The following is a 67685-nucleotide window of genomic DNA, read 5'->3' as shown; positions in this document are numbered from 1 at the left end:
CAATCGTTAAATATGTCAGCCCTCACAATCATCAGTAACACATAATACTTCTTCGGATCAAGAGCATTCAAGTGAGAGCATGAGACTTACAGCATATCAAGCATGGCTTCTCTGTGAAATATAGAAAATCGGCGCACATTATTGAGTGCTTCGCACACCAGAACCCAATCTTTAGATTCTAGTCCGGTTAAGAGTGTCTGAAATATCAAACACATCATACAGTTAGCTGACATGCTTATCAATTGTGAAAGGTCAGGAATGCCTAGGTTACAGTAAAGCGCCACAAGAAGGCATAAAAACGAATACCTTAAAACTCGTATCAAGATTTTCTAGATCATTCAGATTCTCAGACTCAATGTATGCTACTTCGGCAATTCCAACCTCGGGTACGGAACTTGCAACTTCCTCACCATTTATGGAAAGTGAACCCACCGAAGCGGTGGTTTCTTTCAGGCATTCTTCATGATTTTCATTAGCATTAGCAGCAACAGGCTTAGTTATATTCCCTTTGCTAGAGCTTTCATTCTTCTTCTCAGATCCAGGTATGGTATTGAGATCTCTAAGAGCATTCTCAGACATTGCAGCTAGCCTTCAACTCTGCAACCAACAAATTTCGACCAGTGAGCACGCAAACTCAAATGTAATGAAAGAACATCCACAATTCTATTTACAGTTAACATTCACCTAGCAATTTCATAGAGTCAAGATAGAAATTCAATTCCAGTTGCTTGGAAGATCCAGAAAACGAAAACCTCTTACTCCGAATCTCCAAAAAAATATGAAAATACAACTTACTAAGGATAATAATGAACCAAAACCAAAAGCATATACGTAACAAAAAGCGTAAATGTTTATATTGATCGAATTTCGAGTGTGAACACGTACTCAAATGTAACACAACGTCCACAATTCTCTACGCAGTAAACAATCAACCCGCAACATCATCAATGCGAGATAGAAATTCAATTCCAATTGCTTGAAAGATCTATTAAACAGAAACTCCATTGAAAATACCACTTAATAGTGACAATAATACGCGAAAAACCACAGAAACAAAAAATTCGAAAGAATCAGTAAAACTAAACCTAACAGAAGATCTAGGGCTCCAATCACTGTACAAAATCAAAAATAGTAAAAACAAAACTAAATCAATCAGCTTCAACACGGATCATACGATTTCCCCTAAAATTCACACATTAAAATCCAACTCTACAGTGTATACACACACACACACATATATACACATATACATATATCGATTCAATCGGAGCTAACACAATCAGTAGAACAAGCATCGATTGTATGAAATGTGCGTGCGATTGCGATTCGGCGAATGCGCATACAATCCTACAGAGAGAAAGAGGGGAGAGAGAGAGAGAGTACCAGGAGAGGGAAATGCGAGGGATCAGAACCAGCAAGCGTCAATGGAAGCTCTGAGTGAGTCCACACTCCCAGAAAATGGGCGGACTTTAAATAATCGATTTTTTATTTATTTATTTTCTTGGTGTAACCGGCGAGGCAGCAGATGAGGCTCCGGACGACGCCGCTTTGTGGTTAAGTGGGTTCAACTCGACCTGGCCCGGCAGAGTCCGGGTCGCGCATGCCACCGCCTCCCATATCGTATTTAATTTTGAGTGGTGGTATTCCCACCGAGGTGTCTTATTTTTCCACCCATCATTTAATGAAAATGTTAATAACATATTTATCCTTTTAAAATAAGACTCTTAAACCTCTATTTAATTCAGTACTAAAATAATAAATAAATAATAGTTGGTGGGTTGTGATATCTTTGGTGGAAAGAGGTTGGGAAAGATTTGGGTTTGAATTGACGGAAATGTTAGATGAAGGAATGGGCGTGTGCTAGATGAAGGCGAGAAACTTCAATGGAGAAAAAAAGAGAATTGGGTGTGAAATCTGCGGTTTTGACAAAAAAAAAGAGAGGAAGAATAGTGGTTTGGGGATCCGGTGTCACATCCTGACCCGGATGGGACCACTTCCCGGGCCCGACTCCACCGCGACATTGTCCGCTTTGAGCCTCCAGCACACTCTCACAGTTTTGTTTTTGGGAACTCACACGAGAACTTCCTGATGGGTCACTCATCTTGGGAATGACCTCACGCGTTACTCGCTTAACTTCGGAGTTCCCATGGAACCCGAAGCCAGTGAGCTCCCAAAAGGCCTCGTACTAAGTAGAGATGGGAATATAAATATAAGGCTCACTCCCTTGGGCAATGTGGGATGTCACAATCCACCCCATCGGGCTACTCGCTTAACTTCGGAGTTCTCATGGAATCCGAAGCTAGTGAGCTCCCAAAAGGTTTCGTGCTAAGTAGAGATAGAAATATAAATATAAGGCTCACTCCCCTAGGCGATGTGGGATGTCACATCCGGGGTCTCTACAAGGCGGCGTTAGGTGTAAAAGAGATGATGAATGTCTAGGTCTTAGGTCTTGCATTTTCTTTCATTTTTTTTATTTTTATATATTTATTTATAATATTATTTAAAGATATATCATAGTTATTTAAAAAAAAATATTATTATGGTTGTTTTGGGAATAACGGTGTGGGAGGAAATAACATTTTATTTTTTAAATTTTCTATGGTGGGTGGGATTATCATGTGGGTGGAAAATAAATCACTGGGGTGGGTCTAGTAGCACTCTTAATTTTGTTTGTTGCCATTGATTTGGGATCTAATTTCGAAAACGCCATTGCCTCGCATTATTGCCATCTTTTTATTACTAGACATTTAATTTTCCATGGTTTCCTTGTTTGGAACCTTGATTTTGATCTGACGCTCCAACAGGAAAATGAAACTTTTGGCGTGTGAATTAAATAAAAGAATGGTAAATGTTGGGTGATGCTATATCTTTTATGTGATTATGATAAAATTAGTGTGCATATGCATACGTGTCACATCCCGGCCCGGGTGGGACTACTTCCCGGACCCGCTTCACCACCGTAGCACGATATTGTCCGCTTTGGACTTACCATTCCCTCACGGTTTTGTTTTTGGGAACTCACGAGCAACTTCTCAGTGGGTCATCCATCATGGGATTGATCTAGCCCTCTTCTCGCTTAACTTCAGAGTTCCTACGGAACCCAAAGCCAGTGAGCTCCCAAAAGACCTCGTGCTAGGTAGGGATGGGAATATACATTTAAGGATCACTCTCCTGGACGATGTGGGATGTTACAATCCACCCCCCTTAGGGGCCCGACGTCCTCGTCGACACATTTCTGGCCAGGGATTGGCTCTGATACCAATTGTCACATCCCGGCCCGGGTGGGACTACTTCCCGGACTCGCTCCACCACCGTAGCACGATATTGTCCGCTTTGGGCTTACCATTCCCTCACGGTTTTGTTTTTGGGAACTCACGAGCAACTTCCCAGTGGGTCACCCATCATGGGATTGTTCTAGCCCTCTTCTCGCTTAAGTTCAGAGTTCCTACGGAACCCGAAGCCAGTGAGCTCCCAAAAGGCCTCGTGCTAGGTAGGGATGAGAATATACATTTAAGGATCACTCCCCTGGACGATGTGGGATGTTACAATACGTATTTTAGGTCAATTAATTTATGATCACATGTAGTTTTTTGAAGTTTGGTTTGAATTTTCTCTTTGAGCTTCGTAATTCTATTAAAAAATGACAAAACTAATTGAATTAGACTGTCTAGTTTGATTTGGTTTGGTTCGGGTTTGTATTATGTTGCGAAATCGGATCAAAATGGTTGAATTGGTTCAAGAATCACCAAATTGCATTTGATTAAACTGTATCTTTGATGTGTTGTTTTTTGTTACGTGCCAGCAAAGATTTCCCATTTTATGCTCTTTGACAACATCAATTCGTTGGTCAACTTCGAGCTAATAAAACCTTCTTTAAATATATATTTTCTTATTTGTAGAGTAATTTAAAATATCGCATTGATTAAGGTTAATTATACGTGGATATGTCATATTCCACAATCCACGTAACTATAAAACATTTGGATCGATTATAAAAAAATGATTGAATTGAAATTTAAGTCATATTTTAGAGACCATATGCAGTTTAGCGAAAAAGTATAATCTTAAGGAATTTTGTGCCAACTTTAAAAGACAAGTGTTTTCTGTTTTTATTAATAGAAACAGAAAGTAATTAGTAAATTGACGGTTGATTTAGGCACATATTTAGTCCTTTAGCCATCAGATCACATCTAAATAAGTTGGTATGTTCGACAAAAATAAAGTTAATAAGACCCCATTTGGACGAAGGAATTTCAAATAAAGTGTTTGGATTTGCCAAAAAATGCTATATATATATATATATATATATTTTTTTTTTTTTAGTACATCGATATTTTTACACTAGAAAAATGAGGAGTCTAAACCACACAATGAGCATTCTAATTTGGTATTGAATTCGTCTTCCACGAGATTCAAACATAAGACCTCTCACTTCTAAGCAAAGAGGAATATCATCAGATCATAGTACTAAGTGACAAAATGCTATATTCTTTAAACAATTTGGTAACACTAGATTTGAAAAAAACAATGTAATTTACACAAACGATGTAGCTAAACTACGCGAAGAGAATTCGAGATTGAATGTAGAGAGGACCACACCAATTACTATAACTAACTTGGCTAGGTCTAAATTTGTAACGTAAAATATTATTTGAAATAACAGAGGCTTTGTGCTCCTCATTGCACTCATCTTCAAATTTGTTCTTGTAAATTAGAAGAATCTTTGAAATATATGATAACAGAGTTTTAAGGGAAGAGATCTCTACTTTTTTTTTTTTTTTTTTTTTTTTTCAAAAAATGGAGATTAGTTGTGGGACTTACACCACATCGAACTTTAGCGATCTGGAATCCGAATTGTCCCCTTTTTCAAGTTTCACCTTATAGATCATCACTGCAAAATATTAACCAAATAAAAAAGGATTATTATACAAAATGGTCCTTGAGATTTGCATGATTAATATAAATGGTTCCTGAGATTGAAAATCAATAGAAATTGTCCCTGAGATTGTTCACCATCAATGATTTTGGTCCTTTTGTTAAAAACTTTTTGGACAATTTTCAAAACTTCGTAACTCAATCGATTCTTAACCAAATTCGACCCATAATATATCAAAATGAAGATAAGAAAGTGTAGAACAAAATTATACCTATTTGGAAGCCTAATGATTGCCGGAGATGGCCTGAAAAAAAGCCTGAAAGGTAACTGGTCTGAGGAAAAACTGGAAAACTCACTGGAAATTGGGTAAACTTTAAACGTTCATAACTTCTTCAATACTCAACGAAATTGAGTGATTCAAAAACGAAAATCATACTTCTCGACGAGACAAAGAGAATAATATCTTAATAATATCTTTCTTTAGTGCTAACTCGTCGTGATTTGGCCAGAAAACTGCTCGAAAGTGGCTAACTTGAAAATGGTTAGCCACTTTTGAGCCATTGTTCGACCAAACCACGGCGAGTTAGCCTTCAAAAAAGGTACCATTCTCTTCGTCTCGTCAAAAAGTATTATTTTCATTTTTGAATCACTTGATTTGGTTGAGTATTGAAGAAGTTATGAACATTTAAAGTTTACCCAGTTTCCGGTGAGTTTTCCAGTTTTCCAGCGGACCAGTTACCTTTCAAGCTATTTTCCGTCCATCTCCGGCATCCATTGGGCTTCCAAATGGGTATAATATTATTCTACACTTTCCTATATTCATTTTGATATATTATGGGTCTAATTTGGTTAAGAAACGATTGAGTTACAAAGCTTTGAAAATTGCCCAAAATCATTTTTAACGGAATGATTAAAATCATGGATGATGGACAATCTCAGGGACCATTTTTATTGATCAAGCAAATCTCATGAACCATTTTGTATAATAACCCAATAAAAAATATTTGATACATCTAATTGAATTCAAATAAATTGACAAACAATATGTTCTAAGAAATATTAAAATTTCATCGTAACAATAAAATAAGCAAATGATTTTAAATTGAATTGAATATTTGTAAGGATGAACTATGAATAAAAACTTACAAAATATACGGTTTGGACAGTGAAGTTCAATTAGAGTGAATCTCATAACTAAACTCCATTTAATAAAATGAAGATTTCATCCCTTAAAGGTCTGTATATTATTATTGTAATAAGAAAACTTTTAATGCCATTTTAAGTCCCTTAATTTGGAATCTTTTTCATTCAAATGGGCTCTGAATGGAAACGAAATCTGGGCCGTCGAGGATGTTTCAACTGGGCTTTTTTTCTATATGATTCTTAAAAGATAATCCATCCCTAATCCAGTAATTAGCATAGTAATACAGTAATTAGCATAATAATGGTAACTGATTAATACAGTAATTCACGATCCACACAAAGCACAGAAAGAAACGTCTCTTCTTCTTGTACTGCAGATTTCGCGATCTTTTGCACTCTTCATAATTGAGACACCTACCATTTACAATTGCTTACAAAATCATGAGAGATCCAAAGTAATCATTCAGGGCAAAGAAATGGAAATGACATAATTGTCATTCCACAAACTTCCATTTTAGCTGGATAATATATTGTATCTGGTGTCCACGTACGTCTTTATTGAGAGATACACAATGCTTGTTTCGTCTAACACCTCACATTTGTCAAATTATACGAGTAACTATGTTGATGTTTCTTTGTCGTTAATGCACTTAATATAGTTGGTTATTGTTGTGATCGACCGCTTGTGTCTTTTATGAGAGATACGAAGGCCTACTATTTCTGACATTTCACATTTGTCAAATTGTACGAGTAACTGCATTGATCATTAATTTGTCGTGAACGCACCAAATGAAGCTATATCCATTATCTTAGATGCCCACGTGCATCTTTCATGAGGCATACACATGTTTGATACCTCATATTTGTCGCATTATTCAAGTAACTAAATTGTCAGTTTTTTTGTCGTAAACGCACTTGAGAGTGCCATTTACTATCTCATACTCTTAAGCACGTCTTTGATGATATATTTACATGACTGCTTCATCTGACATCTTACGTTTGTTATACTAGTAACTACATTAGGGTTGCTTTGTTGTGAATGAACAGAATGAAGTTGTCTACTGTTTAGAGCACATGCCTCCATATCTCATGGGAGTTGTACAAACCGACTTCGTCTGAGATATGCCCACTATAGCTGCTATATTCACTAATCTCGGATGCCAAACTGTATCATTTACGAGAAACAAATACGTATTCTTAACACCTCACACTTATCACAATTATAACACATTTTTCGGAACGAATCACATAAATTCGTAATCACCATGCATATAATACCGTAATTATAATCAAGAACACGAAATTCTATGAAACTACTTATGAGAGAGGAACAACTTCGTCCACAAAAAAAACATGTAAACGGAGTTATCAGACATGCGTTCTAACCGTATACACAACAAAACGCCCACCAAGTCACGAGATTCTTCCTGCTCTGAGTCCAGAGGAGGTTTTCCTACGCAGAGCTGCACAGAGCACTGTACTCTCGGGGAAGGTGAAGGCCAGTCTGCGCCTCTCCTGATTGGTCCACGTGGGTAACTGTCGTTCTACGTCAGCGAGTACACATATAAATCCCCCGTGAGTCCGCCCCACTTTACCCTTACTTCTCACATCGCAGTTCAAAAAATTAAACCAACAGAAAAAAAAAGGTTAGAGAGAGAGAGAGAGTCTAGAGAGAGAAAGAGGGAGGGTCAGGGCGATACGGTGCGGTCCTCTTTCGGTCTCTTCGTTTCTGTCTTCTTTTTCTTCTGTGTTCCCTCGAACCCAAAAACCAAAACCTCTCCTTTTTGTTCGTGTCAAATCTCAGCCGTCCGATCAAATGGTACGAGCACCGACCTCGAGCTCCAAACCCCGACTCGGATAAATGGAACTGACGGATTCAGCTGCCGACGAACTCAGAGCAGCGGCAGCCGCCGCCGCCAACGCCGAGCCAACTCGCTCCGTACTCTGCATCGATCTCAATGAGATCCCTTCTCCTTCCGAAACCCTACCCGATTCCTTCGACGTTGTCCGGTCTTACCACGACCACCCTTCGCCGCCTCCCGGCGGCCCGGCCGGAGTTCCCGGCTCAGCTCGAGGATCCGCATGCGCCGCCTGCGGCAAGCCCGAGGTTCGCGGGCACGTGGTGGTCTGCGACGGCTGCGAGCGCGGGTTTCACCTCACATGCGCCGGAATGCGCGGCCGGCAGGCGGTGAATTTGGTGGAGTGGGTCTGCGGGGACTGTTTGAGCGGTGGGGTTAGGAGCAAGCGGTGGCCGCTTGGAGTTAAGGCCAAGCAGATTCTCGACATCAACGCCTCGCCGCCGAGCGACGTCGACGACATCGCGGAAATGCGCGAATTGAGGTAGGTGGTTTCCCGCATTTGCTAAGATATTCAGCTACTAAACTTAGTTTTGCTTTTTCTAGTCCTGCTTTCGATTTTTCGAGCTCGTTTATGCAAACAAATCTTAAAAAGAACGATCGTTAAGGTGTTTATGGACTTACCAACAATGCCGTGCTCTGTTTGTGTGCGGTTTACTACATTTCCCATCATAAATTACATGCCAATAGGCTAGTTCCTGTCGCAGCACTTAATTGCGATCAATGCATGCATGCAACATTTAAGGCCATGATAATGCCATTATTTAGTGACTGATTTGGAATGTTCCACTTCGCGCTCTGCATTCGGGTGCCCGTGTTTTGCACCCGAAAGGTTACTCCTCATTCGAGTATTTGTTTTACATTTTTCAAAGCATCTGGGGAGCCCTGTTGGCTTGGGGTCACCCTTTATCCAGCATTGGTTACCCATTGGCTCATAACCGAGATAATCATTCCAACTCACCACCTTTGGAATACCCAAAAACGAATTATGCTCTGCATTCCCCAATCTTCAATCTGCACCATGCCATGTGGACTGCCCGTTCGTCCTAAGGCGTTGAAGTAGACGTAGGGGAATTTCCGTAGGAATTAGTCTGTCCGATTTTCCTTGTATGAGATTGAAGGGCTTGACATTTGCGTGCCTTTCTCGCTCTCTGTGTGCACGTGTCAGATGAAACACTATGCTACAAACTTCGTGTGCACTTAAGAAATTGCAGTTTTGGCATTTTAGCTTAACTACATTTTTTGTGTTAATTAGGAAGAAATTTATTTTTAAAATTACACTCTTAAAATAGGACAGACCCATAATGAGCATATTGTTTCAGACTGCTTTAAATTGGATTGTGGATTGGGAACGTAAACTACATGCTAATGTCTCGTATAAACCATGTACATAAACTAGAAAAAGGAAGCTTTATAACTTCTCTTTGGACATGTGGTATCCCTACTAAGAAACTTCAATTTTCCAAAATGATTTTCAATGTGTATGTGTGTGTGTGTGTATTTTTTAAATGAGTAGCGAGTAATATGGGTATACGGAACCGTCGTAAGAGTTTGCCTCTACACCCAGGTAGTACCTGCATAATAACTTTGGTATTATACCTTTCGTTGTGTTCCAGCTTTAAGCTGCCACCCATAAATCAAATCAAAACTGATAGAGCATAACTAGTGTCTTATCACTTGCATTTTCCTTAAGCGCTTCTAACATTTATGCCGTGGTTGGATTTTCCACTGCTTTATTTCTAAAACTAAAATTGTAGATTATCCTATATTATGGACCGTTTTCTTACATTTTCTAAACTCATCATTCTTGCCTATTTTGACTACTTCCTTTAAATGTACGCCTTTTGTTGTTTTCTCTCGGGCTTTAAGCTGCTACCTCTAAAGCAACAAAACCGGGGAGCTTAATTATCATTAACTTGTGCCTTACTGCTTGCATGATTCATAAGCGTTTCTAACATTTTTGTAGCTGGTATGGGTTTTACGGTTTGATATTGTAAAACTAACTGGTAGAGTTGTCTTATATTATGGACTGTTTTCTTAGCTCGTCATTGTTGCCTCTTTTATCTATTACTCATTGGTTACTATTTTGATAAATTTCATTAAATGCACATTGTCCATAAGTAGTTACTGCTTAAACTTATTTTGATTATAGAAAGCACACTCCCGGTGGTAATTCTTTTGGTGGCAATCCATTTGGTGCCCCAGTGACATATTCAAACTTCTTGTACTCTGGAAACGGATATGGCTTGGAAAAAGGTGCTGGGATTACACATGCGACTAAAGTGGGTTGGGAAGATATATTGCACCACACACAGACTATGGGTGGAAGCTTTGAGGAATTAAGTTCGAGGTTTCCGCTCGGGAAGCATAGTAATAACAATAATACGGCTATTAGAATACCATCCCGGAGTCCAGATGAGATAGTTCTACAGGCTCTTAGAGATTACGTTTCTGAAAGGCATGGTGTACTGGAGGATGGTTGGCGTGTAGAATTTAAACAGTCAACAGCCAGTGGTGAACCATATTTAGTATACTGTGCACCAAATGGGAAGACATTTGGCTCAGTATCTGAAGTTGCATATTTTCTTGGCTTGACGCCTAACTACAATTCCATGGGATCTGAAATAAGATGGGAGGGTTCTCTTTCTAATACTGAGAAGACTTATCTACCTAGAAAAAGAAAGTCAAGACTCTTATATTCCAACGGAGTAGCTGAAAATAAGGAAAGTTTGTTCAGTGGCTATTGCAAGGAGCTCTCTTCCAATGGTATAAGTATGGAAGCTTTTGCCCGTGGTTTTGGAAATAATGTAAAACTTACTGAAGCAGGGACAGAAGAACATGGTTGCCTTGGGTCTCGGCAAAGTACTGTAAGTTTATATTCTCTGTTTGTTGTAATGTAAAACTAATAACAATTCTCCTTGATCAACATAAAATGGATGTTATTTCAGCTTGTTTTACTTTTCTGATTTGTGCATTTTTTATTTTCCAGGAGGGATTTCCTGTGCAGTTTGAAGATTTCTTTGTTCTTTCTTTGGGAGAAGTTGATACAAGGCCTTCTTATCATGATTCAAATCAGATCTATCCTGTAGGTTATAGGTCATGTTGGCATGATAAGGTTACTGGTTCTTTATTTGTGTGTGAAGTTTTGAATGGTGGTGATTCTGGACCTGTTTTTAAGGTCAGAAGATGTTCGTGTTCTGCCTTGCCAGTTCCCAAGGGTTCAACTATCCTCTGTAGGCCACAACTTGGCAACTTTTACAGTCAAATTAATCAAGAAAGTCATGACTTGACTTCTGATAATGATGGAAGTATCCAGATGATACTGTCAGATCCTTCTCCGCCTATGGAAAATGATATTTTGTCTTGCCTGAGGAGTTGTTCGGTTGAAGTCAGTGATGTCCAGAAATCAGCTGAACCGCAGTTTGAAGATAATTCCGTTTATGAAAAATCTGGAACTCTTTCATCTGCTGATTTGGGTGTGATGGATGACATTGGTGAGATTTCAGTAGAAGACCATTCTTCATCTGCAGCTTGGGGAATGATTTCAAAAAAAATTGTTAATGCTTGTTCTGAAATATTTAAACAGAAGGGCATTCTTAAGGTTTTCTGTAAGCATGTTGAAAATGCTCAAGGCTCCCAAAATGAGGTTATAACAAATGACAGTGGCAACGTGAACCAATCTCCACTGGACAAGTTTTGTAGTTCACCAGGTTCCGTCAGCATCTCTTTTGAACTTCAGGCCGATGATGATCGTGGCTTTTCTTATGACGTACTAGCGAATTGGCTAGACCAGGACAGATTTGGATTAGATGTGGATTTTGTGCAAGAACTTTTGGAGCAGCTTCCTGCTGCCCAATCCTGTTCTCAATATCAATTTCTTAACGGTAGAAGTTCTAATTCTACACAGCTAACTGTCGGAAATGGGCTTCTAGTGGTTAAAATGGGAGCTGGATTACATGGTAAAGAAGAAGTGTTGGATGGTTTGTTTAGGAGGTCCAAAAAAGTGAAGTTGGTCAAGGATCACCTCAAGATTGATCATCCACCTCCTCATGGGAAGCCATTGTGCTTGAGGATTCCTCCTGCCCTTGTTGGTGATGTTTATCAGGTATGAGATGGTTCTTGCAGTTTTTCATTTATTAGAATTGTGTTAGTTTTGAGTTTGTGTTGCCACATGATTGACAAGCATGAAGCTTATTGGCCTTTTTTTCTTTATCTACCCAGGTTTGGGAATTATTATCGCACTTTGATGAAATTTTGGGTCTAAAGGAGGCTTTTTCGTTGGAAGAACTTGAGGAGGAACTTATTGACCCTTGGTTCGGCAGGTCAGATCTTTCAGAGAAGTTTGATAGGGAAAACCAGGGCACTCAAGCTTTAAATTCAGATAGAATTGATTATTCAAGTGGTCAATTATCGTTGACCATGGAGTCTGGCTTGGCAGTTTCTAGGAATAATCCACATGCATTCATACATATGGAAACTGGAGCAATGAAGGAGGCAGCTCAAGATAAACTTGCATCTGTAACTTATAGCAGATGTTCTGGCATAGCTTTGACGAAGGCTCATGCATCACTACTAAGAGTGCTCATAGGTGAGTTGCAGTTTAAGGTTGCTGCCCTGGTGGATCCGAATTTTGATTCTGGAGATCTGAAGTCAAAACGGGGAAGGAAGAAAGATGTTGATATTTCAATTCCTGTGAAAAGAACGAAGGTTAATATACTCCCAATTAATGAACTGACTTGGCCAGAGTTAGCACGGAGATACATCTTGTCTGTATTAGCCATGGATGGTAACCTTGACTCGCCTGAGATTACCGCTCGTGAAAGCAGTAAAGTGTTTCGCTGCTTACAAGGTGACGGTGGGGTGCTCTGTGGGTCCTTATCTGGAGTAGCTGGGATGGAAGCAGATGCACTTGTAAGATCAGCTCTTATCCCTTCATGGTCTTTTAGTATTCCAACATTTAGTGCTGTTTACTTACGTATTGTTGTAAATGAACCCCCATCTAAACAAAGCTATGTTATGTCATCTCGTTTACACAGTTCAGCTACTTTTATCTCCCGAAATACATACCTCTTTAACTTAGTCAACTGCAGCTCCCCATTCAGAATGAAGAAGAAAAAAGAAATTTCTTTAACATCAGTAGCTACTGCAGTCCACAAAGAAGCTCGAACTTTCACTCTATCCTGTAAAGAAGAGAAAGCTATTATGTCCCCGAAAACAATAATCATTCCATACTTACTCAAACAGTATGCATAATTATTTTGGTATTTGACCCCTACATGGGATTAAACAAGGTGTCCTCTTAAGAACCAACATACCATCTAGATTAGCTTTTTAAATGTATCTGGTCTTCCCTTAAGGCTATAGTTGTTCACTCTGACAGTTGGCATATGACTGATAACATTTGAACATGTTAGGTTGCACATAAGGCTTAGTTAATTAAATAGTTAAATTGGGAAACCTGTGGCATATTGCAAATTCTTTGGCAGTACTATGCTCTATTGTTTAGAAACAGTATCTGCACTTGTTAGGATGTTAGTTTTACATGTCTCTTATGGGTTCCACTGAGGAAGTTTGATTCATTTCACCTCTTCAATTGGTGGTACTGTAGCATTATGTATCTTTTTCTTTTTTTCATTTGTGTTTTTATGTGCCCCACTCTCCAAGTGTAGATCTGGTGCAATGACAGGCGACAAGAACGCATGTTAATCTGTTTCTTTACTTTTCAGTTGCTTGCAGAGGCTACAAAGCAAATTTTTGCTTCACTTAACAGAGAGCATGATGTATTTACCATAGAAGAGGAGGTGTCTGATGGACCAGCTGCTGTCGAGAAGAATTTGGGGAATGATGGTAATAAGCCACTATGGGCGCAGGTGTTGGAACCTGTTAGAAAGCTACCGACAAATGTCGGAACAAGAATCAGAAAATGTGTTTATGAGGCTTTGGAAAAGGATCCACCTGAATGGGCGAGGAAAATACTGGAACATTCAATCAGTAAAGAAGTTTACAAGGGCAATGCATCAGGACCTACAAAGGTGGTTTCTCAGTACATAATTATTGCTTAACTACTTTTTCTCCTGGTTGAGTACTTGATAGAATACGAAGATTCATTGTGAATGCCATGTTCGCATTGGCTGACTTTTATTGGGAATACATGTTGTGGACATGTTTCCTGTATTATAATACGCCTTTCAACAACAATATTCTGAGGCAGTAATTTACTTAGAGTTCTAGGAGCAGTAACTTTGCTCATACTTTACTTTGAATTACCATATGAAACTATGACATATTTCTTATAAAAAATTTCTAAAATGCATTTTCTTTTGCATATTGGCTGTAAAATGTAATTTGTTTGTTTGATTAGGTGGAAGGAATCTTTAAACCATCTTAAAATATATTTTCTTGGGGTATACATGAAATTGTGAATGTTCCTTACCTTGCTCCTTACTAAACTAAGGATTATGGTACTGTAAGACTGTCTATGTGTCCAAGTTATGTTTATTTGTTGAACCGGTAATAGTAAACATGATTCTAAATTGAACATTCTTTCTTGTTGGTTGAGCACAGAAAGCTGTTCTGTCACTGCTAGCAGATGTATCGGGTAAAGCATTGCCACAAAAGGCTGAGAAGGGAAGAAAACGGAAAATAAATGTCTCAATTTATGATGTTATCATGAAACAATGCCGCATTGTATTGCGTCGTGCTGCTGCTGCAGATGACAAAAAGGTTTTCTGCAATTTGCTCGGGAGAAAGCTAATGAATTCAAGTGATAACGATGATGAGGGTCTTCTAGGATCGCCGGCCATGGTGTCTCGACCTTTGGACTTCAGGACGATTGATTTGAGATTGGCAGCTGGATCCTATGGGGGATCACATGAAGCCTTTCTAGAGGATGTCAGGGAGGTCTGTTTTCTTTGACAATTGGATTTCTTGAAAATTTTTACTGCACACTTCAGCATCTCCGGTGACCCTCTTAGAAACATTACTGAAACTTCAAAGCTGTAAACTTCTGTTTAATTTAATCTGTTATAGTCCATTAGTTCTAATCGTTACTTTTACTTTGCAGTTATGGAGTAATCTACGTATTGCTTATGGGGATAAGCCTGATTTGGTTGAGTTAACTGAGAAGTTAGCCCAAAATTTTGAAACATTATACGAGGAGGAGGTTTGTACATTTCTGTCCCTTATCCCTACCCACACCTTGACACAGACATAGGCACATGCATCCACTGGCCATTCACTACTCTAATTACAAGCATTTAATCAAGTACCGTACCATATTCAGTTGTTCTTTCAATGCAGGTTGTCCCACTTGTTCATAAGCTTGCAGAGTATTCAAAGTTAGAAGGCCTCAGTTCTGAAAGGAAAAAGGAAATTGATGATTTACTTACTTTCTCAAATGGGATTCCCAAAGCCCCTTGGGATGAGGGAGTTTGCAAAGTATGCGGCGTTGATAAAGATGATGACAGTGTACTGTTGTGTGATACTTGTGATGCTGAGTATCATACTTACTGTTTGAATCCTCCTCTTGCAAGGATCCCGGACGGAAACTGGTATTGCCCCTCTTGTGTTGTTTCTAAAAAAATAGTTCAAGATGCATCAAAACATCGTCAGGTCATTAGAAGACGTCGTAAAAATTACCAGGGAGAAGCTACCCGTGTTTTCTTGGAGACACTTGCACATTTAGCAGTGAAAATGGAAGAGAGCGAGTATTGGGATATCAACGTTGATGAGGTTTGCACATCGATGCCTTTGTGTATAATTTTTCTAGTCACACTAGTAATATGGCTGACCACAAGTGATTGCATTGTCTTACTGGTCCAGTCATTTTTTTTTTGGCATGGTCCATTCAAAAAATCACCCTATTGTTATCACTTATTGTATGGCTAGAAAGTGCACCACTGGACCTTTAAAGATTTGAGTATGATGGTGCATTATTGTTATTTTAATCATTGTTTATAAACTTACAGTTATCCCTTTTACTGTGCTTGCAGAGAACATTCCTGCTGAAGTTCTTATGTGATGAGTTGCTTAGTTCAGCAGTTATTCGTCAACACCTTGAATATTGTTCTGAGACATCAACCGACTTGCAGCAGAAATTGCGTTCTTTATCTGTAGAATGGAAGGTCCTCAGGTCTAGACAAGAAATTTTGGTTTCAAGAGCTGCAAAGGTCGATGCTGGTGACGGTATCAAGGAAGGGATTTCGGCTTCAGTTGAAACCAATGAAAGATGTCTTCATCAACCACATGTTTTGAGTGGCAGGTCTAACTCCTTCAATGCAGTCTCTGATGATTCGGCACTAGAGGGTGCTCAAGGGTTTGATAAACACCCATCTGTCAGTAATGCAGAATATAATAGCCAACATACTGTAGACACTGAAGTTAGGGAAAAAGATGTCCATTCTGCTTCAGATGACATCTCTGCACCTGGGAAGTTTTCTTCACATATGACTACCGATAAAAGTGAAATATCCTCTAGACAAATTGAGTTTCCTTCATCAAATTGTTTGCCACATGAAGTCAATGGGTCCAGTAAAGAAATCGGTTGCGTTGATCATCCACAAGACAATGCGGAAATGGATGTTTCTCGGCCTATAGATCTGAAAGGACTTGGCAACCCTTCAGATGTGAGGAGTAATCATGTGGGAGAGCAGATGTCACCTGCTTCAGTGAATGAATCACAGCCCTACCACCTTGAGTTGAACTCTGTCAAAAATGATTTATCCGTTTTGGAGGATTCAATTGCGAGTACAGAATTCGACCTCTTAAAGGTGTTGGTGCGGAGAGAGTTTTTAGGAACTGATTCCCTTGGTGGCTTATACTGGGTTTCGGTTCTTCCGGGCGGACATGCTTGGATTATTGTAGATCGAAGTGTGTCATTTAAACATGGTATAAATATGAAAGATTGCAGAGACCCTGTATGGAGGAGTTCTGTTACACAGAGTTGTGGTCCAAACAACAGCGTTTCCTTTGGGGCACCTTGGGTTTCTTATCAAACTGATACAGAAATTGAAGAACTTATAGGTTGGTTAAAGAACAAGCACCCTAAGGAAAGAGAGCTGAGGGACTCAATTCTGCACTGGAAAAGGTCGAGGTTCCAAAAGTTTGAGAAAATTAGAAGCCGAGGTCAGGATGAGCACCTAACTGCTATTTCAGTGACTAGAAATGCTGATAAAACTGAAATTTCTGATCGTCTTGGCACTAGGGCAGCCACTTTGCTGAAGAAGATGTATGGTCCATGCTCCGAGATGGAAACCACCGACATCTCCAAAAAGTGGGGAAAGAGAGCTAGAGTAACCAATGACGAGAAGGGGTACCGGTGTGAATGCTTGGAACCCATTTGGCCCAGTAGACACCATTGCCTCTCTTGCCACAGAACCTTCTTCACTGATGCTGAACTTGAGGGGCATAACAATGGTAGGTGCATTCCAACTTCAGCAGCCTGTGAGAAGGGAAAGGAAATAAGTGATTCTTCTAAAGTTAAGGGGAGTATGAAGTGTGAGACGAATCGGGAAGAGGGCAGAGGTGAACTGAACAGTGTTGAAACTTCCAAAAGTGCATGTTCGGAGCTTAGTGCAAAGTTGATTAAGTTTCAAAATGGAAGTTTAGGTTGCCCATATGACTTTGAAGAGATCTGCTCCAAGTTTTTGACCAATGATTCAAACAAGGATTTGATACAGGAAATAGGTCTTATAGGTTCACATGGAGTTCCATCTTTTGCCCTAGCATCTCCTTATCTGAGTGATACTACGCTAGCGATAATCTCTCAGAAAGATGTCGGTGTACCTGGTAATGGACTGGGGCCTGCGGAACAGCTAGTTTCACAAGGAAAGACTAATGTTGATATTGTAAGCAGTAACAATCTATCCAGGACAGGTGATGGAATGATGTTACTAAATGCTAACAAACTAACTTTGGGATCTCTGGAACGAGGGGAGGAGAGACATTTAAATAGCCATTCTTCTGTTGTGGGGGCTGGTCGTTTCTGTGTGGTCCCCCAGTCTTCTTTGAGGCCCTTGGTTGGCAAGGTTTGTCAAATTTACAAGAGACTCAAGATCAGTCTGCTTGATATCGATGCTGCAGTCCCTGAGGAAGCTCTAAGACCATCAAAGGCACAATTGGAAAGGAGATGGGCCTGGCGCGCGTTTGTTAAATCAGCAGTGACAATATATGAAGTTAGTATTTATTCCCTTCGTTCTTTATTTGAACAGTACTTTCATAATCATTCTCATGCTATTGAATACATTTGTGCATCTTGCTTAACTAGCTTTGCTTATTGGAGGTTGTTAGTTCTGTTACTAATTCAGTTATGTGGTGGAGCATTCTTAGGCCCTCTGATATAATGTTGTAACATACATCAAGGGTTATGTTGCCGTCTAATTGTCAATGAGGGTAATTATCAAATAATAGGTTTTCTGGCAGAGGCCAATAACTATTTCTACCCAACAGAACTATTTAGCAGTTCAGCATAGACTTGGCTGATTGGTGGAAATTTGATAGTAGCTTGTTATAGCATGATTTTGATTACTTTCAGTAGAATTGACCCGTGGACTAGTGGAGAAATAGCGATCTACACTTTAATTATCCTATTCTTTGGCATGAAATAAAGAAAGCACAAGAAGACTAGATCCTCTCAAACGACCTTTAAGTTATTGTTGCATAATGTGATGTTTATTTTTTGTAGCAACTTTTTGTTTAAACAACCCATTTGAATATCATACATATGTTCATCAATTTCTTGGCATGATGCGAATAACATGCTTGGTTTTTCAGATAGTTCAGGCAATGATTGTGCTGGAGGACATGATAAGGACTGAGTATCTAAGGAATGAGTGGTGGTATTGGTCATCATTTTCAGCTGCTGCCAAAATTTCAACAATCTCTGCACTTGCTCTGCATATATACTCTCTTGATGCTGCTATCCTGTATGAGAAGATGCATCCTAGTTCCGATCTGACTGACAAGTTGGAGCCCAGCAGCGCACTGGACCTGAAGCCGCTTCCTGTTTTGGATTCAGCAGAAAAAACAAGGTCAAGCAGGAAATCTAACAAGAAAAGGAAGGAGACAGATGGTTGATATTAGTGTGATTCTGAGTTTGTGGAGATTAATCCGGACAGGGCTGTTCTCAGTGGACATGAAGAAGCTGTGGGTGACTGAAAATGACCGTCACACCACATTTTGGTTGGCATTGGACCAGAACAAACCAACAACTAGTTTGACAAATTGAAGGTGGTCACTGCCGCTGCTTCTGAAGCGTTGATCTGTACATAAAAGGTAAAGCTTACATGCTAACTTGGATGCGGAGTATGAAGGCAGTGTTTGTACAATATCTGCTTAGAGGATTCGAGTAGCTGGACAAATTTGATATGTGCAGATGAATCCAATTTTCAATGATTTCTGCTGCTGCTCTCAGAATTGTTGCTTGGAAAAAGGAATCAACTGGCAAAGAGAGCGAGACGATATATAGATATAGTGGGAACTTAGTGTAAAAAGACAGAAAAAAAGAAAAAAGAAAAAAATGGGCAAATGTTGAGCTTTTCAGGTTTTTAGGCAATATTTCATTCTTTATACAGCTCTCTCTCTCTCTCTCTCTCTCAAAGTGGTAGTTCTTGAGGTATTTGTGCTGGCTGATGAACCTCTCGGTCTTACTTTTTTACATCGCGAGGACTCGGGGGTTTTGCCATTGGCATTCTTTTCTCATCTGATATACTTAGGTTATTGGTTCTCACTTTTCAGTGCTTTGCTGGCCGACCAATTTTCTATTCAGGTAGTCTGCGGACGCTGCACTCTGCTGCCGGCCTTCCCTTTGTAGCCGAGTAACAGGTAACAGACGTGCATTTGTTTGTCAATTATCATGATTGCAAATTTTCGTGGGGGGAGGAATTATATAGTTACTTAGAATTGCTCAGCTTTTGATTAGATCATTGGCAATGTTGTCTTTGACTTATGTAAGCTCCATGGGACCAAGAAAGCTAGGTCTGTGAGCTCCATTGCACTTTATGCATCGGTCGGTTGGACCTTTGTTTAGCCGGACGATTCTTTAGGCTTGATTGAGCCCTGATTTGGCTTAACTTTTAACAAAAGTGGGTATGAAAAAAAATTGGAGCATTTTGTGTTTGGTAAACATTTTAAATCAGCTTTTTTTTTTCAAAGTTATGGGTGAAAAAAAGCTAAAAACCAGAAGCTGGAAATAGCAGCTTCAACAAAACAGCTTATTTTGGTAAAACATGGATGAACAGTAACAAAAATAAATGAACTTGGTAATATGTCAGGTTGCAAACTTCAATCTGAATGATGACGGTGATCTAACCCTGACCATCGCACCAAACAAACACTGATCCTTTGATTCAAAGGTACAATATCGAAGACGTAGTGAGACAAAGAAAACGCTTTTCTTCGATCTAGAAACAACAAAACGATGTTCAAATTGTTTTGCAGGACCGAAACGCCGGACGGGAGTAAGTCAGTTGCAAACGTTCCAAGCTGCGAGGTGATCTCCCAGTCAAATGAGATGTGCGTTTCGATACGGGGGATGAAACGTGAGAGAAAGGGGAAGGGTACGAAAGTGGGTGAGGACTGAGAAATTTCAAGAAGGGGATCGTCTGTTTATCGATTGTTGTTAAAATGAAGAGAGAGATATTGTTGTGAAACCATGGTGGGGCTCCTCTGGTTTGCTGGGTTACTTATATATTGCGAAACCTTTCTATCTCCCCCATTTCTTAATTTGTTGGTTGAAAGAGGATAAGCATTATCCATCTAAGTCCTTAAATTAAGAATTGCTAATCCAATTCCCATAACAAATCCAACACTTCAACCTCTATTCCTAAACTATAAGATAAACGATGAGCAGCACCAATCTAAAATCAAAATCCAAAACATAAACCAAATCTAAAATTGAAACGAAAAGATGGAAGGAGCATCATCAATCAAGAAGAAAGAGTAGTTTCAATCAAAGAATTCAGTTGCGCACCCGAATGCGATTTCAATTCGTGATGTCTTTATTTATGAATGATGAGTGACTACAGAAGAGATGAAATGACCATCTTATCCTCACAAGTGAAATTATTATTTTTTAATTTCTTAATTATAAATATTTAAGATAAAGTTTATAAATATTTTTATTTTAAAAAATAAAGTATATTTAGTAATTCACCTTTATTTGTTAAGAAAATTAAATTAATGACATATGTAGTATTATACTTTTCTTGGTCATTTCACACAGTCATATCTGTTTTACATAAAATTTTACCAAATATTATCATACTGCATTTTTTTTTTTCCAAAAGCACTTCCACAAAAAAGTTTACCAAACACTCTATTGCTTTATTTCACAATTGCTTATTCTCACAGTACAGCAGAAACAATTTTTTTTTCAAAGCACAGCAATACCAAACCAGTCCTGAGTACAACTACTACGTGTGTATTGTGTTGTTCGGATTCGTTTCGTCTGTAGCCATTGGATATGATGTTATCGTTGTCGATGACCAGTGCAGTGTGTCCTTTGTTCTCTCTATAGCAGATGGTTTGTACATGTAAGTTGATTTCGGGTTTGGGTTCATCCTACATGGGATTGGCTAGACTAGCTGATACGTTTTGGAGGTTGATCGCCGTCAAAGTAGTCGGAATGCATCCCTTCTCTTTCCTCGCCAAGCTACCGGCCCTTATAACGGTGCCAAGCTACCGGGGGTAGATCATGATAACTTAGAATTGCTCAGCTCGTCTCATCCGTTTGATTTGGATCATTAGCAACAATTATCTGTGATCTATGTAAGCTTAGTAGGATCAAAGAAGAGATTTGTATGGACATCTTTGGCCGCGAATATATAACGTCGTTGAGGAAAACACTTTATTATTAGGGAACACTTTCAGGGGAAATAGAGTAATTAAGCAGATAGGTAGTACACTTCAATTTAGGGGATTTAGCCATTTAGGACCACCCCCACCAGTTCAAAGAAACACCTTCCTCCTGTGCTGCTTGCTGCTCCGCTGCTGCGGCTGCAAAGACATCGGAGAAGTAACCCTGGCCGTCATCGCTACCGTCATCTCCTTCTGAGAGGACTCCGCGACGACGATGTTCTACATGATAATGTGGCGGCGTGTATTGATGATGATGATGATGAGTATCATGATCATGAGGGTAGTAATTGTGGATGTTGTTTGGGAAATTGTAGGAGTCACTGCTGTCCACAGGCTGAGGGCCTTCGGCCTCGTCCACCACTGCACTTCCTCCGCTCCCTGAGCTCAGGCGGTCCTCCACCTTGACGCTGCAGCTATACTGGAGACTAGTTATCGGAACAACCTCCGTCATCTGATCACCGGCTGGAAGAAGAGGGCCGCGCTTCTCGTCATCGTGATCATCAGCTGCAAATGCTGCTGCTTTTGTGCTATTAGCCTGCTCTTTACCTCCAAGCTTCTCGTTTATGGAAACCACCTGTATTCATTTGATATAATTTATTAAATTCCAAATTTTCATGCGCGAGATCATATTCACCATTAAAAAAAAATGCATGAGATCATATAGTAATTAAGTTATATAACTAGATCAAAACAAGCATGCGGCACTTCAAATGTTTAAGGGACATTCAAACTTTGATTTGAGATCTACTTCGCGAATATTGTGTAAAGGATAAACTATAAGAAGAATGCGTTCATCGCAAGTGCGATGTTCCAAGCTACTAATAACTCGAAAGATATTGTAACAGTAAAATCCGTCTCATAAAAGTCTTTTTTACAAAAGTACTTACTAATGAACGATGATGAAATGTCCACTAACCATTTTAACATGCATCTTTATATATATAAGTTTATAACTTGGAAAAATACCACAGTATATTCGTTCTGTGACTCTGAAAGTGGCTTTTTTATATTCAGTGGGGTTTGAAACAGATGCTATGTTTGATGGAAAGATATAAATAGTGACGAATCTGATATGTAGGGACCACATTAAATTTTCATTTGTTTTAGCTAGGTGTTCACTAAAGTACAATTTTTTTATTTTTTATTCAAACGATAGATTTGTTAGAAAAGATGTTAAATTAGTCACGGATTTGAATTCACGGCTTCATACAAGGGTTCAACTCCTTTTCACCACTGTAATAAAGAGCTACTTGCAAATACAATACATAATTATAAATAAGAATTTTTTTTTTTTTTTTTTTTTTTTTGTCAAATGATGGATTTTGTTAGATTAGAGTTAGATTAGCCACAGACAGGGTTCGAACCCACGCTATCATGGAATGGCTAAGTCATTTCATCACTGTGGTAAATGACCACTTACATAAGAAAAAGAGTTTGATCCAACACTCATATCCTAGAGATTTGATTTAAAAAATAAAGTGTTGGCTGTCGATTACCTACCTCACTCCTTCTCCTCTTTTATTTGGATTTAAGACTGACAACATAAAATAAACTTATACAGACAAAATCATATATGAATAATATTTTGCGGCAATATCATGCTTTTGTCCGACTTCAAATCAAGTTATTTAATATGTTATTAATGATTTAAAAATAATTGTTATGTTCACTTTCCTTAAAACTATAAGGGATTATAGCAAATGGTATTTTCAAGTGCTAATAATAGTTTTCATTATTTGAAATGACTTTAATCTTTCTCTCATATGAATTGAAAAAATTACTTGGAAAACCAGGTAATGCAATACTAGTGATGATTTAAAATTACCTGGGATTTGAGCTTCTGATTCTCCTTGAGGATGGAGTCGTAATTAGACAAAAGGGTGTCATAAGAAGACTTGAGAAGGTCGTAATCCTGCTCGAGCTGCTTGGTCTTCCACCGAGCGCGGCGGTTCTGGAACCACACGGCCACCTGTCTCGGCTGCAGTCCTAGCTTCTTGGCCAGCTGAGTCTTTCGCTCTGGCTCCAGCTTGTTCTCTGTCTCAAAGCTCTTCTCCAGCATATGCACCTAATCATTTTAATTAATCACAGAGAAAAAGAATCAACACTATGTTCTCGTAACATGATCAATTTACAGCCATCAGATTGATTTTATTACTTTGATCATATTCATATCTGATGATTTGAATGCATGCTATATAACAAAATGAAACAGAAGAGAACAAAGTTGAGATAGATCAGATAACCATCTGATGAATCGATGCTGATAAGGTGAATATGCCAGCTTCAGCATATATACATATATACGTATGTATGTATGTGAGTAGGGTTACCATCCATTCAAAACAACAACAACAACAACAACCAAGTTTTATCCCACTAAGTGAGTTCACTCAATGAATCTTAGAACACTATTGCACTTGGTTTTTGCATATTTGAGCCAAAATCTATGTCATGACCAAATATTTAGCTTAATTAGGGTTAAGGAATATAATTCTAAGGCAACTTAACAGATTAAAAAGAGAGGCAGATGTATGTTTGTTCAGTTGACCCGAACAATGTGTGTCCCCTTATACCCTAGTTCGAAATTCAGATAATGTTCAAGTAGATTAGACTATACTAGTGAAAAACACACTGATAGCCACAGAATAAACCCTAATTCTTGTTCTCGGGACACAAGAGGTTTTAGCCACGACAAACCGTGCTTGTGTGTGGCCTCTTTGGCCATTGGCCACGGTTATACTTAATACTACTTTTCACCGGACTTTTTACATTTCATTCCGACTTTTTACTGTTAGTTTAGGATATGATCACCTTGTTAAAAAAAAAACAAGAGACGTACAAACCTGGTCAGGAGTGAGGCGGCGCTTCTTCTCCGGCAGCTGCTCGTCGTAGTATTCCTCATCGAACGGTTCGTCCTGCGACGAGGAGGAGCTGAAAAAAGGTCGCCTCCGTGAGCTCTCCTGATCCATCAATCCCATCATCGATCTTGGGCCTTCATCATGAACAATCAACATCCATAATCCCAAATCATTAATATACTAATATCAATCAATAATCAGCTACCATAATCAACAAAGTCAAGATTTGATCAAGTAATCACCTCGAAAAACGTGATCAGGATTCCCAAGGAACAACATGTTGCCACCACCACCTTGCTGGCAAACCGCCGACGACGGCGAAGGTTCAAAGAAAAAACGGCCCGGCTCCATCATCTTTTCCAGCTAAACAACTGATCTCTTGATCTTCCTCTGGTGAACTCCGAGCGCTGGCAGGAACTGGTGGCGCGTGAAATCTCCTCCGTGGATTCTTTCTTAAAGACTGAATATTATTATGTACTTTGTTTGAAGGGGTGTGGAATTAATTAGAAAATCATAATCTTGTGGCGGAAAAAACTGGTGCTCCAAAGCAACCTCGCCGGAGTCTCCAAAGGACATATACAAAATCCCATCATACCACCACCGATCTTTTCCAGCTCCGCCGCCCGAACTACCGTTATGGCGAAGAGATATAGTAATATTGAAGCTTTATGTAAGACGGGTTCAATAGTAGAGAGTACTATCAATCAAGAAGTTGGAGTTTAACGCTCCAAAACCTCCATGGAAATTGAGATGGTAAGGCCGCTGGAGGTTAATTGAAAGTCCGCTGGAGAAGGAGGATAGGGTTTTTGCAAGGTGGTGGCAGAATTGGGATATGGTGATCGGTGTGTCGCTCCTAGGTGTTTTTTGCAGCTAAACTTGAAAGAGGCGAGTGTAGCCCATTTTATATACGTCGCATGCATGTGCAACGTCGAAAATACCCTTTGAAATTGACTTCCATGGCTTTTTCTCATTGGATATTTGAGTATTTTCGACTTGTTGGACTTGAGTGCATGTGGATAAACCATTGCCACAATTTTCGTGACAAATCTAGACGTAGTCAAGTTAATCACGGTGTAGTTTAGTGTGTGATGCGAATTCTAAGTATTTTACAGGGCTAGCTTAAGATTCGATTTCTAAGACTAGTGAACTACATGATGGTAGTTAGAGAGAAGTTGCAGTACCTTTGTGAGTCTTCTTAACTTTTAAAATAGTGAACTGATGTGGCTTCGCCACCAATTGATTTTTTTTTTTTTTTTTTTTTTGTGTAAGAGAATAAAAGTTGAATAGAGGAATATGTTTATTACTTTGCATCTGATAAAATCTTATTTTACGTAATTTAAACTAGATTATAATACCATTCGACTAAGATGAAAATGATTTTACATCTATCAAATCACAAAATTTTATTTTCTTTGAATATTTTGAAGAGAATAATTCCATTCATAAAAAAAAAGACCAAAACTATTAATTTTTTTTGTAGTGACGCAACAAGGACGGGCCCACTGCACATCTGTTCATGAGGGATGGGGCGTGGGGTGTGCGGGTTTTTGAGGCTTATGGTGGTGCGAGTGCCAGCCAATAAACGGGTCCCATGCTTGGTGGTCGGGGGATTGTTTGATCCACATCACTCCAATTGTCGTGTTCCGATAAACGGTTCTGATTCTCTCCTTTTTTTTCTAAACTTTTTTGACCCGGCCAACTCCAACCATCTCTCTCTCTCTCTCTCTCTCTCTCTCTCTCTGTCTATCAATTTTTTATGCAAATATCATAAACAACTTCTAAACTCAATTGCTAATGGAGAATCTCAACATTTCTTTTTCATTTGGTATATAATATTCAGGAGAGTGATTTCCGCGCGTTAATTTTTTTGTCTTTCAATTTTTATAATTCTTTACTTGAATAAATTAAATGAGAACGAATCGGCAAAAGTAAATACTATATCACTTGCTCTTTGTCTATAAACCCTACAAGTTACAAATTTCGTTAAGTTTTTAAGGGACGGGCTAGTGAGTTTGTCACGACAGTATATCTTTTCTGAGGCTGAAAAGGCTCACGTAGACATTTCACCAATTATTGACAAAGTATGTTCCACATAATACAACAAGGATCAAACACAAGTTAATACCTTTAATTTTAGAGTTTTCTTCTTCTTGTTCTTGCCTAAACCATAGCAAAATCCTTGCTTAAATGTTCCTTTTGCTAAGTAGCTGTAAGCCTATAACAAATTTCCTATATAAATGCAAAGCAGAAGAAACAAAAGGGAGTGGCCTCGTTTAAATTAAAGTCAAATGAAAATGGTGGGGTTGCTTTTTTATTTATAATCATTTCATTGTTGATATTTGACACAACTTATGATTTTTTGAGAATCAAGAGATAAAATTTGATAAGGCTGATTGATTAGAACACTTCTATATCATAAAATCAATATGAAGTAAGGTAGAGCTGAAATACATGGTAAGGATCCTCTCCGAATCAATTCACTCCGAATCCCCGATAAGAATCTTTATACTCGCATCAGCGCGGACCTTGTAACCCTCACCCTCACGACCAGCAGGCCGTCTTTCTCTCGTTGCCACCGGCAATGACGGTGAGCTGGGATCAATGACATAATCGACACCTTAACCCAAAATTTTATCCCAAGACTTGGCTACTATTCCCCTATGTGAGTGACGAACGCAGTCATATTTTAGTGCTTATAGCAATATTGTGCCACGCACTTAATATTATAATGTAGTTGAAGATGATGTTTTCAATAGTTTAATTACTAGTGCCAAAATTATGCCATTTTCTTTCTCTAATACTTGAATTCAACCTCCATACTTAATATTTTTTTGGTTCTATACTTTTACATTAAATATAAGAAAGATAAAAAACTTATAAATCATTCAAGGGAATCGAGGGGTGAAATGTACTTGTCATGTGGTGCATCAAACGTACAATAAGTTGATTAACAAACGATTTGTCGATATTGCCGAAATATAATATAAAAGGTAATGCTTGGAGACTATATTTAAATTATATTTTGTATATCAGATATAGTTGTTAATGATTGAATTGATACTTAAGTGTTGATTAACGTATTTATTTCTTATTGGTGGAACATCATATAATTTGAATTGTAGTCTAAAAAGTTGGTCAACCTAAGTATATAATATATTAAAGAAATGTTTGTTGAGAGTATCAATCCCACATCGGAAAAATGAAGAACCTTGCTTGCGCTTACAAGTAATTGCGGTATTCCCCCATATTGCCAATTAATTTTAAGGAAAACTAATAAAAATAGGTTTAAAACTTTGAGTTTTAACGATAAGGATAAAATAAAAGGTAAACTAAATAGTACCAGGATTGACTTTTTAGTGTAAAAATGTGATTTTTCGTTAAAGTGAACAGTACCTGAAGCTTTTCGTTAAAGTTCCCATAATTTTATGGTGGAATCCCAACTTTATTTATGGTATTAGAGCAAGGTTGTCGTATGTATGAAACCCCTGACCACATGTGTTTCATGTCACCCGATTTGTGATGTTCAAATATATATAAGAATTGCAGGTTGTCTGGCAACTGCACTTGGAAGAGGGGAACCATCAAACTTCGTATTTATGGGACCCTGCGAGAATCAAAGTTTTGCTTTTTGTAGTGGAAGATAAAGGAAAAATAGAGCCTAGCTACAAAAGTAACAAAGTTACAAAACATAAGAAACTTTAAGTAAATTTTTCTAATTATTTTCTTCTTCCTTTTAATTAAATAATTTCAGTCGACTAATTTGAAAGGTGTAAAGACATCTTTTCAAAAGGATGTTGCATACTCTGCTAGTTTTCGATTATTTTGTCCCGATAAGAATTTGTATCAACCATTGCACATGAAGACCTTATTTGTGAATATTCAACGCCTTGGTTATAATTTTTCTTATAAACGTTATTATTATTCTAAGCTAGACTACGATAAAGGAGAATAATTTGAACTCAGCATACAATAGGTTGAAGAGAAAGATTTTATTCATCAAGACAGTTTACCATTTAGTAATTTTGCTTCCTTAATTATAAGTTAATTATACTGATAATTTAACGAAGGCATTAGCAGATTTTTCACCATAGTTTCAAAATGATTTACAGTGGATAAACTTAAAGACCATTTCAATCGATTTTCATTGTTAGAATCAAATTATAAAGTTATGTCAATCTTAAAGACTATTCTGATTAAACAATGTAAAGGGCAAAAAAAAATGCCTTGATGCACGTTATTTTGGTGCTTACCAAGGTGGTCCATTTGGTATTGGCAGGCAGGAATTTTCCTCTATGTCAACCCCTCATTGGTAGCCTAGCTAGAAAAGAAAACCACAGATATGCATATATTATATGTATTTGGTGAGTTCATATATAGAACATTGACTTAAGCAATCTAGATCAAAGCATGTGATGTGTCATGATAAAATGATGGAGGTGCACATGTGTAAGCATCTTAAGTTTGTCGTAGAAAATAAGCAATATAATATTAATGAAATCGAGAAAATTAAAATGTTCAAGCAATACAACTGATAAAAAATGCAGCTCGAATCTTATAGATTGCAAAGTAGCTTATCATAGGGATATATTTGATAGATATTAAGTTTTTACTTATGCATTTCAAGTTTGAAATTTTATACTTATCTAATTATTGTAATAATTTCAAATTTACTCTCTCACTTTAATAATAAAAAGTTTAAAAAACATAGAGATCTAATTCACATCTAACATTTTTTATTTATTTAAATTTTGATAAATTTAAGATTTGAAATAGTATTGATAGATCATAGATTAGATGAATGTCCACTTTCCATGTGTTGGCCAGTTGTGTGCCAATGGCTTTGTTCTCTAATGTGGGAATATATACGTAGCAAATTCAAATTTAATAATTTAAAAAAAAAAAAAAAAAAAAAAGAATCAAATTGAACAATTAAAATAAAAATAGACACTTCTCATCCTAAGAAGGAATGAGATTCACTTCTCCCCAGAAGATAACAAGTCTTGAGAATCTGTTTCTTTAAGCAAGAAAAATGGTAATTAAACATTTTACAAGTACAATTTTGTCAATCTTTTATTCTCTTCAAGCTATAGCAGCAATAGGGTTTCTGAGTCGGCAACGGAATCAAGGAAACAGCCCCATCATCGTTCACTTTTTCTCCTTTTTCAGTGGACTTAGCTTCCGCCGGCGAGCACATTGCGTATAAAACGTGTCTATCTCTTTTCAAGATTAGGTGCGCATATTCTCCACCTTTATTTAGGGGAAAATACTTTCACGATACAGTGTAACTACTTTCTTCTTACGTGAGATAAGAAGAGATACTGACCCCGGAACTGAGAATAAAAAGTCGTCAAAAGATTCGCAATCTTGCTCTTGAACTTAGTTGAGTCACGAAGATCAAGTTGGATAGATATTATATCAGTTTGATGAACTAAAGATAACTATATATCCACCATTGTGCTTAAGAGACTTTGTCCGTGAGATTAGTATAACTAGGTTCATTTTTTAGGATTAATCTAGAGTATATACCAAGTAGCACCTTCATTTATCATTCAATCTCACACGTTAAAAAAGTATCCATTCTCTCTCTCTCTCTCTCCCTCTCTCTCTCTCTCTCTAGATCTGCTGCATGCAAGGGGAGTGTTGGTGCTTTTGTTGTCCACCCAATTAGTTAAAAGAGACCCTCCCATTTAGTCTCTTACTTCAATTGTAAGGAAAGAGACTAAACGGGAGAGTATCTTTTAACTAGAAGTGGATTAGAACTTTAGGGGAGGTCCAATTGTCCCACAGTGTAATGATATGAAAGAGAGAGAGAGAGAGAGGGAGAGAGAGAGGGGATGGAAAGCAACGAATTCAAAAAAGGAGGAGGGCACCAGGCACCTGAGAAAGAACAATGCTTTTAAGATATGTTTCTGTGCGTGTATGGTGGATAGTGGCCATCAATATTACCCATCATCAACATAAAGTAGAACAAATACAATGCTCCTCTCTCTCTCTCTCTCTATACAAGTACATACTATATGTCACGTCCATTTATCCATCTTCCAAAGCCTTTGTCTTTGCAATCGATGGCTTTGGCGGGTCTCAATATAGAATATGTCTTGTAATTGAGTGTATATAATATCGTCTGTCTTATTGATTGAGTATGAAATAAAAACAAAAGTGTATACAACTCAATGATATCATGGATACTCTCCTTTAGGAGGTAAACTTGTCACACATGTTAATTTTTTGTCATTAATCTTCTTCAATTCATTCGATTCGATGGCTGAAAATTGAGAGATATATGTAAAAAATAAAAATGAGTATGTGAATAGCACTACCACACTGCAATTCAGCTGGTTAATGCATCTGTGAGCAGTCTTACTTTAATGGGCTGAAAGTAGCCCATAAGTGATGGATTGTTGTGCATCTTTGGTATCAACGAACAGTCTCACTTTGATGGGCTGAAGGTTGCATCTATCCAATAGGCCCGCCCATGATGCCACAAAACTCTGGAAATGTTGAAAAGACGGCTCTAAGGCCAGAGGAAGAACCTACTGCGTACGACACCCACTGTATTTCGGTCCGACGCGACTCTTGTTGGTCTCGTTCTAGGTAAGTTAACGTTGGAAAATATTTTTGAAATCAATTCTTAATAAAAGTACAAGTTAATTTTAAAAAAAACGCTTCTTGCAAAAAAAAAAAAGCACATAACTATTTCCTTCACCAACTCATCAAACTTGAGTTTTAGAGGTCGAAACAATACCACGGTCAAAAATCGACAGGCAAGAAACTTGACAAATATGCCCTCTTGTTACCAATTTACCTCGTGAAAAAAGTCTATTAAACAAGTAATTAGATACGTGTACTTTTCAAATATTTTCATCAACACTCCCAAGTGAAAAATCAAGAGTTTCAAGACTCAAAATCCAAGAGTGGAAAGTGTCTTATCCAGAGGGTGAAGACTGAGGATGATGGTGACCCAATCACCATGTGCCACGCTGCCACAAATCTACCATTATTTTGTTATGAGTGAGAGAGAGTAGAGAGGGGGAGAGAGAGAGAGAGAGCGCAACAGAGCAGCAAGTCTGCAGCAAAACCAACCCCAACTCACCAATCACCTTATCCAAACTATTATCCAATCCCCCTCCCTCCCTCCTCTCTCTCTCAGCCTGCTAATGTCAACTAACTAGAATCCTGCAAATTGTCAAACTCCAATGGCAGCCCTCCTCTCCTGCCACTACTCTGCTGCTTCTCCAGCTTCCTCCTCCAAATTCTTCAGCGGCCACCGCACTCCCTTCTCAATTCCCCACAACCACCTTGCAACCCGCCGTTCTTCCCCACGCCCTGTCCAATGCCAGATCCACAACCAACAGGTGCCATTTTTTGTTTAAATTTTCAGCATTTTTATTCAATCAAATTCTTGGCAGTTAATATATTTTTTACAATATTAGAATGTACGAACCGTATAGAATATTGGGTACTTTGTTAAGTTCGAATCTTTTCAGAAATCTGTGACATTTTTCTGCAAAAGTTGATTGTACATAGAACCCATTAAGCATCTTCACTTGTTTATGCAGAAAGGGAAGATCTTTTGCTGAAAAATGTTGATTGTATATAGAATCCACTAAGCATTTTCACTTGTTACAGCAGAAGGGGATGTCATTCTCCATCAAGGAGTGCGCGATTTCGATAGCATTGGCGGTGGGATTAGTAACAGGAGTTCCTGCATTGGATTGGACTAGCAATGCCTTTGCCGCGGCTAATCCAGCGGTGCCTGATGTGTCTGTACTGATCTCTGGACCGCCGATAAAGGACCCGGGGGCATTGCTGAGATACGCTCTGCCTATTGATAATAAAGCTATCAGGGAAGTACAGAAACCGCTTGAAGATATTACTGAGAGTCTCAAGGTAGCTGGGGTCAGAGCACTCGATTCCGTTGAGAGGGTAATTCATGAAACAATTTCTTTCATTGCCTTCATTGTGTTTATGTATGAGGAACTTAGATAGATGGTGACTGAGACTTTGAGTTGGGATGCAGAATTTGAGGCAGGCATCTCGAGCGCTGACGCAGGGGAAGTCTTTAATTGTATCTGGATTAGCTGAATCGAAGAAGGAACACGGAGTTGAATTGCTTGCCAAGCTCGAAGCTGGAATGAGTGAGCTTCAACAGATTGTGGAGGATAGAGATAGAGATGCAGTAGCAGCAAAACAGAAGGAGCTGCTTCAGTATGTCGGGGGGTGAGTATTTCGCAGAAAAATTTACTTGTGCCATGGTGAAGAATTTTGGCTTTGTAATTTCGTTATGTTTAGTTGATCTACATGAACAGAAAACCGCCTCTTATGACATATCAGAGTGGCTGTAAGAAGCTAAAACTGTGCGAGTGTAAGATAGAAAGCAGAGGTATTGAATTCCAAAATGCATTCTTTCTGTCCAAAAAAACTGCAGAGTTGCGGTTGTAGGAATTTTCGTGTTTATGAGTGAGACACTGAGCGATAGAAAGACCATTAGTAAAACTGAGACTCAATCAGCCGGCATTGTTTGCGGCAAATACTAGAAAAAGCACCCGCTATGCCCCCTAGTGTCGATTGAGCTAGAGCTGAAAAGACGTTGAAGTGTGCGAGGATTGTCAGTTATAACATGCGTATCCTCATATATGCCCTTGTCATTGACTGCAGCTGAGATCTTCCTGGGGCATTGGGTTTCTGCAGTGTTGAAGAGGATATGGTGGACGGATTCCCTTACGAAGTGCCTGAAGAATACCAAAGCATGCCTCTGTTGAAGGGGAGAGCGACGGTGGATATGAAGGTCAAGGTTAAGGACAATCCCAGCCTTACTGATTGTGTCTTTCGTATTGTTCTTGATGGTTACAACGCCCCTGTTACTGCCGGGAACTTTGTAGACTTGGTGGAACGACACTTCTACGATGGCATGGAAATCCAAAGAGGTAACATCTCATAGTAAATATGCACTCTTATGTATTTCAAATTTATGTTTACTAGTTCATCTGACCTCAAAACTTAAAATTTCGACTTGCCTTTGCTTTCGCTTGCAGCGGATGGTTTTGTCGTACAAACTGGTGATCCTGAAGGACCTGCAGAGGGTTTCATAGATCCAAGTACAGAGAAAACCAGGACAATACCATTAGAAATCATGGTCGAGGGAGAGAAAGTACCTTTTTATGGAGCAACTTTGGAAGTAAGCTTCTCACACCTCCCTCCCTCTGTTTGTATCCGACGAACGAAAGTACCGGAACTTAATGCAAAAAACCTACTATAATCTGTGTTTGCTTATACTGCGTAGACATTGATTGTGAAATTCGTATTTTGACAGGAGCTCGGGCTGTACAAGACACAAACAAAGCTCCCGTTTAATGCGTTCGGAACAATGGCTATGGCGAGAGATGTAAGATCAACGTCGCGGTTCATCTTTTCTCGTTTGATCGATTCAGAAGTTGAGATTAAATGGTTTTCAAATTTTGTTGGCAGGAATTTGATGACAATTCTGCTTCCAGCCAAGTGTTCTGGCTGCTCAAGGAAAGTGAGCTAACTCCAAGCAATTCCAATATATTGGATGGGAGGTATGCAGTGTTTGGATATGTAACGGAGAACGAGGACTTGTTGGCAGATTTGAAAGTTGGTGATGTTATTGAATCAATCCAAGTAGTTTCTGGCCTGGAAAATCTTGCCAATCCAAGCTACAAGATTGCTGGCTAGGGACCGTTCTGTACTACTTTGTAATTTAATTCCAGGATCCGGCGGTCGCATTCCAGGATCCGGTGGCAACCGTCGTATTGTTTTGAGAGAATTTGTACCATTTGTTTGGAGAATAATGTATTAACTTGGTGTTTTCTATATAAACATTAGACAATCTGGTCCTGTCCTGTCCTGTGCTGTGCTTGGGAAATTAGCATAAAGAAACAAAAGCCTTACAAGTTTATAGTCCAACAAGTAACTGATGTTGCAGAGCACATATTAAACCTACAGCCTCCACACTTTTGTATTCACTTCTCTCAATCTATTCAATTCAATCAAACACAAATTGAATTTCCCGAGCGGACACGGTCCTTTCGCGTCTCTCGCTTGCCCAACGAGGAGCAAATCTTTCAAGGTCCGCGGTACTTTAGGAAACAGAAACAACCCTGCGGCTGATCCCCGGGGATCATACCTCCACCTTTAGATGTGTCAATGGCCTCCAACATGGCCACCACCTCGTCCATCTCAGGCCGCCTGTCAGGGTTAGCGTCCCAACATCGCTTCATCACATTTGCAAGAGCACTTGGGCAACAACGAGGTATCTCTGGCCTCAGATTCTGTAGTTTCATATAGATATATGATTTTTCTTTTAGCATACAACTTTGACGTAATAATTTATCTCGTGGATTCTAAGAAATCTTATGGATTTTATCTACCTGGCGGACAACGGCTGATGTCACTTCCGAGAAGCTGAGATCAGGATACGGCATGTCACAACAGTATATTTCCCACAAGCAGATGCCGAAACTGTACACATCACATTTTCTGTTATACGGGTGGCCATTTAGAACCTGTTCCATCCCGCCATTGACAAAAAGTCAGACACAGAAATACAGAAATATTGAGGAAATAGCAGGAAACCACATAATCTTATGATCTACAAGCAACTCGTTGACCATAAACAGATGTTCAATAACAGAAACGAGCAGCATCGGACTAAATAAAGCAACTCGTCATTTTTTGTTCATATGAAGATCCATTATATTGGTGTCATGTATAGGTTTGCTGTCCATCACGGCACAGCCAAATAGTGGGAACATCACTGAGATATGTTATGGCACTCCGGGTCCATCTGCAGTGTTGGAAATATTTGAGGCAAAATCATGACGTATAGATGCACATCTTTCTCTATAAGAAATCTACAAAGACCATCACATTTTTTGGAATGAAATTTCTATTTTGAGAACATATTTTCCAACACATAACTATTTTTGCTTATTTACTGATGTAACCTACTGAAGCGGAGTTTCCATCAGGAATTATTTTGTCGGGATATACAAAACATTACAAATGCATCCAAATACAGCATATTAATAACACAATCTAGAGAGAGAAACATCCCATTCTTTATAGGGAAAATTCTTGCACGTGTCAGTTCGAACTTCGAACAAAACCCAGCAAGGTAAACAACATGACAGCCTTCTATGATTAACCGACAGGGAGAACTCTGCAGCCTGAAGGCTACAAACCCACACAAGGTTGCATGCATGCAAATAAGGTGCATTACTAAAGATTTAAATTAAAGTTAATCAAAGGGTATACCTCTGGAGCCATGTAACCGAGGGTTCCAGTTTCCCCAGTCATTTCATTAGGATTTGAAGCCTCAACACGAGCAACCCCAAAGTCGGCTATTTTTACAGCTCGTGTCTTGTCCAGAAGCATGTTTTCTGTTTTAACATCTCTGTGAACAATCTTCTTCGAATGAAGATAGCACAAACTACAAAAAATACAGAGAATGGCAGTTCAATCCTCACATTAAAGAAATACAAAAACTCTGCACGTTCAAAGAACAAGTTCAATATATAGCAACTAACATGTCTTCTTGGAAGTTGAAAAGGTTTAAATATATCAAAGATCCAAAGAATAAAATAAAATAAAGATGGAGTGCGCGAATATGACCCTCGTGCAAGATCCAATGCCAGTTGGACAACTAGTTTGAACGTCAGCTTCCTTCTGCGGTTCTTTATGAGGTAAGATTTCAGTGCACCGCCAGGACAATATTCGACAACAACACAACAAACATTACTTGGCATGCCAACTTGGCCATTATCTGCTTGTATGTGTAGCTCCGATGATCCCATTGTAGCCCCTATAAACTGCAAAGAAGGATTTGGCAAGAATAAGTTATACGGTGTTGACGTAAGCAAACCAATTCATATAACAATAAGACTCCAACTGGATCAAGTTTGTGGGTGCTCCACGCCATACTGAATCAGGCCAAGAAAAAAGCGACATTGCATCTTGAGAACCGACATCCACTTTAAAGTTAATTTTGTTTCGACACAGCTATCTTGTATTTATGTTGAATTCCAACACTACAGTAAATTCTGTAGATACATGATTCTAACTAAGAGGTTAAAGAAGACAACGTATGAGAATGTTTCACTTATGCTTTTCCATTTGAAACGTTATATGAAAGCTCATAACATACAATAGTGAAGACATCGAAATGTTACCTTGGTTACATTAGGGTGCTCAAGCTTATGCCAGACAGCAACTTCTTGAGTAAAAGCTGCTCTTAGTGAAGCTATTTCAGCATCTGATCTATGCCCCTCTTCTCCCCAATCTAGAAGTTTAACTGGACATTGGAAAAAGAGGGAAAGGTAAGAGTTAACGTACAGGTATTTCTATGATTCAGGTTAAATTACACAAACAGATCAATGAAGGTTCTCTCGATCCTAAACAGCCACGTCAACAGTTTAATAAATACAAAACGTCAAACATAATGAGACAATTATCATATAAAGTATCTCCTACTGATCCAAGCCTAATTATGGTCTTCACCATAGATTAATTTGGACTATTTCCATTTCTTGGTTGAATTACTTTGAACGAGAGTCTCACGAATGCTAAGATGACAACTCATCTGGCAGATTAGTAGCTAGCCAGTTTTGAGTCAATAATCTTCCTATGCACAGCTTGTGTCTCCAAGTGAGAAGTTAAAAAAGTGCATATCTTTATTAAATTAAGATGCAAGGGTTCTTTTTAATAGGAAAAAAGTGCAATTACTACAGCTAACTACCAGCTGCTCTCCCAATCCGTGAATCACGGACATTGTGCTGCAAGGGTCTATCACAAGCCCCTCTAATTACTAACAAAAATGCATAAGAGACACTTCCCCTCTGCTGTAGCTAATCAGATTCAGGATATTAAGAATAAGAACAACAACAAAAAATCAGAAGCCTTCAAGAAATCCCCGTGCGCATTGGAAAATAACGGTGAGATTCAAGGAACTAGCTTAAGAAAAAGTTGCGGAGAAGCCTGAAACTTCTATGACACCATTGAGATGGAGACAAAACGAGCAAGTTCAGGTGCTTCTCAAACAAAGCACTGTGCTTCCAAAAGCACTTCCATTTCATTTATGAGCCAAAAACCAATAGGTTTTTAATTCATTGCATTCAAAAGGCTAGCTTGACATTGTTAAAAATTTCATTGGCCCTCAAACCCGAAAGACTCGATCTCAATCAGTCATACATATAAACAAACTAAAACATCCTGCGTTAAATACAAACCAATATAAACGTCACTATATTTTTCTACACACAGAAAACTTCAAAACAATGGCGTCCATGACGTCCAAAGAAGCAATCTCACACATGCATGTATATATCGAAAGGATGAGTTTGTCCAGGAAATATCAAATTTTTATGAACGGGTATTGATTTTCATCAAATGGGCACAATCAGAACCCAAACAAAATATAAAAATTCCAATAAAAAAGAAGTGTGGCGAAAGAGCGGTACCGGCGACGTCTTGGCCGTCGTAAATGCCACGGTGAACCGCGCCGAAAGTGCCACGAGCTATAGCGCCCTTGACGACGAGCTTGGAGGGATCAATCTCCCACTCTTGCCTTCTGGGAGTGTTACTCCTCGACGCCGCCACTGCCTCTTCGTCGTCCTCCCGCTTCTTGTTCTTCTCCATCGTCCATGCCCTGCTGAGGTGCCGCTGCAGCTGGTCGTCCAAGCTCTTCAGATCTATCTGATCCGCCCTCAAATACCCGCCTCCGCCTCCTTCGCCGTCGCTCTTCTCCTTCATTTTTTTTCACAGTTTGGTGTCAGAAAGTGAAGAAAGCTCGCTGCTTTTGGGGTAGTCAGTCAGTCACTGTATCGAAAGTTGTCCGCCTCTTGTGAGGATGTTGCGGAAGGTGGAGGAGGAGAAGGGTTATAAATGGTGTCACCAAGATCAAGCAGTAGTAGTGTTACTCTGTTGCTTCTCTCGCCATCATCCATGTGGGCACATGGATTTTGCCTGAGGACGACGTGTGTTTCTGACCCACCTCACTCTCTCTCTCTCTCTCTCTCTCTCTCTCTCTCTCTCCACTCTCTTTTCTTCTAATGCTCTGTGTCCTTCATCATAATGCATCATTTACCTCATCTTCTATAAAGATGTGATTTTTGGTAAATTGTCGATGGGGATGTCTGACTATGACAACTCTCATATTTTATGGACGAGCGTAAGTTTAGGTGAGTTTTGGGTAAAATTAAAAAGAAACACTTAAGTTCTTCCGTTTTGGTGAAAGATGTCATACAGATTACATGGTCAAGTTATTAAACGCAAGATTTTCTCTTATCTTATCTCAAAAATATCGATTATGATATATCTTGTTCTTGAGAGATTCCTAAATATAATCGCATACGTGTTTAGAGCTGTTTATAAAGGAAATATATCTCCAGCTACACATCAAACTCTCTCCCAAACCATGCCATAATCTGTGGATTTATGTGCAAGTTTTATTAGTAAGTGAATACTAATTTGGTTTATAAAAGCATGTTTAGGTGATTATTCTTAAATAGTGTGGTTTAGTATTCTTCTTATACTTGATAGCATTTTTTGTTATTTTTCAGTATGCTGGGAACACGGTCCAGTACACTTAGTATCATAATTCAAGTATCTAACCACTTATATTATGATACTTGTTGTACCATGCCCTGATCTTGATACACTGAAAAATTCCTATTTGGTTAAAATTGTACATCATAGGCTAAGCCAAAGACAGAAAAACACATTTTAAAGGCATATGGTGCTTAAGCCAAAAGACATATGGAAAAGGCATATGGTGCCCTAATAATCCCCACCATACAACCATCAATTCCTTTGTTTGTTTTGCTTCTCCATTTATACAAAAAAAGGGTATGGTCTTGTGGTGGGAGTGTGGAATCCCAAATTAAATTATTACCTCTCAAATTTGGTTAGGGTTGGCAAAGATTTTATATATAAAGATAGGGTTTTTTTGTTAGAGTGGAAGAAAAGAGGATTTGGGTTGTGTGGTCCAGACTCCAGGCAATGTCTATGCCAAATTGAGGATGTTCTGTTGCATGGTTGGGAACATATTTGGTTCATATATGGAAGGTTTGGTTTCTCAATTTTGTTTTGGTCAAGGCTTTGGTTTATCATTGAGAGTACTTTGAATCATGACAAAAAATAAAGGGCCTTTAGCAATAGTGGACATTATCATGTTAGAATTTGACCTAATGAGATAATGAGCAACTTATTATTCGTTCTCAAGCAGAATGTTACGATCAGTTGTTAACGTGTACAAATTAATTTAGTTGTCTCTATTTTGTAGAACGACAAGCGTGAATGATCTTGATTAACCCAATTAGTCCTAGAATTACTTTGTTCTCAAACTACACCCACTCCCCTCTTTTTGGTCCAACCCTCCGTGCTTGTTAGTAGGTATGTCTAACCACGTTATTTGTAAAGCATCTATTATGTTGGTCTCATCCAGCTTCACACGGTCTCATTCAGTATGAGAGCTACCCTACCAAATATCTTCTCTAATAAGACAACCATGCACTCAACGAAGAATTCTTAAACTTTATTAACCTTGGTTATCAACAATTTTTCTTTAGGACAATAGCAGCAGATAATGTGCCCTGATAACCAGAAAAATTGGATTATTAGGGCATATTTGTTAAAAAAAAAAGTAGAATAGTAGCAGATTACCAGGTGAAAAGACCTTATCTTTGGCTCAATAAAAACAAAACGGTAATTTCGGAGTTAGCTTTTCCCATGAACATCAACACAATACATGTGACAGCCTTCACTTTTTGACTTAATTGGGCAACAAAAGCAGCAGAGACTGGTATTTTAGTCGGTCAAGGGGTTCACGGGAGGAGACAGACTCCTTGGATACTAAGAGAAAAGGCCCGTGATATTCAAGCACCCTGCCGACCAAAGGTTCCATCCCAACCCTAAAATGTTCAGATTTTTCTCTGCATTTAAACAACGGCGGGCATGTTTTTTTATCGAATTTTAATGAGAAACTTCCGGTACTGTTTATTTTAATGAAAAATCATATTTTCACACTAAAAAATCAACCATGGTAGTATTCACTTTATCCTTTATTTTGTTATTGTCATTAAAACTTAAAGTTTTCAAGCCAAATTCATTAATTTTCTTGTTTTTTTTTTTGGGTAGTATTATTCACACACCCCTTTTTACCTCTCACACGCCCTTGTTAAACTTTATCCGTTGATCTTCTTCAGTTCATTCAATCCGACGGTCAAAAATTAAGAACGGTGCGTGAGAGGTAAAAATAGATGTATGGATAGCACCACCCCTTTTTTTTTTTGTCAAACGATAGATTTTCTTAGATTAACCACCAACGGAATTTGAATCCACACTGTCATGTAAGGACTCAACACCTATCCACCACTATGGAAAATGGCCACTTGCCACCGGTGGGCATGTTTGGAAATGCATCTATAGGGGCTATAAGTGTTTTCTGACTATGATTGCTATAAGCACCTAATAAAAGCACTTCTAACAAAAACACTTACGAACAAAAGTGCTTCTAACATAAGAAGTCCCAAACAGACCCTAAATCATTCCCGTGACATAAATACTTCAGAAAGATATAATTATATGATTATAATACACTTCATGCCGACCATCAACACATTTGTCAAAAAGGAGAACTTAGACCTAACACCTTTTAGAAGCTTACAGCTGAGGCCGTTTCACTAATACAAGTGAATGGTATACAAAAGTTGCACCTTGTAGTGTGGTATATTCCCAGTCGACTAATAGATAACGGCCATACCTATACAAAAAATATCCAAATTGATCCAAGTCTGAATTCCGGCTTACTAGATAACGGCGTAATCATATAAATGGCGGCACCTCCATCATGCTAAGATACGACGCTTCTTTTTCTCTGGTGTTGCATGTATCTGTGCCTTGATCCCGTATGTTTTTAGCTGAAAGTTCTCAAAAGCCTCAGAGATTGCTCCGACCTGTACATTGTGTTGGAGAATATGAATATGTTTAGTCAAAGACGGTAAGGGAGAAGATAAAGCCAGTGATCAAACTGTGGTAATGTTTAATTTGACAGACCAGCTCAGGCTTTTTGGAGTACACACGCACTATCATATCTTGATATGATGTCGGCAGCAAGTGACTAATACGATCATCGCGTATGGTGAATTTTTCATGACTATCGTAATCCTGAACAGATACATCAAACTTGTTTTCAGTGACGCACCAAAGACCAACCATAGAAAAGAACTGAATTTTCACCCATCTGCATCCTACAGCTATCACTTGTTTATTAACACACAAATTTTGGTTCTTCCTGACTAGGTAAAGATGTGTCATTTAACAAGTTTCAATTCCACAAGTCTGAAATAGTCTACATTCCTTTCATTTTCAACGAGTCTCAAATTGTTTCTCTTTTCGTTTCATTTCTATCGGCTCTCCGATATCAAAATTAATGACTATTTCATCTGAATTATGTATCCATATAAAAGGTTTAGATACAAAAGACTACTGCATGGGTTTAAGAGACGTACCTGGAAAAAGCTTATACTGGAAGAGGTACGTGCATTAATAAGAGAAAAAAGGGTCATTTGATGCTTAATAACAGTTGCACCGAAATATAGAACCAATGGCCTTTTAAAGGACATTCTCATCAAACCAAAAAAAGGAGAGCATCCTCAAGTACCTTTCAAGAGGATTATGTCTCCCACGAGTCAAATCAATCCTGACGTTGCTAACAGCAACATCCTCCTCTTTCAATGTCACTCCTCCATTTTTCTGTGAAAAAAGTAACATGGCGTTAGGAGTGAGACAATTTTTAGCAATGAAGAGACACACACGCATGCACTGAAATGGAAAGGACTGGTTGTTGCAACCTGAGAACAAACAATATCTTGAGCGGTGACATTTTTGAAATGCTCCATTTTTTCCTTGGGTACAGAATACTCGTTGCAAAACTGCCACCAAACATTATCAAACCACAATAGAGACCCATAAGTAAACTTTCTCAAATTATTCACGGAGTTCAGAAAAGTAGTGACCAGCAAAAACTTACCTGGTAAAGATTTCTCCTCCTAATGCGTAGGATTAAGTCCCTAGCTTCCTTTAGTTCTTTGTTTGGAGCTGTCTCAATAGTTCTAATTATGGTGTCATCTAACTGCATTTGAATCATTTCAAGCATAGCATTCTAAGAATCAGGGCAATAATAAAAACGAAATAAAATGTAGTAAAATGCTCCTGATACCTTCCAGTATTGAGAGGGATCCTCAATGCATGACGCAATGTCAAGAAAATCATTTGCTTTCACTAGGGCATCAACCACCATAAGCTCTATGGCCTACAAAAGTAGTTCTTTGTCAGATTCAAAAACTGAACTCAACTGTACTGGGGATGCTCAAGAAACTATTTAGTCTATACCTTTACTTTCGGATGTGTATAAACTGTTCGATACAAATCAGCACGGGTAGCAAATAACTTGTGGACGGTAAGATCTAGAAATTTAGGCAACCATTAGCATGTAGAAACCAAAAATACAAAACTAATCTGATAAATGAATTTGACAAAATACTAACAATCTTTGGCACGATAGCATATTTCATCATCCAGAACCCGCATTGTCTCCATTAATCTGCAAGAGGGGGAAAAAATATGATCATAGAACAGATCACCAATGTATCACCCATGTATTCATCTTTCCTTCACTTGATAAGCAGCCGTAAAATGAATTTGGTTCAGCTTAGTTCCTAGTAAAGTAGTCCTACTTGAAAGGTCTTAGCTAGTTTTTCTAGTTGGTGGATTTCTTATCCGCTTCTAATTCCTTCTATTATTTTAATAAAATGCTATTGTTTCTTTAAAAAAAAAAAAGACGAAAAGAATAATAAGATGCATCAAAGTGAACTTTAAGATCAGAAAGAAACCTTTGATACTCAAAGTTCAATCCCAGCCCACAATTGCGGCAGTCACGAAGAATATAATCAAACCTATTAATGATAAACATCTCCATAGCATTAGATTCCAGTATGAAAGTTACATAAACATGCATTAAAATGAAGTACGAATGAGTAATACCACATCAAAAAAAAACTTGAGTCTCACTTACTTGTCCACATCAATTCCATTACGGCCATTTGCAACAATTTCATACAAAAAAGGCTTCTCTCTTGAGCTCTAATAAAAGTTTAAAAGAACATAGAGAAAGGTCGGGTCAAATAAAATGACAACAAAATCTAAAATACATAAATATTATACTAATGCTGATTTTGAAGAATCTTACCTTAGGCACTGCAAATTCAGAGCTGGCCAGTATCATCTCCTGTCAACCAGGAAATTTTTTTATCAACAATGGGAACAGAAAACCTAATTTATATCCTTGCCGTAACTTGAGTACTGTTTAAATTTCATTGTGTAATAAAGTCTGGAGCTGGCTAGAGAGAGAACTTCAAATAATATAATGCATCTGTAATAAGTCCTATCGGGCAATAGATTACTAACCTTAACTCTTTTAACCATCTCAGAGTCGATCTCAATATGATGCTGATTAACAATGTGGTCAACCATCTTCACTGACATGTCTTCATGTGACCTAATACACAGAATTTTCACTATATCAAGGAGACAAACTTCTAAAGCATACATTCCCAGTATAGGGTTTTTTTTTTTTTCCTTTCTAACTCTTTTCGTGATGGGAAACAAAATCTCATAGAGCGGGCATTCAACCATAAACGAAAGTGTAAATGGATGTAAAACATACCAATGGGAACCACTCCGAACCTGGGGAAGAAATTCACGTTCAAACAAGTGACTGAAAGGCCCATGGCCAACATCATGCAGAAGTCCTGTAAATTAAACGATATATATTTTTTTTTAATCAGATGACACAATGAAGGGACAATACGCTAGAAACAACTAAAATCACCTGCAATTTTTACTGTCTGGAGATCAAAGCGGTCAATATCCAGCTCCAAACCCTGTAAGGATGCAAGCATATATGAAAATGACGAATCTTTGACATTATATGTAATTACCAGTCCTCAATGATATTAGACTACAGATTTCTACCTGATAATTTTTAAGCCTCTGAGCAGCTTCACCGGCAAGCCAATAGACACCAAGTGAATGCTCAAACCTGGAATGTGTAGCCCCTGGATAAACCATGTGTGCCACTCCTGAAACGTCGACACAATGACATACAGAACTTCAATTACACAAAGCCAACACTCCAAAACGTTACTCAATACGAGAACAATTAAAACATATCACATTCTAATAAAAAAATTTCTGAAGCCACATCCACATTGAATCGTGCATCTTAAGCAAAAACTAAAATAAAACCTTGGATTGCAAAACTGTCCACGGATATCAACTACTTCAACGTTTTACAATGAAAAGGTTTAAACTCATTGTTAAAGAATATACTATAATCGAACGGTGCACAAAACTCACCGAGTTGTTTCAACTCCCGAAGCCTGAAATGCCATGAAATCATTAAATTCACAGCAAACAACAAACACATATTTGATTCGACTTAATACTACACAAATTCCAACTTACCTCTGAAATTCCTCGGTATCGATGAACTTCAACGAAAGCTGCAACCATAAAAAACACAGTAAAAACACTTCATTCAACATAAATTTCAGAACTTTAACAACAATGCGTCAATGCCAAATCAAAATTACCCCTTTTCCATCCATAACTCAAAAAAACAGTAAACAATTACCCATTTTCCATACAAAATACGGTAAAAAACACTTGGCCATTCATAAATTTCAAAACTTTAACAACAATGGCAAACAAAAATTACTCCTTTTCAATTTACAAGTCAAAAAATCATAAACCCATTAGTTGTAAACGAAAATACAACCGCATGCGCCAAAAAAGGTACAAAATTTACTAGCAAAAGGCACAGTAAAAAAACTCAATGGGGGCATCAGAGAGAGTTACCGCGTCGAGGTAAATGTTGCCATGGACACTGTCGTGCACGTGCTTCGAGAGACGGAAGTCTTGGGAGGAGGCGAAGCTGCACATCGGCGAAAAAACGCGGTCGTTGTTGTACGCCCCCATTGCTTGCAGTAGCAGTGATGGATTTCGCAGACACAGAAATCGGCGCGGAAGTAGAGAAATAAGGTCGGAGATAAAAGAAAGAAACGTACTTTACAGTTAATCACATCCGATTAGCGATTAAGACGAGATAATTACAAACTTAAATTCCGAAAAATTAGGGCAGGGATATGGAGAGACAAAAACGAGAGCGGAACAAGACGAGGGCGGGTGGGGAGTGGCCAAGTAAGTGGGAGGGTGTGGTGCCGCCAAATTCTCACACTTGTTTATTAATGCCGGATGAAGAGTGTTTTTCGTCTTTGTGTTTCTTTAATTTTTAATTCTAGGGCTAGTTTGGTTTGCGGTGAATCATTGAGTTGGGGGCTCGAATTCATTGGGGGAGCAATTTACATGGACCGAAATGTAAAGTGATATTCGTAGTGGGCGACAGTCGGTAGTTAATCTATTAACTCGATTATAAATAGAAAGACTTTGTCGAACTGTACAACTTTGACGGTGTTAGTTGAAATTAGAGGCTAATGCGTTTAGTGATGTTTAAAATATTTATATAGGTGGTAATATCGATATACAAATTTACAGAAATACTGATAGATGTATTGACATCAATAACAATATCAATTACCATAGACGGAAAATATGAAATTTTGTAATGGAAAAGGTATATCAACTTATTCAGATTTAGTCGAAATTAGAGAAAAATTTCTCAATAAAAAATCAAATGTTTGAAATTTGCCAGCAAAATTTATGTAATGAATTGGTAAGAATCTTCGATATTCATTGATTTCTTTAAATTGAATATTTCAAAAAACAAAAAAAAAATTAATTTTGTGAATATTTTAAACACTGAATGGTCGTCCATCCCTAATGAAACTATGCAATTTGGCCCAATCTTAGATATGAAGAAAGATGAGACTGATGGGCCTTTTCCATGGGCTCAGACCATACTTCTTAACAGGCTGCACTCAAAATCTCTACTAATTAATAAAACACTTATTGTCAATCAAAATTCTATGAAATTACTAGTTTAACTTTCTAATTAAAACAAAACATGAATAAGAAATATAGGGTAGAAATGTAATTTCACACAACTAAATTTTGTTGTATTTTTTTTAAAACCTCACATACATATAATCCTAACATATCTCTAATTAAAAAAAAAAAAAAAAAAGATTTTCTACTGTTATATTCTCTATCACTCTCTTCCTCCCTTCTTCAATTTCAAAAACAAAAATAAAAAATTTTCTCCCACTTTCCGTGCCATGTATACTAGTATTGGATAAGAAAACGTACATAAACGGGAGGCCGATCCACCACCAACGAGATTAACTTCCACTTCTGCAACCATGGTGGTTATGTCATCCACTTCCCCTTCCCCTTCTATCAAATCCAACTTCACTCCCCAGCTCTCCACCGCCGCAAACCACCACCTCGGCAACCCTTTTGACCACGCCATTTCGCCATCTCTGCTACACCTCGGCCAAATCTATGGCGACCCCACGAGACACAAGAATTCCAAAGCTCCAAGCTCAAGTGGATTCTTCTCTGTTAAAGCTTACATGGACAATCCAAATTCCATCTCCAGCTTTGCCAGCAAGGTCATCGGTTCGCTCCCGGTTGTCGGGTTGATAGCGAGGATTCTCAGCGACGAAGGCGGCCTCGGCGGAGACACGGTTGATTTCGCAGAGTTTAGGAGGCGGGTGGGGAAGAAGCGCACTACTGATGATTCTAGAGCTTTTTATGAGTTCCAAGATCGACGAGGTCGGGTAAAGATCGAATCTTTAAAGCCCGTTTAGAAATGCTTATTTAAAAAGCACTTTTGCTCACATCAATCTTTTTAATAAAAATGCGAGTCTCATGAAGAAACACTTGCCGATACTTCTGTAAAAAAGCTCTTCTTGACCCATAAGCACTTACAAGTTTTCTGCGAGTGCTTTTGGTTGGCAAAAAGCACATTTTACCGAAGCATTTTTTGTGTTTTTGAGATGAAATTTGCAAAATGGATGAATTATGAGCTAGATTTTGTTGTTTTGTCTAGGCAGGGGATCCTCTGTATGTTCTAATGTGCTGTTGGGTAGCAGCCATTGGTGCGGTCTTCAGAAATCCGAGGAGATTTTAGAAGGGGCGGCGAGGCTGCGTGTTTCAAATGATATCAAATTCGAAGAGCAGAATTTCATTTCCTTGATCAACGAGGCAAAAGAGGTTGGTTTGGTTGGTCCAAGTTTTTGATCATTTACTTCTTGTGCGTGGCTGAAATTTTACGGGCGAAACTAGAGGCGCCTACGGCGATTATCCCAATGGAGATTGGGGTTGAGAAAGCCCTTGAAGGGATTTACCTCTGTTGCTTTGGGAAGGATCCGATAGAAGAAGAAGACGAGAGACTTCTAAATGTAATGCTTAGGGCGGTTTATCCATCCGTTGAGCGGTCTGAGCTACAACGGATTATTAACGAAAAGGCACAGAAAGTAGCCGAAGGCAGTACTGACGGCAGTGTTCGAGAGCCAAAGCCCCTGTCGAATGAAGCTGTTCAAATGCAGAAGGACCTCCAGTTCCTTCAACAAAATAGGGATAGAGACACTTGATCGAAGTGCTTCTCCTAACTCGTAACTTGTAAGCACGGATTCGCAGTTTTTGTTTCAAAGTTTGAATGATAGTGTAAGTTTACGAAACAACTAATTAGCGAAACAACTAATCAACCGAAGATTTGCCATCCAACTGCATACTTTTGTTGGTAGGGGATAGAAGAGAAAATTCCACGACGAAAAACACATAGGGCTAAAACTCCACTTGCATAAAATATGATGATCTCATGACAGCAACAGCTCATAGCCTAATACAACTCAAAGAAAAGCAAACAAGTTCCTTTTACACACTATTTGACTGGAGTTACCGGCTGTGCAGTAGGCCAGAGTTGCAATGGCGCCCCTCATACAAGTAGACTCCCATAGAAATAGCTCCGTGACATCTGCTAAACAAGAAACTTTCTTAGGCAGGCACTGAGAAAAACTACATATCAATGTACCACCTCATTAACCAGAGAATTCATATCTTTATACTGATTGAAATTCTGTTTCCAAGAACTGAGCGGGGATGTGAAACGCGCTAGCAAAGGTCACTTTTCAACAAACCACTTGACTGGAAACAGGATTAGCCAGTTCATTAACATTAATCAGCTCATATTCCACCAGTGACAAGTTGTTATCTTCCTTAACAGAGAAGCTGGCGGGTTCGGTTACTTCAACTCGACCCCATTTGTCCACAGCAAGCCTCATAGAACCCTTGAACATGTCTATTTTTGCGTTGCGCAGGATCACCGTGGCACCAGTTGTCATCAGATCAACTGTCCATAAGAAAGGCCAAGACATAGTAAGAACAAAACTCATCTAAAATCTGTGCAACCCAACAACAACAAAAGTAAAACATGTCGTCAACAGAAAACCAAGAACAAGAACAAGATCAATGTCTTATAAAAGGCACTACCTTGGTCATTTCTGGCAGTGAAAATGATGGTTCCGGTTTCGTCTCCAACCAAGCATTCCGCGATCCTCATCTGACGAACTCGGATTCCATCAGGACGGGCCTTCTGCAATACCATCTTCACACTAACAACCTTCACAACCAAGGTATGTCCCTTGGTGTCCGGTTTCAGCTGATCAACCTTCTTGAATACAGGCTTCCTCTTTGCCGGTTTTGTTTCCGCCATTTCTAACAAAAAAACTCTAAGATTACTCGACAAAGAGAAACACGTCAACAATCCGAAACAACGTCAAAAAATCTTAACCAAATACAAACATGAATCTAGTACTCGAATTTAACCACATTTGCCACAAGATACAAGAAAGTTTCATAACATCTGAAAGAACAAAACGTCCCGAATTCATTTAGTCACAAATGTTCATAAAGATGCAAGATTTATCATTGTAATTAGTCACAAATTACACGATTAGTCACGCACTTGATGAAAACAAAACAGAAAATAAATGGAAATTAAATATATATGTGTGTGTCTATATATATATACACACACACATACATATACATATCAGCAGCTAAAAAAGCAAAAAGCAGGAACCTTTCTTTCTCTTTTCAGATGGTTTTTTGGTTCTCAAAAACAATATCTGATCCTTGAAACAACAACTCAGAATCTTTAATACTATAAAATGAAGAAATTGTAGACAGGATTCAGTTTTGGGATTACCGTTTAGAGAGAGAGAGAGAGAGGGAAAGGGAGAGAGAGATTAATCTGTTTTTGGTTTTTTACAGTGGTGAGAGCAAGCGTGTGGTGGAGGTATTTGATGACCGTCGAAATCGCCTTTTGAAACGAAAGGTTACTGGACCAACGGCCGTTTGATCTTCCACTTTTTCATGAACAAATCTTGCTCGTACACGTCGTCATGATCAATGAGATAGAAAGAATGCTTTCTGTATTTCATTTCTTAATGAGGAAGTTATTACAACTGAGTTTATATACACTTTGCTAAACAAGCTTAGTGACTAATAACAGTAGATTAACCACTAACACAGTGATTAGTTACAAAATAGTTGTAACCAATTTACAGCTGTCACAACAAACAGAAAATATATAAGTATGAGGTGTCCTTTTACCCTCCCTCAAGCTAGACGAAGGAGACCCGAGAGATAGCTTGGACTGTAACAACTTGAATTTGTCCTTGGAAAGTGCCTTGGTGTGAATATCTGCAATTTGATGTTGAGTACTAACATACTGAATTCGAATCAAACTGGCTAAGACAAGTTCTCTGATATAATGATAATCAATTTCCACGTGTTTCGTACGAGCATGAAACACATGATTAGATGCCAAAGAGATTGCCGAGACATTGTCACACCAAAGTTGAGGAACCTGTCTAAGTGGGAAGGTGATATCTTTAAAGATTTTGCAGATCCATGTCAATTCTGCAACAGTGTGGCCGAGAGAGTGATATTCAGTTTCTGTAGAGGATCGAGCAACAGTGTGTTGCTTCTTTGCACTCTAGCTAATCAAGTTATTACCCAAATACACACAATAACCACTTGTAGATCTTCTGTCAAAGATGCAATTGGCCCAATCAGCGTCTGAAAAAAGCTGTGAGATGTAAGGAGCCTTTCTTGAACCACAAACCTTGATGTAAGGAGAATTGTTGAAGTTCTTGGAGTAATTACCATGATTGTTGCGCTGAAATGATCCTTTGCCACGATTGTTCTAAAATTTGGGAGGAGCATGAAACTGAGCATCAGCATAAGCTTGGGGAAAGGAATAGTATTGTGGTGTAAGAAGGAGAGGACCCTGAGATTGAGCAACAAAGGCCTGGAAGAGTTCTTGAGCGGAAAAGACATCGCTTTTCTTTTTGCAATTCATGAACAATTCTTTGTTGATCAACAGACCATGTAGTTCATCCAAAGTAGTTGATGAAATTCTCAGCATAATAGAGTCAATGAAAGATTCATATTCATTAGATAAGCCATTAAGAGTGACAGCAATAAGATCATGATCAGAAACCGGAGAACCAGCCACCATTAAAGCATTTGAAATACCTTTGATGCGTTGCAGATACTCATAAGTCGAGAGATCACCTTTGTGTATAGAATGTAGACGAGATCTGAGTTGATGAATATGAACAGCAAATACACCTCCAAATCGATTTTCAAGATTAAGCCAAAGTTCACGAGATGAGGTCACACCAACAGTAAACAAAATGATTTCTTTAGAGAGAGTAGAATTAAGCCAAATGAGGATATTATGATCCTTTTCATACCAAGCTTCAAAGGCAGGGTTAGGAATTCCAGTATTGCGATCAGTTTGATCAAGAAGATAAGGCGGTGAACAAATCTCAAAACCATCAACAATGCCGGTGAGCTTGTAGCGCCTGAAAATTGGAGCTAAGAGAGCCTTCCAGACCAAATAATTGTCACGTTTCAACTTCGTAGGCGCCATACAACTGATATTCTGGATCGTGATCGATGAAATCGAAGAACTGGAAGAATTACGGTTCATCGCCGTGAAATTAGGGGCGACAAACTTAGTCGGTGTAGGATTTGAAGGAATAATTTCTGGATGTGTAGGTGAAGACCTTGAAGACACCATTGCTGAGAAGAAGAAGAAGAAATTGGAGATCAAGACGAAGAATCGAAGATCGAATCGCAGAGAAAAGAGGATCGAAGTGCGATTAAGCAGAGAGGCGAGTGATACCAAGATAGAAAGAATGCTTTCTGTATTTCATTTCTTAATGAGGAAGTAATTACAACTGAGTTTATATACACTTTGCTAAATAAGCTTAGTGACTAATAACACTAGAATAACCACTAACACATTGATTAGTTACAAAACAGTAGTAACCAATTTACAGTTGTCACAACAAACAGAAAATACAATGGACATCTGGTCCGGATTGACTTATCTATTTTTAAGAATAAACAAGTTTTTCTTTTTCTTTTGGTATTGGTATTGTTATTGCACAAGTTCAAGCTTCTGTTTGAGCACCAAGTGAGAATCGAACGCAGAACCTCTTACGAAGATACTCTTAAACATTTGAACAAGAAGTTTCTTACGGGTTTTGAGCAAACTCGCTAATTAAGGTAACAACTTCTCATTATTGAAAGGGAAAGTTTCCGGGCAGCATACACTCTTACAAGTCTCACAGAGACATAGTGATGCATGCTCGGATCAAACCGGTGCCCTATACGGCTATAGAACCGGTGAAAACGAAGAAGATAAAAGCACACAGACCCTAAAGTCGAAAGCTTTTGGCTACATTATTCATATGGACCTGCCTCATAGTTAGCATCTGCAGGCGAACACAAAGTAGCAGATTTAATAACAAGCACCCGAACTACTGGTATTGGCTTGCTAGTTTACCGTCCTTGACAATGTAGTTTTGTGCCGGAAATTCTTCTCCCTTGAAGTACCTGTCAAGCATATCCTTCGTCCCAGCAGCATAACGCAACTGCACAAATTACATGATGGATTTCAGTTCTGGGAACAAATGAGGTGAAACCATGAGCGTAAAGGATAAGATAGTAAACGTCAAAAATATACCTGTGCATCAATTGTGGTACCGGATATATGAGGGGTCATAGCATGGTTTGGCATGTAACGCCATGGATGGTCTTTTGGAGCTGGTTGTGGATTCCAAACATCACCACTGTAACCTGGAGAATCATAGAATCAAATGAAACGAGAATTAACTCGATTAACATTGACCAGTTCATGAGTTACCTGCAATGTGTCCGCTGGAGCAAGCGTCGACAACAGCCTGCGTGTCCATGATTGCCCCACGAGCATTGTTAACAATCAGAACTCCCTTCTTACACTTTGCAATTCTTTCTTTGTCAAACAGTCCTCTGAGTCGCAAGATCAATATCCGTTAATTGTATTGATCCTATCAGTTTGTTAGTTGTAGATAAGCTTCTAAATGCAATTATAGGGTAATAAACTCAGAAGATCAGTCCTCTCCACCAAAACAAATAAATAACAATCAAACGGAATAAAATAGTCAGAAGATTAGCCTTGACTTAAGTACCTTGTTTTTTCAGTTAGGGGCGTGTTGACAACAATAACGTCACATTTCGGAAGCATTGCATCCAGATCCTTCTCAAACTTTGCCCCAGTCTGTTTCTCCAATTCGGGGTCAATCTTGACACGATCATGATAGAGGAGATTGCAGTTGAAAGGCTTCAACCTTTGGAGCAAAAGCCTGCCAATACGTCCAGCACCAACCGTCCCCACCGTCTTTCCTTCGAGATCATAAGCTCTGTAGGCAATGCCTGCAACATTCCATTCTCCACTAACAATCTGCTGATACCCAGGTACGAAGTTGCGGACGAGAATGAGGATTCTCATGAGCTCATCTTCTGCAACTGAAACCACATTGCTTCCCGTGACCTCTGCCACGGTTAATCCAGCAGCAGCAGCAGCTTTCAGATCAATGTGATCAGAGCCAATTCCAGCTGTTAGAAGCAGCTGTAAATTCTTGGCCCTTTTGATCCTTTCGGCCGTGACATAGGCCGGGTGGAAGGGCGTTGTTATGAGAACATGAAGATCTTCAATGTGTTTGTCAAGTTCTGAATAAACAGCACCAAAAGGGACATACAAAGTTCCCATTAGTTTAAAAGTTCGAACAATTTAAGAATCAACTTATAAGCCCAAGGAAAACTCATCTCAAAGCGGAAAAACCTGTCAAATTAACAAGTTACCGGTCAGTGATTAGGCGAGTTCGATGCCATATACACGCTGCTTGCAGGACAAAATTTAGCAGAACTGAGTCAAAAGCTTTTAATCAACTTTCATTGATCACATTAATCTTGGCATATCTGTTCAAGCCAAGTGTGTCCTTTTGTTTATAGTTTTTGACAAGGCAATACTCTAAACTCCTCTAATCTATAGGGAAGGGGGATCCAACTCGAGTGACGGGGCGACCACATTGCCCTCACCAACTAACCTAACACACGTCTGCAAACTAAATATAGCATAAGTAATAAGCTAATTTTATACTCACATAAGCACATGCATTAGGACATTACATATGCTTATATACATACATATTATATATGAAATGTATAGAAAGGTAGTGAAATTGTACGAACTTACCAGAATTTGGTCCTTCCTTGTCATCAGTGACAATATACTTGTGGCCCTGTGATTCCAGCCAGTCCCTTATTCCCAAGGCTCTCTCTTCACAACCCAGAAAATTGGGGTTCAATTCTGCATACTCCTTGGCCTTGTAAAACACCCCAACTATCTTTTTGCTTCCACCAGATGCCTGCTCATACCAAACCACATCAATTCAACACAACCCAAAATTTGGATTATTATTTTGTTCTAAAACGAAAACCCAAAAACCCAAAAACGAGGGACTTGTAGCTCAGTTGGTTAATAGCAACCACTCGAGGTCGAACTCCCCATTTCCCAATAAGGCTATTGGTGGCATTTTTAAGGTGATCAGCAATGAAACAAACTTAATTATCACAATTAACTAATTGCTGAATTAAATTATGTGAAATATATGTGTGTGTGTGTGTGGGGAAATGGCTTACATGGAGGTGCCTGGTGAAAGTTGTTGAAGATGCTGAGCTTCCTGATGAAGCAAGACCTCGAACTGCAGAAACAAGCACACGCTTCATCGCCATGGATTCTTAAAAATTTCCTGCTAATTAGTTGCCAACTGAAGAACCTTGAAACTAAATATTTTGAAATTTGTTAAAAACTGAGAAATAATTAAAAAGAGAAGGCTCTGTGTTGTGTGCAACCCAAAAGGTTTCTGCCCATTTATTTATAATAAACGATTGAAGTGAGAGCTCAGTGACTCTCTTCATCATCCAACTCCACTCCACCTAATCTCTTTGGTTTTTATTATGCATGCTACGCACGTGTAGAGTCTACATATCGGAAACTACTCGTTTTCCTCTTGGCAAGTTGGCAACTGGCCGAAAGGGATGTTAGTTTCGGAAATACTTGTGCCCACCACCCTCCTAAACTGCTGGTGTTACTGTAACAATATTTAATTAATCATGTGTCGAGGGGGTGAATTTCATACCGGACCATTAAGTTATTTTATATGTCGTTGTAAGGGGTTAGATTACTTCTCATATAGTCAATCGATGCTATGATGAAATTCAAACTTACCTCATAATATCTAGCAAGTTAATCAGCGTCCTGAGTCCAGCAGTCCACGTGCTTCCACATTACTCAGTATACATTGTCCACAATATACAACTGATATAGTTTATTGAGAGTAGTATGTAATTGATTTTATGATAAAATATTAGCTTATTCCATCACGTTTTATCATAAATTTTCACTTGGTAACGCATAATTTAGTTGAGATAACACCTTAGCAGCAGAAAGTCCTTCATGTTAGTTAACCTTATCCAAATTCAATTTGTGGATTGCCTTTGTGACTTTGCAGAGGCTTTTGAGCCGCGGGCCCGGAAAACTTTGGTAGTTGTGTCACTTTAAAGTGATGAAATGCTATTTGTAATTTGGTGGGTACTACACTGTACACATGGAGAAGTTTTTAGTTGTGATATCGTCTCTCACTTTTGGGCTAAAAACTAAATTTTTTAGCTCAGAAAATTTAGTTTTTAACCTAGAAATAGCTTTTCTGCTTCAACTATTTTGGCCTAAAATTTTAGCCCGGGATTATTAAAGAATGAACTTAGATTAAATTTTTTCTTAAATTAATTTTTTTTAAATAAATATGTAGACTATCGTAAATTAATTTTATGAACATTTTAATCTAAAAATATTTAAATTCCGATAAATATTGAAAAATCACTAAATTTTTCACAAAGCAAGCCTTCAACTTTCACCAATCTTTCAACTTTTACCCAACTTTCACCAATCTTTCAACTTTCACCAAACTTTCAATTTTCACCAATCGTTCAACTTTCACCAAAATTTCAACTTTCACCAATAGTTCAACTTTCATCAATCATCCTCTATATAAACATAGGTCTAGTATTAGTTGATCACACAATCTTTCAACATTCAATCATCCTCTATATTCACCAATATTTCAACTTTGAAAGAGTTTTTGTTTCCTAAAAATCCTCAATATCTCATCAATGGGTGGTAGAAGAAGGCGTAGTAAGGCAATGCAGATGACACAAAACCAAGCAAGGCTTAACGTTGAGGATGTATAGTTGATCAACGCCGAAGCTAAACTTGTAAACTCGCTTATGCAATATGAGCACCATGACGAATCTAGTCATTGTGGTTTTGTCACGAGGCGTTCATTTGTGCAGTGTGATAGAGAAGAATGTCATGACCGAATGATGAAAGATTATTTCATTGAGTGTCTGAGATTTCCTACTCATGATTTTCGGAGGTGGTTTTCGGATGAGGAGATAACTTTTTGAAAGCATCTTGAACGCATTTGTCAATCATGACCACTACTTTGCATGGAAGATAGATGTCGTAGGCCGAAAAAGTCTATCACCTCATCAAAAGCTCACATCTGTATTTCGAATGCTAATCTAATGGGTGCTTTGCAGACTCAATTAACGAGTATTGCCGACTTGCGGATAGTACTGCTATTGAGAACCTGAAGCGCTTCTGTCAGACAATTCAAGCCATATATGGAGCCACATACCTCCGCAAGCCAAATCACTTGAAGAGGCTGCTACACAAGGCAGACAAAAGAGGCTTCCCTGGCATGATAGGAATTCTTGATTGTATGCATTGTGCTTGAGGCTATGGCGTCCTACGACACATGGATTTGACATGCTTTCTTCGACGCTCTTAGATCAAACAATGATATCAACGTTCTTTAGTCTTCTCCTCTGTTCAATGATGTTGTCAATGGATGGGTACCAAAATTTTTGTACAAGGTAAATGGTAATAGGTATAAGCTAGGTTGCTATCTAACTGATGGTATTTATCCTAGTTGGTCTACCTTTGTCAAAAGTTTTTCTCATCCCGATAGTGCAAAAAAGAAATTATTTTTCCAGAGGTAAGAGTCTTACAGGAATGATGTGGAGAGAGTGTTCGGGATCCTACAAGCTCGATGGGCCATTGTTAGAGGGCCTGCACGACTTTGGCATACCGAAGACCTCCATTCAATCATGATGACGTGCATAATTTTGCACAATATGATTGTGGAAGATAAGTACATCGAAATTAAATAAGATTCAGACAAAGATGTGAATGATGATCAACCAACACATGCAAGAGCTATTGCAAGATATGTTGAATATCTCGCTCCAACCACATATGAAACCCGATAGGATAGGGCCACCTTGAGTGAGTATATGAGATATTTAAATAGAATTCAAGCTCCTCAAGGTCATGACAAACTCCGTAAGAATTTGGTTGAGCATGTATGGCACCAAGAAGGTGAACGTTGATGATGTTGGTTGAGCATTTATGTAATAATTTTAGTTGCACTATGTTGTTATTTTGTAGTATTAAATTTAAATGTCTTATTGTGCAAAGTAATTTGTCTAGTACGTTAGATAAATTATTGAATGGAGATTGAATTATTGAAGGTATCTATTCTACATCAAAGTGTGAAATAATAAGTACAATAATTATTGAAGGCACTAGATTAATAGAAACAATAATTAATAGGACATAAATTTAATAAAGTACATAAGCCATATAATAAACCACATAAACTTAATAAAACTGATAGTTCATAATTAATAAAACACATAATTTATACGCTACATAAACTTAATAATCATATCCACCATCTTGACTTGGTGATGGACTTCGTGGTTGACTTAGGATATAGGGTTCAGAGGATTCATCATCTTGAAATATACTCATTGAGGCATACTTTCGCAAAATTTCCTTTTGCTTACCACGTAAAAACTTCTTCCTCTCTGAAGTGTATTTGTTGAGGTCCTCCATCATGAAATTAATTTCAAACCTATTATGCTCCCTATCCCCTTCTTCCTTCATTTGCAAGTGCATTCGGGCCACTTCTTCTTGGCGTGCGTTATGGCTTTCATTCAATTTTGCAATTCTGGTAGCAAAGTGTCCACTCATCGGATCTTGGGACTTCCCTTTTCTCTTTGCTTCCTTTTGCTTATCTCTTCTTAGGGGCCTTGCAAAAGAAGGAGATGAGATCATTTCATCGACACTTTTATCTCCGGCATTTGTCGGTGCAGCTTCACGTTGAAATAATCTTCCCCATTGTTGGTCCGCTTCGGTTCACCACCTCGGACAATCCTTGAGGACGTCCCAAGCATGTTGCAACTTAAAAACTTGATTTGTTGGTGTTACTCTTGTCTTGTAAATTTTCATTGCTTTGTCACCCTATGCAAAAAATACATAAAAATAATTAATTGCAAAATAATATTATGTACATGACAAATAAAATATCAAGAAAAAAAACTCACAATTTTTGTGGCGCTCCTTCCACTAGCCATGCCAACCACGACTCTCTCCAAGCTTCCCTTCCATAAAGTGCATGCTTTGTTGATAGTCTTCCACCAATCATAAACACCACCACCGTCCCGCCTGCTGTCGTTGCGGTTTTCTTGGAACTTTGCAATGATTTTATCCCACAAAACCTTTTTATTTTGATTTGTGCCAACTGCAACATCTTTGCTAACAGAAACCCATGCCAAACATAAGTAACATCTTCCTCACAGGTCTAATTACGACCTTTAATATGCTCTCTTGCCATGTTGAAATATTTGGAAATGGAAAGAAATGGTAGAAAGATAAATTGGAAGAATTGTAGGAGAAAATTGAGTTGTGTGTGGATGTTTGAACAAATACATAGGTATTTATAGAGTTTTTGGGTGAATTTTGAGTTAAATAATTTTTTTTAATTATTTTAGCCGTTGGAATTAAATTTGGACCGTTAGATATTTTTTTTTTTACCGTTATATTTGATTATATTCGATCTCAGCCGTTGGATTCAATATATTTTAAAATAACATATTTTTAAAAAATAAAATTTGAATCTGGACCGTTGGATCAACCAACGGTCCTTAAATTGTGGCCATTCGATGCGGAAAATAGACATTGGGCTCGAGGAAGTGGCCGACGGTGGGCCCCCCACTGTTGGGAGCTGAATTGATGCGGGTCACATGGGGCGCATCGGCGAGTGGGTAGGGCGAGAGTGGCCCAAATGTAGGCGAGTCCATGTGTTTTGGGGGGGGGGGTGGTATTTGGCCCAGCTTTAGCATTGGGCTTTTAGCCCAATGTTTTAGCTTGGGTTAGGTGGTGTTTGGGAGGAGGAGAATAAATGAGGTAATTTGGCATTTAGTCCAGGGTTGGAGGTGGTCTGACGGGAACATAAATAGTATATCATGTGTTTTAATAGAAGTGATGATAAATTTTATTTTTTAAGTTATTACTGTTTAGCACACATATTCCACTATTTGTATAATGACATATGATGTACCACCCCGTAAACTGGTTACACTGAAAAATCTCACGTACATATGATATCAATTTGGTCAAAAAATTGCCCAAAGGCATTCTTACGTGGAAGAGACATCCACTAATTGGACCACATGGCAAGTACACAGTGGTCTAAACTAGTTATGCCTTATCTACTGGAGGTGACATCAAGGAGGCGGAAAGGAGAAATTTTTTAGTATTTCAAAAACACAGTTTAGTAATGTTATAAGTATTTGGAAATTTGAATTATTTTTTTCAATCAATTGTATTAAGACATTTTGTGTACCCGATCGTGTTCACAGCACAATAAAATTTTCTCTACGGAATGGAAAACTTATCTAAGTTATCTTCAACTAAAAAGTGGCACCAACACAAGTTTTATGTCGATATTTGAAGAAGTTTGCAAAATCAAATATAACCTATGATTTATAATTATAATGTTTGTCATGGATGCAATCGTTGAGTCTTTACAAATAACATTTTTTCGTGCACTTAAGAAAAATATTATAAGTAATTTGAAAACAATCAGACAATTAATTGATTCATAAGCATTTTTATGTATTTTTAAGACGTAGAAAAAAAAGTCAAAAGATAAAGACATTGAAATTTAAAAATTTATGAAATGTTTTATATAAATTTTGAAAAGCTTATAATGCGGTCAAAATTGTTTGAGAACAAGTCTTTCAAATTTTTCTTGGTGTAGAAATTCGTAAAATCGATTAAAAGCTTATTTGGATATGTTTTTAAAATGATTAAAGACGTTTTTTATGAAAATATTTTTGAAAAAAATTCTTAGTAAAAATATTAGTAAATCCTGAAAAAAAACACTTAAAATGCGTCTTGAAATAAGCACATAACTGGTATTTCTTGTAAAAAACGCTTAAATGTTTTTCCAATATATTTATCATTTACGAGCCCAACTCGTGACATTTATACATAAACTTTAACTAAGCCCAATTAAACTCCGTTCTTTTTTCCTCAGTTAACTCCGCTTGCTGTTTGTGCGGAGTAAAGCGAACTCAGAACTGCAAAACGGTGAATTTAAGTGGAAAGTCAGTCGGAGGACGGCGGAGATGGAGCGTCCGACCGTCACTGTGACTCAGCGCGATCAGTGGATGGTAGAAAGTGAGGTCTTTGGGATCTACGGACGCTTCGGCAGCCTCCCTCCCAAAGCCCAATCCGTCATGTAAGAAAAAAGCTTCCAACTTTGCACTCTCAATAAATCCTTTGGGTTTACAAAGAATTTCCCTTTTTGTTGTTGCTTTTTTTTTTTTCGATGCGAGCGATATTCTACTTTAAATTAATATAATTGAACTGTGGGGATGGGGATTCAAACTTGTTTATTTATTGTTTTTTTAAATTATGGGGTTTTGTTGTGGAATTTGATGGATTTTTTTGTTGTTGTGGGGTTCTTGGACTTTGAAGGATTGAGCTTCAGCGTGATAGTCACATAGAGTACTTAACCAGAGGACTCATAGGACTCCCTTCCTCCTTCTCCGTTTTGGATGCCAAGTATAACTCTCTCTCTCTATTAGCAGACTTTCTTGGTATTGTTTTGATTGAGGTTTTGATTTCTACGACATGTTCAATTGTTGTGTACATTTGTCTGTAGTCGGCCTTGGCTTTGCTATTGGATTCTACACTCATTGGCTTTGCTAGGGGAGTCTGTTGATGATGAACTTGAACGGAATGCCATTGATTTCCTAAGCCGTTGTCAGGTATGCGAATAATCGATTGTAATTTGTATGACAATCTTACATGTTTTATATGTAATGTAACGAAGGGCCGGTGTTTTAGTTTGCTTCACCACTAAGAACAACAAAAAAAGAAGTGATCTTTAGTGTTTTGTTAGCATGGAATGGTATGTTTAGATTGTCATGAAGTTGTGTTTTGCTTCCAGGACCCAGAGGGTGGATATGGCGGCGGACCTGGACTGGCAAGTAAATTGATCTCATTATTTTCCATTTTTGGCTTAGCCAATGGTCTCTCGTTGTTTAACTCTATTGGCGTTAGTTGTTATAGCTTGACTAGGCTTATACAACATTACGTATCTACTCTATTATATGGTGATTTGCATTCTTTTTCTTACAATTGTTAGCGTGTTCTCTGATTTCCCAGATGCCACATCTTGCAACAACTTATGCTGCAGTTAATGCACTTATAACTCTCAGTGGTGATGAGGCGCTTTCATCAATTAATAGGTGGTCAGTTTATCCATTTAAGAAAAAATACTTTTTCACAACAGTGCAATTCATATCCTTTTGGAAGTGATTTGTCTTTTCAGAGGTGAACTCTACAAGTTTTTGCGGCGAATGAAGCATCCAAGCGGCGGCTTCAGGTTAGATATCACATTGATTTGTGTGGTTCTATAGTTTGAGGACATATATGTTACGTACAATGATCATTTCAGTACCTTTGATATACTTTTACCATCACTAATTACTTCTTTTTAGGATGCATGATGGTGGAGAAATTGATGTCCGGGCTTGCTACACTGCGGTTTCTGTTAGTCTCTCTCTCTCTCTCTCCATCCTTTGTAATGCATTATAGTTGTGTTCTTTGTTACCGCCTTGCTATATGCTTGCTTAATTTTCATCATGACAATTTTACTCATCCTTGCAGGTAGCAAGCATTTTGAACTTTTTGGATGATGAACTGGTTCATAATGTTGGAAGTTTCATCTTAAGGTTGCTTACCGAGTCATTCATTTTGTTGAAAATAAATTTGGCTCAGTTTGATATTTTGAAGTATGTGTTGTATTGTTGTTGTGATACCGTGGAGTGCTTGTCCAATTGTTCTTGATTCTTAGACATCTGTTTTTAATTGAAATTCATTTTATTGCCTTTGTGTTGAGTCATGGACTGAAGTTTTTTTTTACTTGATACGAATGGCTTTAGATCTTGGTTAAATTAAACATTATCTTTGCAGTTGTCAGACGTATGAAGGTGGTATTTCTGGGGAGCCTGGTGCTGAAGCCCATGGTGGGTATGTTTCAGACTTACATGACAATTTTTTTTGTCCGCCTGTCTTTATGTTCTTCCCATTTATGTATTTGGAAAGATTGCATAAGCTACTAATGTCAAATCATGTGAAATATTAGGACAATGTATTTTCACTTCCTTTTACATTTTCTATTCGCTCATAGGTCTGACAAATTTTTTTTTTTTTTTCCTTCAGGTACACTTTTTGTGGGGTAGCTACAATGGTTCTAATCAATCAGGTCAATCGTTTGGACTTGCCTGGACTAATTGTAAGAAAATTATCCTCTCTTTTAAGCGATGCGGATTACAGATATGAAAATTTGTTTATCTGCTTTTATTCTGCTGTTAGAGTAGTTTGTTATGGTATTAGGATTGGTTGGTATTTCGACAAGGGAAGGAGTGTGGATTTCAGGGGAGGACTAATAAATTGGTCGACGGTTGCTACTCCTTCTGGCAGGTGATTCTTTGTCTTTTCTTCTTGAGGATCCTTCTCAATCATAGTTGAACGTATTACGTTAACTATTCAGTGACCAGGGAGGTGTTTTTCCATTATTACAAAGAGTATGTTCAACTATTGATGAACAACTCGCGCTTCGGGATGCTGGAGGTCACTGTACCAAGGATGGCCCACAGACTTCTACAACATCTAATTTATCTGAAGAGGGGAAAATTTTTGAAGGCACCAAGTCTCCAGGAGGTAGGCTGACAGCTTACTTAGGCGCATTTAAGATGTTCTCCCTATCCTTTACGAGAACAGATTCGCCTTTTTAAACCCATATTTTCTGCTCAATCTTCTAATTTATGTGTTACGAGGTTATCTTATAAATTTATAATTTTCCTGTTCTTATATGCATGGCTAAATGTTTCGTGTGCAGTGAATTTGAATGACATCGGCTATGATTTTCTCAAGAGGCCTGTAAAATTGGAGCCACTTTTTCACAGCATCGCATTGCAACAATATATACTTCTATGCTCACAGGTTCGATGTTTAACATATAACTTTACACTGTAACAGCTGAATGCTTGACTTGACAGGTTTTAAAGTGAGAACTTATTTCTCCATCATTATACTAGTTATCGACAGTTAAGCTGTATCAGGATGCATCTCAAGCAACGTTATCTTAATCGTTCATACTTCTTATTTATAAGTTTCTTACTTCCGAGGGGGTAACAAATCAATTTGATTTTGTCGATGCAGGAGGAGAAGGGTGGAATGAAAGACAAACCCGGGAAATCTCGAGACTTTTATCACACATGCTATTGTCTAAGTGGTCTCTCTGTATGTCAACACATTTTGTCGAACGATGAAGACTCTCGGGTGTCGCCTTGGGTAGTCATGGGTCCCTATTCCAACTTGTTGGAACCAATTCATCCGCTCTTCAATGTTGTCCTAGAAAAATACCATGAAGCAAGGGAATTCTTTTTCGAAGAGACTGAGCAATAAACTCGTCGGAGGGAGGAGTTCTTCTGTCTGGACGCCCGCACCACGTGACTGTTTGGCCAAGACTCGTTCGGTAGGGCCGCCGTCGGATTGCTTAAGGGCTGGATGAATGATGCATAATTTAGGCTTGTAACATTAATAATTAAGGGCATAGTCTTTGCTAATGTTTCTGTACTTGTATGAATAATGTATTCTTATTTATGTAAAAAAATAATCTAATTCAGCATTAATCCAATTCACTTGTTTTTGTTTTCAACTGATATTTTAGCAAGTTTTGTTCCCCACCACCCACCGCCCAGAACCATTTGTCCACCAGCTAGCGCTTGGCGGTGTCACTGATGGTCCCATTGACACATGTGTTGCTATAGCAACGTGAACGAGTTTTAGGTGAAACTTCAACCCAATTGCTCAATGCTGCGTAAGAAAGTTAAAAATACAAGACAACGAGGCTATTGGTTTTGGAATCGAGATCCTTCCCAAATCTTACAATCCGAAGCTGACGGACTGTAAAATCCGGATCATTTATTTTGAATCTTACGGCCTCTATTAATTCATTTCATTAGCGCATCTTATACAAACCAAAAGTCCAGATTTTGGTCCAGATTACTCGATCCATCGGCTTTGTACTATAAGATTCATAAAGGATATGAGTTCATTTGATACCGTTGTAGTACATCCTATGTAGGAATGTCATTGTGACTATATCAAGTAGAAAACTTAAAACGTATGGGTCTATCATGCCTTCTTGATCTCTCTCGAGTCTCATCACAATATCAAAACTTTAGGTACAATCAAAGATTTACTATGATACTGAGGAAATGTGAATTTACGTTAATGCACCCAATAAGCCAATTATACTTAAAATAGAAGAAGTCATTTATATGAGTTGAACTCTGGTTACATGGTGGAATCTTAAGTATTGGGAATGAGAAAGCGACAAGTGGCCTTGTTTTATTTGATGCACACTGCCTGTTGTATTCTATTTACCAGGTTCTCTAATTAAAGTCTTCTTCTTTATTTTTATTTTTTGTTTTTGGTCACTCCACAAATTGATTTCTTGAAGAAGAAAAAAAAAACTGTCAAATTGTAGATGTAGAGAAATCCCCATCTCAGACTCAGAAGTCCACACCAAAATATGGAAACAATTCCAGAAGACCAACCAGAAACACCACCACAACGCAAAGAAGAAGAAAAACACAATGAAAAACAACAAGTGAAAGAGGAAGAAGAAGAAGAAGAAGAAGACAAGCAGAGCACCCCAGAAACACCATCTCCTCTGTTCCACTCACCATCTCATATGTTCCAAACTCCGTCTCCACCGTCCGATTCTCCAATAACCCATCATACCTACCACACTCATGAGCTCAGAGTCGCGCCTGCAGACACCAAGCCGGCGTCGCCGCCGCTGGCGCCTCCCCAGTCCTTCAGGGCCGAGCCCAAGGTTGCGGGACCCGATTCCAGAGATGGGTCTGATTGGACCCCGGAGGCTCGGGAAGAAAGTGGCGGTGGAATTGGCGGTGGTTCGGGTGTAAATATCCGAACTTTGAGACCCAAGTTGTCGATACTGAAGAGGTCGAGGAGGGAGAGCATGGTGAGGAGGGCTTTGTTTGGGTTAAGGATTTCTGGGTTTGTGTTGTGTTTGATATCTTTCTCGGTTATGGCGGCTGACAAGAGCCAAGGTTGGGCTCTAGATTCCTTCTATCGCTACAAGGAGTTCAGGTTTGCCACTTTTCAGTTACACACTCATATCGAGAATACGAAAATGTCACTGAAACGGCATCCAAGTCAATCAAATACAGCCGTACTTTTGAAATCTAATGAAAGTGTGTGATTGTCTTGGATAACACAATACCGTATATAGCGTTACAGTGATATTTTCGTATTTATCTTTTACGTCTATTTGTATTGCAATAAGCTGTGTATTTTTTTGGAGCTAACAGTGTTTTCTATCAATAAAAAACAGCCTAACTACATTTAGCGGAAAATTAAGTATTTTTTTAAGAAGTATTTGGATTGTAAATAAAAACACTTTTAGTATAAACGCCTATTAAGCGTGTTTTTTAGAAAAACAATCCTAGCTACTGACTCTTTGAAACATAAACAAAGCTTTGTACTTTGAATAGAATTTCACCATTTCATAGAAATTTCTGTTGAATTATTAGTTTTTTTTGGGCAAAATTGTATGATGTTTTGGAAAAGATGGTGAAAATGGACAAGATTATTAATTGGATATGTGAATTCGCAGGTTCTGCTTGGCAGTGAATGTGATTGGATTTGTGTATTCAGGGCTGCAAACGTATGACTTAACCTATTTCTTCACCAGTGGAAAACATATAATCCAGCACCGGCTCCGCTATTACTTTGATTTCTTGTTGGATCAGGCAAGTGATTACTTGTCCTTTTTACTGTAATTTAATTAATGATTCTACCTAATCTATCCCCACAAAGTGCTGCTTTTTTCGAGATTTTTCAATGCGTTGAGAACACAAGACTAATACTTGAAAAAAAAAACTTCTTTCTAATTGCATAGTACCATGTGTGTTTCACCCGTGTTCCGAGTACATCAAAAAATCTCTCGTTTTCTTGGCAGTTTTCCGAAAATTATAGGGACCTTAGACTATGAGGAGAGAAAATTTGTGCAAGGCAGCTGGAGCACACGAACCGTCGGACTGCGCTAACAAACCACAAGCCATATGTGTTTCGGTGAACCCACTATAAGGGCTTCCCTAAGTACTAAGTTTTTCTCCTGTAAAATCAGTCCTCCAACAGTTTGATGGCCATTACTTATTGGTTGACTATAAAAGTTATTTTCATCATTGTTTATATGGCGATGCTTCATTAGACACTTTGCATCAGTTGGTTCTTGACCTTTTTTTTATTCCACCTTTTTTATACCTTTTCACTAGCCTTTTTTCTAGGAATGATTCTGTTTGGGTGGTGTTATTCACGTACTTTTTTTTTTTTTTTTTACGCCCCACACATTCCCAATTAATTTCTGTTATTTGATGTTCTTCAATTCATTCAATTCGACGACTCAAAATTAAGAGGTGTGTATGGAAAGTAAAAAGGAATACGTGGATAGCACCATCCTTCTACTTTTCCATTTGTGTTAATACTGTTTACAATAGCTTAAAGCATACATTTGGAATTCTGCATTCTGTTTACTTGCTCTATCCTCTGTTATGTCGTGTAATCTAAATCTTAAGTTGAATGGTTTTGGTTGGCGTTGCAGATTTTGACGTACCTTTTGATGTCGGCGTCTTCATCGGCTGCGATTCGGGTCGACGACTGGGAGTCGAATTGGGGCAAAGACAAGTTCCCGGACATGGCTCGGGCATCCGTCGCATTGTCCTTCCTTGCCTTTATTGCCTTTGCCTCCAGCTCCCTCATCTCTGGTTACACCCTTTGTACTCTGAAATCTATGTAGTTTTTCTTCGTACTTAGTATTTACTGAGTTATAGATGGACAGTGAAAAGTGATATATTTTGTACTGTGTAGAGAAAGTTATGTTTGTGTTGCATCTGCGTCATGAGTCATTGATGTTTTGGCACAAAATTATGTTAATGTTACATCTACCTGAGGCTAGGAGAAATTCTTTAGCTTCCATTCCATGTCAGCCGTCCGACTGAAAATACATACATAAAGAGGATCTCCTGCATTCAAGTTTCACAGGGTCCTGTTCCGATGGACTCAAATGCTGGGTACCCCTTTGTGTTTGTGGCCGGACGGCTGACGTGGAGCTACTAATCAGCTTGAAAATTGGTTTTTTG

At 38.4% G+C, this 67685-nt stretch overlaps 10 protein-coding genes and 1 pseudogene across 17 annotated transcripts in view; 5 read left to right on the top strand and 6 right to left on the bottom strand.

The window, feature by feature from the left end:
* LOC137740840 (uncharacterized) overlaps positions 1–1676 on the bottom strand; it is a 3476-nt gene extending 1800 nt beyond the window's left edge. The window contains exons 1-3 of one of the 3 annotated variants that reach the window (XM_068480646.2): positions 1384–1676; positions 307–597; positions 91–197 (exon numbers count right to left, since the gene is read on the bottom strand). In XM_068480646.2, coding sequence (XP_068336747.2) covers positions 91–197; positions 307–579 — 380 coding nt within the window. In that variant the 5' untranslated portion in view covers positions 580–597; positions 1384–1676. Of the gene's footprint in view, positions 1–90; positions 198–306; positions 598–684; positions 914–1383 lie in introns of those variants that run through there. The other 2 variants (XM_088699395.1, XM_088699396.1) reach the window with 2 other exon arrangements.
* A 5823-nt stretch (positions 1677–7499) lies between these two features.
* On the top strand, positions 7500–19444 carry LOC137739474 (methyl-CpG-binding domain-containing protein 9). 2 transcript variants are annotated; one of them, XM_068479048.2, is made up of 10 exons: positions 7500–8359; positions 10028–10742; positions 10865–11980; positions 12097–12786; positions 13602–13907; positions 14440–14775; positions 14939–15037; positions 15175–15606; positions 15867–18047; positions 18646–19444. In XM_068479048.2, the coding sequence occupies exons 1-10, from the start codon at positions 7881–7883 to the stop codon at positions 18946–18948; spliced, it is 6657 nt and encodes a 2218-aa protein (XP_068335149.2). In that variant the 5' UTR covers positions 7500–7880; the 3' UTR covers positions 18949–19444. The 2 variants fall into 2 exon arrangements, with proteins under 2 accessions (XP_068335149.2, XP_088556122.1); XM_088699996.1 differs by having other exon boundaries at positions 8226–8359; positions 10081–10742.
* Positions 19445–21654: 2210 nt separating this feature from the next.
* On the bottom strand, positions 21655–25465 carry LOC137740035 (homeobox-leucine zipper protein HAT5). The gene is made up of 4 exons (XM_068479823.2): positions 24830–25465; positions 24573–24721; positions 23555–23794; positions 21655–22303 (listed from the first exon to the last, which is right to left on the bottom strand). The coding sequence occupies exons 1-4, from the start codon at positions 24939–24941 to the stop codon at positions 21800–21802; spliced, it is 1005 nt and encodes a 334-aa protein (XP_068335924.2). The 5' UTR covers positions 24942–25465; the 3' UTR covers positions 21655–21799.
* A 6079-nt stretch (positions 25466–31544) lies between these two features.
* Positions 31545–34437, top strand: LOC137740354 (peptidyl-prolyl cis-trans isomerase CYP38, chloroplastic). 2 transcript variants are annotated; one of them, XM_068480222.2, is made up of 7 exons: positions 31545–31942; positions 32220–32513; positions 32608–32807; positions 33279–33514; positions 33623–33765; positions 33901–33972; positions 34056–34437. In XM_068480222.2, the coding sequence occupies exons 1-7, from the start codon at positions 31784–31786 to the stop codon at positions 34281–34283; spliced, it is 1332 nt and encodes a 443-aa protein (XP_068336323.2). In that variant the 5' UTR covers positions 31545–31783; the 3' UTR covers positions 34284–34437. The 2 variants fall into 2 exon arrangements, with proteins under 2 accessions (XP_068336323.2, XP_068336322.2); XM_068480221.2 differs by having other exon boundaries at positions 31611–31942; positions 32217–32513.
* A 20-nt stretch (positions 34438–34457) lies between these two features.
* On the bottom strand, positions 34458–38675 carry LOC137740355 (serine/threonine-protein kinase 54-like). Its single transcript, XM_068480224.2, has 6 exons — positions 38066–38675; positions 36779–36900; positions 36222–36418; positions 35865–36039; positions 34979–35113; positions 34458–34879 (listed from the first exon to the last, which is right to left on the bottom strand). The coding sequence occupies exons 1-6, from the start codon at positions 38355–38357 to the stop codon at positions 34673–34675; spliced, it is 1128 nt and encodes a 375-aa protein (XP_068336325.2). The 5' UTR covers positions 38358–38675; the 3' UTR covers positions 34458–34672.
* Positions 38676–41140: 2465 nt separating this feature from the next.
* LOC137739639 (uncharacterized) lies at positions 41141–46073 on the bottom strand. Its single transcript, XM_068479281.2, has 19 exons — positions 45525–46073; positions 45132–45169; positions 45024–45046; positions 44640–44746; positions 44497–44548; positions 44332–44416; positions 44073–44163; positions 43855–43893; positions 43681–43748; positions 43499–43561; positions 43154–43209; positions 42999–43072; positions 42826–42918; positions 42637–42738; positions 42458–42538; positions 42268–42359; positions 42116–42131; positions 41661–41771; positions 41141–41560 (listed from the first exon to the last, which is right to left on the bottom strand). Exons 1-19 carry the CDS (start codon positions 45642–45644, stop codon positions 41453–41455), a joined length of 1419 nt encoding a protein of 472 aa, XP_068335382.2. The 5' UTR covers positions 45645–46073; the 3' UTR covers positions 41141–41452.
* Positions 46074–46880: 807 nt separating this feature from the next.
* On the top strand, positions 46881–48353 carry LOC137740930 (photosystem I assembly factor PSA3, chloroplastic-like; annotated as a pseudogene). Its single transcript, XR_015966424.1, has 3 exons — positions 46881–47404; positions 47677–47840; positions 47897–48353. The product of XR_015966424.1 is annotated as a photosystem I assembly factor PSA3, chloroplastic-like (transcript).
* Positions 48354–48408: 55 nt separating this feature from the next.
* LOC137740929 (uncharacterized protein At4g28440) lies at positions 48409–49966 on the bottom strand. Of its 3 annotated transcripts, none has more exons than XM_088699782.1 (3): positions 49837–49966; positions 49119–49343; positions 48409–48978 (listed from the first exon to the last, which is right to left on the bottom strand). In XM_088699782.1, exons 2-3 carry the CDS (start codon positions 49339–49341, stop codon positions 48758–48760), a joined length of 444 nt encoding a protein of 147 aa, XP_088555908.1. In that variant the 5' UTR covers positions 49342–49343; positions 49837–49966; the 3' UTR covers positions 48409–48757. The 3 variants fall into 3 exon arrangements, with proteins under 3 accessions (XP_088555908.1, XP_088555907.1, XP_088555909.1); XM_088699781.1 differs by having other exon boundaries at positions 49119–49357; positions 49837–49939; XM_088699783.1 differs by lacking the exon at positions 49837–49966 and adding an exon at positions 49711–49816 and having other exon boundaries at positions 48610–48978.
* Positions 49967–52206: 2240 nt separating this feature from the next.
* On the bottom strand, positions 52207–54988 carry LOC137740928 (formate dehydrogenase, mitochondrial). Its single transcript, XM_068480735.2, has 6 exons — positions 54669–54988; positions 54223–54394; positions 53156–53696; positions 52852–52976; positions 52672–52784; positions 52207–52579 (listed from the first exon to the last, which is right to left on the bottom strand). The coding sequence occupies exons 1-6, from the start codon at positions 54759–54761 to the stop codon at positions 52466–52468; spliced, it is 1158 nt and encodes a 385-aa protein (XP_068336836.2). The 5' UTR covers positions 54762–54988; the 3' UTR covers positions 52207–52465.
* A 5456-nt stretch (positions 54989–60444) lies between these two features.
* On the top strand, positions 60445–64171 carry LOC137740109 (protein farnesyltransferase subunit beta). Its single transcript, XM_068479916.2, has 14 exons — positions 60445–60679; positions 60919–61005; positions 61106–61211; positions 61394–61429; positions 61612–61694; positions 61778–61831; positions 61947–61998; positions 62116–62180; positions 62422–62478; positions 62671–62743; positions 62845–62931; positions 63009–63171; positions 63350–63453; positions 63673–64171. The coding sequence occupies exons 1-14, from the start codon at positions 60567–60569 to the stop codon at positions 63916–63918; spliced, it is 1326 nt and encodes a 441-aa protein (XP_068336017.2). The 5' UTR covers positions 60445–60566; the 3' UTR covers positions 63919–64171.
* A 725-nt stretch (positions 64172–64896) lies between these two features.
* On the top strand, positions 64897–67439 carry LOC137739478 (CASP-like protein 4A1). Its single transcript, XM_068479053.2, has 3 exons — positions 64897–65634; positions 66161–66296; positions 67148–67439. The coding sequence occupies exons 1-3, from the start codon at positions 65051–65053 to the stop codon at positions 67340–67342; spliced, it is 915 nt and encodes a 304-aa protein (XP_068335154.2). The 5' UTR covers positions 64897–65050; the 3' UTR covers positions 67343–67439.
* The last annotated feature ends 246 nt before the right edge of the window (positions 67440–67685 follow it).

The sequence above is a fragment of the Pyrus communis genome, chromosome 9 (genome assembly GCF_041283825.1).
Source record: "Pyrus communis isolate YQ-2024b chromosome 9, ASM4128382v1, whole genome shotgun sequence".
Classification (NCBI taxonomy): Eukaryota; Viridiplantae; Streptophyta; class Magnoliopsida; order Rosales; family Rosaceae; genus Pyrus; species Pyrus communis.
This window is presented reverse-complemented; position numbering and strand designations above follow the sequence as displayed.

Coding starts and splice junctions, on each gene's coding strand:
- LOC137739474 (XM_068479048.2), top strand. CDS start 7,881: ATGGAACTGACGGATTCAGCTGCCGACGAACTCAGAGCAGCGGCAGCC. Junction 12,787..13,601: donor GGATGGAAGCAGATGCACTT/GTAAGATCAGCT, acceptor TTTACTTTTCAG/TTGCTTGCAGAGGCTACAAA. Junction 14,776..14,938: donor TTCTAGAGGATGTCAGGGAG/GTCTGTTTTCTT, acceptor TTTACTTTGCAG/TTATGGAGTAATCTACGTAT.
- LOC137740035 (XM_068479823.2), bottom strand. CDS start 24,941: ATGATGGAGCCGGGCCGTTTTTTCTTTGAACCTTCGCCGTCGTCGGCG. Junction 24,722..24,829: donor TCCTGATCACGTTTTTCGAG/GTGATTACTTGA, acceptor TTCATGATGAAG/GCCCAAGATCGATGATGGGA. Junction 22,304..23,554: donor ATCAGAAGCTCAAATCCCAG/GTAATTTTAAAT, acceptor AAATGAATACAG/GTGGTTTCCATAAACGAGAA.
- LOC137740354 (XM_068480221.2), top strand. CDS start 31,784: ATGGCAGCCCTCCTCTCCTGCCACTACTCTGCTGCTTCTCCAGCTTCC. Junction 32,808..33,278: donor CTGCTTCAGTATGTCGGGGG/GTGAGTATTTCG, acceptor GGGTTTCTGCAG/TGTTGAAGAGGATATGGTGG. Junction 33,515..33,622: donor TGGCATGGAAATCCAAAGAG/GTAACATCTCAT, acceptor TTTCGCTTGCAG/CGGATGGTTTTGTCGTACAA.
- LOC137740355 (XM_068480224.2), bottom strand. CDS start 38,357: ATGAAGGAGAAGAGCGACGGCGAAGGAGGCGGAGGCGGGTATTTGAGG. Junction 35,114..35,864: donor TCGGTTACATGGCTCCAGAG/GTATACCCTTTG, acceptor GGGATGGAACAG/GTTCTAAATGGCCACCCGTA. Junction 34,880..34,978: donor CATCAGCCGTTGTCCGCCAG/GTAGATAAAATC, acceptor ATGAAACTACAG/AATCTGAGGCCAGAGATACC.
- LOC137739639 (XM_068479281.2), bottom strand. CDS start 45,644: ATGGGGGCGTACAACAACGACCGCGTTTTTTCGCCGATGTGCAGCTTC. Junction 43,073..43,153: donor ATGCTATCGTGCCAAAGATT/GTTAGTATTTTG, acceptor CTAAATTTCTAG/ATCTTACCGTCCACAAGTTA. Junction 42,360..42,457: donor AAGATATTGTTTGTTCTCAG/GTTGCAACAACC, acceptor CTTTTTTCACAG/AAAAATGGAGGAGTGACATT.
- LOC137740929 (XM_088699782.1), bottom strand. CDS start 49,341: ATGGCGGAAACAAAACCGGCAAAGAGGAAGCCTGTATTCAAGAAGGTT. Junction 48,979..49,118: donor CACTGCCAGAAATGACCAAG/GTAGTGCCTTTT, acceptor TCTTATGGACAG/TTGATCTGATGACAACTGGT.
- LOC137740928 (XM_068480735.2), bottom strand. CDS start 54,761: ATGGCGATGAAGCGTGTGCTTGTTTCTGCAGTTCGAGGTCTTGCTTCA. Junction 53,697..54,222: donor CAAGGAAGGACCAAATTCTG/GTAAGTTCGTAC, acceptor CTGTTTATTCAG/AACTTGACAAACACATTGAA. Junction 52,785..52,851: donor CTCCAGCGGACACATTGCAG/GTAACTCATGAA, acceptor ATGATTCTCCAG/GTTACAGTGGTGATGTTTGG.
- LOC137740109 (XM_068479916.2), top strand. CDS start 60,567: ATGGAGCGTCCGACCGTCACTGTGACTCAGCGCGATCAGTGGATGGTA. Junction 62,932..63,008: donor GTTGCTACTCCTTCTGGCAG/GTGATTCTTTGT, acceptor TTCAGTGACCAG/GGAGGTGTTTTTCCATTATT. Junction 63,172..63,349: donor AGGCACCAAGTCTCCAGGAG/GTAGGCTGACAG, acceptor TTTCGTGTGCAG/TGAATTTGAATGACATCGGC.
- LOC137739478 (XM_068479053.2), top strand. CDS start 65,051: ATGGAAACAATTCCAGAAGACCAACCAGAAACACCACCACAACGCAAA. Junction 65,635..66,160: donor TATCGCTACAAGGAGTTCAG/GTTTGCCACTTT, acceptor GTGAATTCGCAG/GTTCTGCTTGGCAGTGAATG. Junction 66,297..67,147: donor TTGATTTCTTGTTGGATCAG/GCAAGTGATTAC, acceptor TTGGCGTTGCAG/ATTTTGACGTACCTTTTGAT.